This window comes from Oncorhynchus mykiss, chromosome 7, assembly GCF_057628025.1.
Source record: "Oncorhynchus mykiss isolate SJ-2025 chromosome 7, ASM5762802v1, whole genome shotgun sequence".
Classification (NCBI taxonomy): domain Eukaryota; kingdom Metazoa; phylum Chordata; class Actinopteri; order Salmoniformes; family Salmonidae; genus Oncorhynchus; species Oncorhynchus mykiss.
In genome coordinates, this window is record NC_143028.1 from 54,831,427 (window position 1) to 54,888,369 (window position 56,943).

A 56,943-nucleotide genomic window follows, 5' to 3' on the forward strand; every position below is an offset into this window, starting at 1 on the left:
ATTAGTAGATTTGAATAGAAAACACTCTGAAGTTTCTAAAACTGTTTGAATCATGTCTGTGAGTATAGCAGAATTTATGTAGCAGGCAAAACCCCGAGGACTAACCATTCAGAATTATTTATTTTTGAGGTCGCTGTCTGTTCAATGGGTTCTCATGGGGAAATTATATTTCTTAGGCACTTGTTTGCAGTTCCTACCGCTTCCACTGGATGGCACCAGTCTTTGAAATTTGGTTGAGATTATTCCTTTAGTTGGCCAAGACTTGAAAAGTAGCGTTAGTTTCCTCTCGTCCTCTATTGAAAACAGATAAGACCCGTCTTCAATTTGATCGATTATTAACATTTAAAAATACCTAAAGTTGTATTACAAAAGTATTTTAAAATGTTTTGGCAAAGTTTCCTGTAAACTTTCGAGACATTTTGTAGTGACATTGCGCAAATTGGAAGCTGTTTTTTTCTGGATCAAACGCGCCAAATAAATTGACATTTTGGATATATATGGACGGAATTAATCGAACAAAAGGACCAATTGTGATGTTTATGGGACATATTGGAGTGCCAACAAAAGAAGCTCGTCAAAGGTAAGGCATGTAGCGCCTGCAGGGTTGAAATATGCTACTCTCTTTGTTTACTGCTGTGCTATCATCAGATAATAGCTTCTTATGCTTTCGCCGAAAAGCCTTTTTGAAATCTGACATGTTGGCTGGATTCACATGAGTGTAGCTTTAATTTGCTATCTTACATGTGTGATTTAATGAAAGTTTGAATTTTATAGTATTTTATTTGAATCTGGCACTCTGCATTTTCCCTGGCAATTGGCCAAGTGGGGCATTTGCATCCCCCTATCCCAGAGAGGTTGTTCTTAACTGACTTCCCAAGTTAAATAAAGGTGATTTTTGAAAAAAAAATGTAAGTACAATAAAAAAATAATTACGCCTATCTAAACATACTTTACAATGTTTGTGAGATAACATAATCACTATAATCCAAGTGTTCATATTCGAAGTGGCCTTCATTTCAACTGTATTAAATTAGTACTTTTTTCAATTCCACAAAAAATCTTTCTTCTCTTTCCATTGATGTAATTATCGAGATGGTGCTTTAAATCCCAGAAGAAGCTTTAGAGTTCCTATAGATTCAATAAAAAGACAATGTATTCCATTGAGCTCATTTCATCCATTGCGGAGTGCGTTTGACAGGTCATTACAAACATTCCCGCAGTCGTAACATTAACAGGGAAAAACGACAGGCACAAGCAAGAGTATGAAAAAGTCGCCTGAGTAAAATGGAAGCAATCAATCCAGTGAGATTTAAGTGCCAAGTGGATTTTGCACCCCTCAAACACAGGAAATAGATGGCTGAGAAAGAGGGTGGTGATGATGTTACTGCTGCTGATGTCATCATTGGAAGCCTTCAGGCTCCATATCCCAGAACAGGGGTCTTGCATAATAGTGCAGTGTCGTAATGACTGAGTCATGGAATAACACATCAGATGTTAAAATATGGACATATACTACATGTTATACTGTGTAGCCTGACAACAGCAGAATAAAATATACCTATTCAACTGCAAACATTGTAATGTTTGTTTTTCCATTGGTGGACACTCAGTGAAAAAGCACTGTTTGTGCACTCAAACCCCAGCCTATGTGGCCAGTCTGAAATTGTAATATAGGCTATATTCAGGGTCAAGTTCATGATGCACCCTTATATGGGACAAGGCATTGATTGTTCATAAAGAAATCAGCCAAATCTTCTGCTGGCATAGTTTGACACTCCCACATATGCAAGAAACAGATCTAGCACTCTCGTAACAGGACTCTCATAACAGTGTCAGTGAATTAAACTGAAGGTGTAGCTGCATATGCTGGTAGCCTAGCGGTTAGAGAGTTGGACCAGTAACTGAAAGGTTGCTGGTTTGAATACCTGAGCCGCCAAGGTAAATCATCTGTTGATGTGCCCTTGGGCAAGGCACTTAACCCTAATTTGCTCCAGGGGCACCATACTACTATGTCTGACCCTGCAAAACAAAACATTTCACAGTGCCTATTCGGTGTATGTGGCAAAACATTTCACAGTGCCTATTCGGTGTATGTGACAAAACATTTCACGGTGCCTATTCGCTGTATGTGACAAAACATTTCACGGTGCCTATTCGGTGTATGTGACAAAACATTTCACAGTGCCTATTCGGTGTATGTGACAAAACATTTCACGGTGCCTATTCGCTGTATGTGACAAAACATTTCACGGTGCCTATTCGGTGTATGTGACAAAACATTTCACGGTGCCTATTCGGTGTATGTGACAAAACATTTCACGGTGCCTATTCGGTGTATGTGACAAAACATTTCACGGTGCCTATTCGGTGTATGTGACAAAACATTTCACGTGCCTATTCGGTGTATGTGACAAAACATTTCACGGTGCATATTCGGTGTATGTGACAAAACATTTCACGGTGCCTATTCGGTGTATGTGACAATAAAACATTTTTTGTATTAACAGAGAAAGAGCAGTTTGTCATGCCACAGACAGACTTGAGTTCACCAAGTCTTTTAGAATCCTATAGAACAGCAGATAGGTGCAGCACTGAAATGCTTGCATCTGACATACAGGAGGATCATGGTTTACAGTGACACGTGGTTCAATCAATATAATAACAAATCACAGCATTCCATGACAAGGATTGGGATTTAAAATACCACATTCAAATCCCATTTTAAACAATTTAACAAGACGTTTACAAGGGCAACCCACTACCTAAATATTACATCAACAACAGGCAGCTTGTTTACAGCTGACCACTACTATGGCAAACATGCAATATGCCACACTTCTGCAGTCCTGCAAATGAGATGCCCAAACGAAGCTTCAGTCCCGTTCAGGGACATGACTGAGTGACAACAATCCATGATAGGCTATTTGTGGATCAAATAAGAAATGTACTACATTTACTAACAAATAACATCTAACATAACATTATCATTGAATAACATTTCAACATAAATGCATTTTTATCAAATAGCCAGTCGGCTGGCATCGTCACTATTCTGCTGATAAAAATGCAACATGTAGGCTACCCTAAAGATGTATAATGGACAATTAACGTTCCACTAGCTAAACCACATTGCGACGCTAGCAGAGGCACTATCAACAACAGTCTTTGCGAACGCTAAATTAGTATATTAATGACAAATATTCGCCCCTTGCTTTCTAAAAAATAATTGTTGACATCGCTTCATTAAGATTTAAGCAGGCAATACGGCTCTGTTGTTGGAAAACTAGTCTACGTGACGAGCTTGTTTACGTCCTCCGCTAGTTAGCAAATGCAACGCAATAGGGCTGCTGCACACATCGTTGAAACTCCCTCATCGCATCCAGCATGAAATGACAAGTGCTAGGACTCCACCGGCATTGTACCCTACCTGCCATGTCTCGCGTGGCTCGTGGACGGCATGAAACTCTCATTGTCCAGGTTTGAAGAAGAGCAGTTGTCCAGCGTGGTTTCGTTTAATGTGGGTCTCTCCGCGGCGTTCAATGACACTGAGCGTAGAGGGTGGAGAGGATTATAGAGCGCGCAAACGCAGCAGCAGATGCGCTACAACCGTTGTGTTTTAAGCACAGCCACTGAGGTAGGCTATGTGATCCACTAGGTTGTGTTTTACGCTACCATAAATGAATTATATTTTAAAATACAAATGTCCCTGTTTGTTTAACTAAGCCTATGTGGCAATGAGATCAGGGGTGCCAATAAGAGTTGAGTGGCGATGAGGTCAGCAAGATTGAGATAATTCATAAACTCATATCTCTTTCACTCACACACACACACACAATTCAAGGGAAGTTTAGTCAGAGTTCGATGGAGGATTTTAAAGATTTTATTTTAGAAAGGGCTTGATTGAGCATCGTATTCTTCACTAAAACATTTTTTTCAATGATGCATCATTATTTAACAGTGAATTCATTCAAAATGAAAGACAAAAGTGAAGACTTCAAATAACAACATGCTTGAGAAACAACATGCTTGTGAAAGCAGGGGGATATTTCTCCTCTCAACCTGTTATCTCTACAGCCACTGCCCGCTGTAAGAATCCATCTCTGACTGGCTTGTGGTGTCATCTGTGGAGGAGAAGACAGACATGATGAGCTGCAGAACAGGCCTGACTTGAGACAACCCCAGGGTAAGCTGACATCACAGACTGTGGATGAGATGAGATGGAGAGAGAGAAACAGTAGGTCCACCTTTATGATGCTGGAGGCGTTTCTGGAATATCTCCCTCAGTGCACTCAGGACCAGGTCAGACTCTACAGCAGAGGGTGAGCCCACCTATCATATGCACACACACACACACACACACACACACACACACACACACACACACACACACACACACACACACACACACACACACACACACACACACACACACACACACACACACACACACACCATTGTATCAACCTCATATCGCCATACATTGGACATAGTCTATGACTTTGATTGACATGCCCCAGTCATGTTCTCTCACCGGTCTGAAGCTCATGGTCTTTCTGATCCTCTCAGCGAGTGCCCCTGCAGGAGGAGGGGGGGCGGGCATAGAGGGAGGTTGGGGGACCCAGGGTGGGAGAGGGCTCTTGGAGACATCTCGAGAGCTGACACTCCGTGTGAGGAGGGACGGGAGAGGAGGCAGAGGCCCCTTCCTCAGGGCCAGGGAGGTGGAGGTCCCTGTAGCTCTGTTGGGTAAGGTCTTAGAGGCTGGACCTATGAGAGACACCAAAACAATTCTGTCCTGTGTTCTTCAGTCTTGGCTCTGGAGACACACAGGGTGGGTGCACAGGCTTTTGTTCTAGCTTAGCACTAACACACCTGATTCAACTAATAATCAAGGCAATGCAAAAGATGATCCCTCTTAGCCAGCAGGGGGCCTACCTCTGTTGTTCATGTCCCTGCTGTCAGCCTCCACGCCCCCCAGACTGTAGATGAGGCTGCAGATTACTTTAGATGTGTGTCTGTCCATCACATTCTCCTCATTTTGTCTCTCCATCCTGACCAGCTTCCTCAGAGCAGGGTCCAGCTCTCTAGTCTGCACACAGGTGAGGATGATGATGCATGTGACATTAAAATAGCATTGATGACTGTGATATAACAGATATAAATGTGCAATTAGACTTTTATGAATTATTCTATGATGATCATAATACGCTGTCAGATCAAAACCTTGTATTAAAAGCAATTACTCTCATCAATGTACTCTGTACATTTCATGACTCTAGGACCAATGAAATGTGTTCAAAATACCTTCTGAATTTCATAATTGTTAATTGGAGATAAGAGGTTTTCATCCGACAGCTACATAATAATGGTTGTGTTATGGATGTGTTAAAATAACAGTGGTGTCAGGTTTGTGCTCACACTGAGGCCTTGCTCTGGGTCCACTCTTACCTGGGACTCCTGTCTGTGGAGAAGAGAGAAGATTAAATCAGCCATTTGTCTTTTACTCCATTCTAATGCAGCATCATAAAATATCTCTAATAGTGAATTGTCTGAGTCTGTCTGAGCTCAGTGTGCAGATGTACTATATTTCTCACTCTGACGCATATGGAGATGGAGTGCTGATCTCAGATCGCCTCTGTTCCTGTTCACAGATACAGCCTGAGGACAAGTCCACACTGCCAGTATGGTTCATCTGCCCACTAGCTCTGTCTGAGAGAGGGGGAGAGAGAAAAAGATGGGGGGTTCAGCAAAAGAGAGCAACATATAAAATATTATGGGAGAAATAGAGTGAAAGACAGAGAGATGGGGGAAGAGGAGACAAGGGAGAGTAAGAAAGAGAAGAGGACTGGCTTGCCTGAAGCTGAGTGAGTTTATTATAATGTAAATATAATCTGAAGTGTGTGTGTTTCTCTCCAAACCTGGGGCTTGTTGGATCTGTCTCTCCACGGCTGCACAGAACCTCTCTGCCTCGGCCTCATCTGCAAAGTTCAGGCCCGCCTGGCAGTCCTAAACAAACACACACAGCCAGTGTGGGAGGTCATCAAGGACCAGAACAATAACCTTTTCAGAGCTATGCTATTAGCCAAAGCCTTTTTAGAGCCAGTGCTATTATGAGCATGTTACAGAACCAACCAACCAATGAACTCACATAACCCTGTAGGCCTAACCCTAACCCTAACCCTAGCCCCACACCCTGGCTCAACCCTAACCCTAGCCATTAACCTAACCCCAACCCTAGCATAACCCTAACCCTAGTCTCAACACTAACCCTATCACTAGCTTAATATCCACACACTGGCTCAACCGTAGCCTCAGCCCTAACCCTAGCATCGTGTCCATACCAGGCTCAACCCTAACTCTAAACATTAACCTAACCCCAAACCTAGGATAACCCTAACCCTAGCATAACCATAACCCTCAACCCTAACCCTATCACTAGCTTAATATCCACACACCGGCTCAACCCTAGCTTCATGTCTACCCCAGGCTCAGCCCTAACCCTAAACATTACCATAACCCTAGCTTCATGTCCACATCCTGTTTCAACTATAATCCTCAGCCACCACAACCCTAACCCATTTAATAGCAGAATATTAATTAATTTAATATGCCCTTAAAATGAGCAGATTTGTTGCTTTGGTCATCAGGATTGAAACATAATTATAGAGTTCTGTTTGATAAGGGAATAACTTAACTCTTAAGATGTGATTTCAGGGCATGTCACTTACATTTGCAGGGAAGGTGTGGAAGTAGGGGTGGGGTGCAGAGTATCGAAAAGGAACATACAGCTCCTGTTCCCACAGCAACTTAGATCTCTGGTAGGTTAAAGGAGAAAGAGAGTAGATAGATAATTACGTGTACATAAAGTTGATTGGAGGTACACAAGACACACTCCCCACCTCTCATCATGTGCCGCCGGGCTGTTACCAAGAACCACATACCGGATTTTTAACAGGGTCGTTAGCAAATTCGTTTTCATAGTATTTTCTGCAGCTACCTAGCTCAAATTCTAGATGTCGGATTAAAACGAGACCATAGCATCCATAAAGTGACCATTAGACTTTAAAAAAATTGTATTGACTAAATTTGTAGGTGCAAAAGTTTTATTAAACTGATAATGTATCTCACAAGTACATTTCCGTCCATTAAGAAAGAACATTGTGCTACCTTTTTGTAGCATTTCTGACAATGCTAACAATTTGTTTTTAGCCAAAGCTCAAAGTTTTAACACTGTGTCGGTTGCTTGGCAACAACACAGTTGCTTGCATCAGGCTGCCAGTCATAATAATTATATATGCAAACACATCTAGGCTACTGTAGATAGATAGCTATATAGTGGTATTCAAGTTGAGGTTAATCAATAAATACAAGCAGATATTTTGATTAGCTACGTAGCTATCTAGCTAACGTTACCTAGCTAGCTTGTACAAAGTCCAGCAGCTAGCCTCCGTAGCTAGCTAACACCAGTCAGCTGAAAGCTAGCAATGCAAACAGGCAAGTAAAAGAAGCTTGCCAATGAATGTGGTTTTATTTTGATTAGTTATGTAGCTATACCAGTCAGATTAGAACATTGGCATGCTCGCTAACCAACAAATGAGGAAAGCTATTTAGCTATATTTTTTTTCAAGTAAGGTTTTCATATAAGGGTGAAGTTATATCATGTGCAAACTGCTTAGCTAGACACTTGTGTGTAATTGGAGAACAAACAAATATGCACAAATAAGCTAGCAAACGTCCTTGGCTGCTATGATAACGTAGGACTGTAATGTTAGCTAACGTGTATAGCCAGTTCATGCGCCATAATATCATACTTTCTTACACAAAACATAGCTAGGTAAGGTTAGTTACGTTCAGTTTAAAACCACCAAACTTTGAGAAACTGCCTTGCTAATCACATTAATTTGCATTGCACAGACCAAGCTACAGTAAGGATCGTACCCTTTTTTCAATTTTCGCCTAAAATGACATACCCAAATCTAACTGCCTGTAGCTCAGGTCCTGAAGCAAGGATATGCATATTCTTGATACAATTTGAATGGAAGCACTTTGAAGTTTGTGGAAATGTGAATGAATGTAGGAGAATATAACACATTAGATCTGGTAAAAGATAATACAAAGAAAAATCATTCATTTTCTATTATTATTATTATTTCAGAATCTTTGAAATGCAAGAGAAAGGCAATACTTTCAGAATGGAGTCTAGGTGTATTAGATTTTTGCCACCAAATGGCAGCAGTGTGTGTGCAATGTTTCAGACTGATCCAGTGAAGAATTACATTACTGCACAATATTTTGTATCTAGTCTGCCAGGAGTTTGCCCAAATGTGCCGAATTGGTCAATTGATACATTTTCATGTAACAACAACAGAGAACATATAAAAATGATATGGTAATAAAAAATGTAAGTTTACACACTCCCAGGAATGTCATACATGATGGATCATTAGCTTATACACTAACTTTCACACATCTAGATGGCCGGACAGGGTGCAGAAATACCGCACGGCCATCTAGATGTGTGTCTTAGTCTAGTCTTCTTCTTCTCTGTTGCATTTCAGAGGGTCTTACCATTTTGCAACATTCGGCTCACGCTGTCGGTCACGCTGGTCTGTATTTAAATTGTAACCATTTCAACGTGTAACCACCACTTTCTGGTCTGTTAGTTTTAAACCATTTTACACGCCAATAGCAACCCGGCAATGTACTGGTCTCAATGGTTGATTATTCAGGGTACAGCTACAATCACTTTACACGCCGGCAGCAACCCGGCATGTTTTGGTCTAGTAGTTTTAAACCATTTTACATGCCAGTAGCAACCTGGCAACGTACTGGTCTAATGTACATTTCGTTAGCAGTCCTTTTATGCACTCTGTAAAAAAGAGGTGTCCTGTTGGCATAATGTCTGTGCTCACGTCAATTATCTCATTTGGAAGGCTAAAAACATATGGCTGTCTTTTCACAAATAGTTTCATATTTAATCATATAAGTTTTACAACATTTGGATGTAAACCTAATCCCTTGAATGCGTACACCTCCAGAGATGCAGTTATTTAGTTACACCATCCATAATGATATCATAAAACAACAACTGATTTGACATGATTATTGTTTGGAGCCCCACTAACCATTTCCCAAATTATTTATGTTAGAAATATTGTTTCAACGTCCAATCTTTTGATGTTAAAGTATTGCAAAGTCTCTCTCTGTTGTAACACTCAGACATTCCAGTCTCAATCCTGCAAAGGCAAGAGAGAGAGAAAGTTTACGGCCGGTCGTTAAGTCACACAACCGGCCCAACTTCCCTAACTAGTGGGAGAAAGAGGGGAGCTCTCTTTGATCCTCACCCATGAGGGAAAGTCATAACAGGGGATACCTAGTCAGTTGTACAACTGAGCACATTCAACCTAATGTGTCTCCTGCATTTAACCCAAACCCTCTGAATCAGAGAGGTGCGGGGGGCTGCATTAATCAACATTAGCATCATTGGCACCCGGTTGTTGTTGGGGATTAAATACCTTGCTCAAGCGCAGAACGACAGATTTTTTTACCTTGCCGACTCAGGGATTCGACCCAGCAACCTTTTGGTTACTGGCCCAACGCTCTTAACTGCTAGGCTACCTGGGTGACATGTCTGGTGGGTATGCAGTGAAATTGTGTACAAATCCTTGCGACATGGGGCTGGCTGTGCATTATCATGCTGGAACATGAGGAGATGGTGGTGGATGAATTGCACGACAATGGGCCTCGGGATCTCATCGGGGTATCTCTGTGCATTCAAATTGAAATCGATAAAATGCAATTGTGTTCGTTGTCCATAGCTTATACCTGCCCATACCATAATCCCACCGCCACCATGGAGCACTCTGTTCACTATGTTGATATCAGCGAACCGCTTGCCCATATGACACCGTACACTCTGTCTGCCATCTGCCCGGTAAAGTTGAAACTGCGATTCACCTGTGAAGAGCACACTTCTCCAGCATGCCAGTGGCCATCGAAGGTAAGCATTTTCCCACTGAAGTAGGTTACGATGCAGGACTGCAGTCAGGTCAATACCCTAGCGAGGATGACGAGCATGCAGATAAGAATCCCTAAGACAGTTTCTGACTATTTGTGCAGAAATTCTTTGGTTGTGCAAACCCACAGTTTCATCAGCTGTCTGAGTGGCTGATCTCAGACGATCCCACAGGAGAAGTAGCCGGATGTGGTGGTACTGGACTGGCGTGGTTACACGTGGTCTGCAGTTGTGAGGCCGGTTGGACGTACTATCAAATTCTCTAAAACAATGTTGGAGGCGGCTTATGCTAGGGAAATTAACATTAAATTCTCTGGCAACAGCACTGGTGGACATTCCTGCAGTCAGCATGCCAATTGCACACTCCCTCAAAACTTGAGACATCTGTGGCATTGTGTGTTGTGTGACAAAACTGCATATTTTAGAGTGGCCTTTTATTATCCCTTGCACAAGGTGCACCGGTGTAAAACAACATGGAAATTAAAAACAAAAATATTTTAAGTGAGAGGTAGGCATTGTTCTGAAGCCAAACAATAAAGGACATTCACATGAGCACAACAATGTGTATTTCACCCATGCTCTACCAAGGTTTTCCTGCACACAGCTTTGACCTACTACAGTAGCTACAGTACCTGTCAAAAGTTTGGACACACCTACTCATTCAAGTTTTCTTCATTTGTAAAATAATCGTGAAGACATCACAACTATGAAATAACACATATAGAATAATGTAGTAACTAGAAAAGTGTTAAACAAATCAAAATATTTCATATTTGAGATTCTTCAAAGTAGCCACCCTTTGTCTTGATGACAGCTTTGCACACTCTTGGCATTCTCTCAACCAGCTTCACCTGGAATGCTTTTCCAACAGTCTTGAAGGAGTTCCCACATATGCTGAGCACTTGTTGGCTGATTTTCCTTCACTCTGTGGTCCAACTCATCCCACACCATCTCAATTGGGTTGAGGTCAGGTGATTGTGGAGGCCAGTCCATCTGACGCAGCACTCCATGACTCTCCTTCTTGGTCAAATAGCCCTTACACAGCCTGGAGGTGTGTTGGGCTATTGTCCTGTTGAAACATAAATGATAGTCCCTCTATCGTAGCAGCGTATCGCTGCAGAATGATGTGGTAGCCATGCTGGTTAAGTGTGCCTTAAATTCTAAATAAATCACAGACAGTGTCACCAGCAAAGCAACCTCACACCATCACACCTCCTCCTCCATGCTTCATGGTGAGAACCACACATGCGGAGATCATCCGTTCACCTACTCTGCGTCTCACAAAGACACGGCGGATGGAACCAAAAATCTTACATTTGGACTCATCAGACCAAAGGACATTTCCACCGGTCTATTGTCCATTGTTCGTGTTTCTTGGCCCAAGCAAGTCGCTTCTTATTATTGGTGTCCTTTAGTAGTGGTTTCTTTGCAGCATTTTGACCATGAAGGCCTGATTCACGCTGTCTCCTCTGAACAGTTGATGTTGAGATGTGTCTGTTACTTGAACAGTGTGAAGCATTTATTTGGGCTGAAATGTCTGCGGCTGGTAACTCTAATGAACGTATCCGTATAAATTTTGCATAAAATTCGATCTGATCTTCATCTAAGTCACAACAATAGACAAACTCAGTGTGCTTAAACTAATAACACTCAAATTATTGTATTTTTCTTGTCTGTATTGAATACAGCATTTAAACATTCAGTGTAGGTTGGAAAAAGTATGTGAACCCCTTGGCTAATGACTGCTCCAAAAGCTAATTGGAGTCAGGAATCAGCTAACTTGGAATTGAATCAATGAGACGAGATTGGAGATTTTGGTTAGAGCTGCCCTGCTTCATAAAAAACACTTTCAAAACGTGAGTTTGCTATTCACAGGAAGGATTGCCTGATGTGAACCAAGCCTCAAACAAAAGAGATCTCAGAAGACCTAAGATTAAGAATTGTTCCCTTGGATAATGCTGGAAAGGGTTACAAAAGTATCTCTAAAAGAATGTCCACAGTAAGACAAATTTGTCTATAAATGGAGAAATGTCATTACTGTTGCTACTCTCCCTAGGAGTGGCCGTCCTGCCAACAGGACTGCAAGAGCACAGTGCAGAATGCTCAATGAGGTTAAGAAGAATCCTAGAGTGTCAGCTAAAGACTTACAGAAATCTCTGGAAGCCTCTGTTGACGAGTCTACAATACGTAAAACACTAAACAAGAATGGTGTTCATGGGAGGACACCACAAAAGAAGCCACTGTTGTCCAAAACATTGCTGTACGTCTGAAGTTCGCAAAAGAGCAACTGGATGTTCCACACCTCTACTGGCAACATATTCTGTGGACAGATGAAACTAAAGTTGAGTTGTTTGGAAGGAAAACACAACACTATGTGTGGAAAAAAAGGCACAGCACACTAAAATCAAAACATCATCACAGGTGGAGGGAGCATCATGGTTTGGGGCTGCTTTGCTGCCTCAGGGTCTGGACATCTTGCTATCATCGACGGAAAAATTAATTCCCAAGTTTATCAAGATATTTTGCAGGAGAATGTAAGGCTATTGTCCGCCAATTGAAGCTCAACAGATGTTAGCTGATGCAACAGGACAACAACCCAAAAGACAAGTAAATCAACAACGGAATGGCTTGAACAGAAGAAAATATTCCTTCTGGAGTGGCTCAGTCAGTCCTGACCTCAACCCGATTGAGATGCTGTGGCATGACCTCAAGAGAGCGATTCACACCATACATCCCAAGAATATTGTGGAACTGAAACAGTTTTGTAAAGAGGAATGGTTCAAAATTCATCCTGACTATTATGCAGGTCTGATCCGCAACTACAGAAAACGTTTGGTTGAGGTTATTGCTGTCAAAGAAGGGTCAACCTGTTATTAAATCCAAGGGTTCACATACTTTTTCCAACCATCAAGATATCAACAATTATAATTGTTTGTGTGTTATCAGTTCAAGCAGACTGTGTTTGTCTATTGTTGTGACTTAGATGAAGATCAGATCAAGTTTTATGGCCAATTTATGCAGAAATCCAGGTAATTCTAAAGGGTTCACATACTTTTTCTTCACACTGTATATATCATGTTGCTGTAACTATTTTTTAGATATAGGCCTATTGTAAATGTGTATTATTGTTGTGTCCCCTTCATTATTGCAAAAATAAATACAAGTACAAACATAACTTTAAGCTACATATGATTTTGACAGAGGTAATGAACTGTCCATTCATCAGCACAGCAATTTATAAAACAGGACCATGTTTGATACACCAGTGGTTCTGAGCTTATGTTAATATTACACAGTTAAGTAACAGTTACAGAGATCAGGAATGTAGACAGGCTCTATCTACATGAGCTACTGTGTCCAAGTCACCACCACCTGTTATGTTGGGTGCCTAATGACCAAAAAAGGATGTTATTATGATTATGTATTGCCAAAATAAAGGTTTAAGGAAATACAGGCATGCACCACATTACTACAAGCCAAAACAGCCCAAGCCCAATGGCTTGTAAGTATAAAAGCAAAGCTTTCATTTCAGAAAAAAAATCTTGAAAAGGTAGCTTAATCGGATAATGTCATACTGGTATGTGAAGAATCCAATACTTTACCTTGTACGCGGTACAAATCCCATTATTGTGGAAGCATGTCCTCTAAGAGTATGAATTAGACTTTTTAAGAAGGTTTGAATTCTAAGCAACCTGCATACACATAGTTTGAAGTACATTACTAACATAGCTACTGTAGTAGGTCAAAGCTATGTACTGGAAAACCTTGGTGGAGCATGGGTGGAGTAGGAATTTTGGTGCTCATGTGAATTTCCTTTTTTTTCGGCTTCAGACCTATTTCTACTTCTCATTTAAAACGTTGTTTTTGTTTTTAAATAAAATGCAGTTAATAGTCATCAGTAATATACAAAGCAAAAACACATGCACACACCCTTTAACACAAGCCTATTGTTTTTTAAGGAACCTGTGCTCTCACGGTGACTGGTAAAGACACACACACACACACACACACACACACGCGGAGAGAGATAAAGAGATTCCAATGAGGCCTGCTCTATGGAGACTGAATAAACAGGTCAACCTGGCATCTTGCCAGAGGTCAGAAGCACTTCCTGCTTTTAGTTTTAAACCAGAGACACAATGAAAACAGCCATGACAACTTGACAGCCATAAAAATTTAAAAAACAAATAAAATATGATATTTATGCACACTATATGGTCTCATACTAATCTGATTGCTGATGAAAAACAATCTGTAAATAGTAGAGAGAGAGAGAGAGAGAGAGAGAGCTAACTCCTCTGAAGGTCTGAGTGTCTGGTGAAGCAGGTGTTATGACTCGTTTGGTGGTGGTTCCTCTGACCTTGACGCAGTACACACGCAGGAAGTAGGAATGTTGTGAGCTGTCTTCGACCAGACACACTACCCCAGAGCCCTCATGCCTCCACACCTGACGCCCAGGGAAGGACACATACACCTGGGCTACTGCTGAGACCACTGCCTGAAACGGACACACACATATACACACTCACAATTTGTAACCGGTTACAGATTAGGTTCACTATTTAACACACTAGCTCTCACAGTCTCACGACAGAATTAGACAGTTAAGTTCAGGCATTAACTCCGAAATCTTAAGGTTAGGCATTAACTCAAAATGGTTAAGGTAAGGGTTAAGGTTTGGGATAGGCATAAATGAAAAATCGCAAACAAATTGTCTATCGCTGGATTAGAATTTACAACCTTTGGAATCAGATGCTTAACCAAAACATACTTGAAGGTAGCAGTGCTCACTGTTGCCCCTAGTGGCCGGTTTCTACGTCATCTAATACTGACTTGTATCAAGAGTGACCTTGATAGTCCAATACTGACTTGTATCAAGGGTGACCTGGATGTACAATCTATATGATTGTACATTTTACACTTGTAACTTACTACTAGGTCGTGGTATTCAAAATAGATGGCATTTGTATCAACCACAACCAAATGATCTCCTCTGCCCTCACACACAGTCCTTTCACCTGCAGGGCTGGAAAGTACTGGAAAGTACCTCAGGACTTTCAAAGATCATCACCATCCCTGACTGGATACTATATATTATTGTTTGTTACTTATTTCATCCTAATATTTTGTCTGCAAAGTTTTTAAAACCAAGGATACAATCCGCTACGTATTTATTTGGACAAAGAAGCTAAAACTTTAAATTTGGCTCTATACTACAGCCTTTTCGATTTGAGATGAAATGTTTTCTGAAGTGACAGTTCAGAATGTTACCTTTTTTTTGGAGGGTATTTGAATAAATATCTGTTTTAACATTGAGAAATTAATGCACTTTATGTACAGTTCCTTCAGAAAGTATTCCACCACTTTGTTGTGTTACAAAGTGGGATGCAAATTTATTTAATTGTCATTTTTTGGTCAAAATTCTACACAAAATACTCTAATGTCAAAATGGATGATGAGTGAGAAAGATGCACAAAGATCATGACCCAAATGCATGCTAACCTCTCACCAGTACCAATAATGGGGGTTAGCATTTTTGGGGGGTATCATATTTATGCCTCTGTAACTTCTTCACTCATCATTATTCATGAGTCATGATTATATGTGATCATGCTAGCACCCACAATAATGTACAAGTGTTCAAAAACATCTTCTATTCTTATTTACAATAAAAGTGATTCCAAAATCACACAATACATTATTAACCATTCATTTATATTGGGCACAACATAATACGAAGCACAACTGCAAATGCATCCAACAAGTTTGTAGAGTCATAAGCCTTATGTTGTCATTGCGTGCTAGGAATATGGGACCAAACAATAAAAGTTTGACTGACTTTAATACACTATATGTGAATTTGTCCAATTATGACACCCTCAAATGGGGGGACTAGATACAAGTGCTTTCATTTCTAAACGATAAAACATATGTAAGAAAATATCCTCAAATAAAAGGTGGCATTTGGTACTGTTGCTTCATATAAAACATTTAATCTCAAATCCAAAATTCTGGAGTCTAGTGCCAAATTAAACATTTTAGCTTCACTGTCCAAATAAATATTTAGTGAAGTGTACATGTGGCAACAGTGGGGTTGGGTGGAGAACAACAGGGAAATTAGTGAGTCCTCACTGGCCGTCAAGAGCTCAGATACATGAGAGAATGAGGAGAAATACGGAGGGATAACCAGCAACAGAAAGTGTGAACAAAGAGAGAAAGAAGGAAGAATGTTAAAGATGCCTCTAGTGGTTAAACTGACCTTACACTTGGCTCCCAGGAGAGTGAAGAGCAAAGCATTCTCACGGACCGTCAAGAGGTTGCTGAAAACTGGACATCCACACCCCCCATTGCACGCCATCCCCCACTCCTTCTCTCTTTATTCTCTCTCTCTCTCTCTCTTTTTATCAGCAATTCACTGACAATTTCTGTCTATGTACCACACACTGCAGTCTCAGTCAGAGATCCAAGCTGTCCAAGTACATTTACAGTGCACAAAATGTGATTACGCTTACCGTCCAGTACATTCACTTAGTACATCCTCATGCAAATGTCTGTATGGGTATGCATGGTGTTTGAGGGACTGATGCGTATGTCAGATAAAAAAAATATACAGGCATAGTACTGTTTTTCACTGACACACACGTCAGTCACTTAAACAGATACACACATTTGCATGAGGAAGTACTGAGTGAAGATGCTGTACTCCATGTGAGACCACGTCTTCATACATGATGCATGCTGACCCAAACTTCCTTAAAAACAAACATTTATTTAATTAAAATAGATCCAGTAAATTGTATTTTTTTATTTAATCAGGCAAGTCAAATTCTTATTTACAATGACGGCCTACACCGGCCAAACTCGGACAATGCTGGGCCAATTGTGCGCTGCCTTACGGAACTCCCAATCACGGCTGGTTGTGATACAGCCTGGATTCAAACCAGGGTGTCTGTAGTGACGCCTCTAGAACTGAGATGCAGGGCCTTAGACCGCTGCGCCACCAGGGAGTCCACAAAACAAAGGCAATGATATTATTGATCAGCCTGTGGTCGGTTGGTCTGACAGCTGGAATCTCATATGTGCTGGTGACAGAACAAGTAAAGGAAAAAGAGAGAGATAAAAGCCTCCAATCTCACATCATTCTGATTACTGCCAACAGAGGACAAACTGCTGCCATCTCAATCTTGAAGGGGTCCAATTAAAAACACATGTTGACCAACAACAATGAAAAGAGGCTACAATTTTCCTGATGAGAAGATCTGACCAGGTCCAGAATAAACTTGTAATCAGGAAAAACTCCTGGTCCTGGTGATGATTGGTTCAAATAATGACCTTAACTCTTGAGCTCACAGTACTTTTGCACTGTTTCGCTATGGCTATATTCATCAATCTGGCAAGAGGGCAATATTTATTTTACAATAAAGCTATGGCCTTTGGCTTGCAACTGGAATTGTTTATTTACAGAGCCTTCAGAAAGTATTCATACCCCTTGACTTATTCCACATTTTGTTATGTTAGTCTGAATTAAAAATTGATTATTTTTGTCACCCATCGACACACAATACTCCATAATGACAAAGTGAACGTTTGTTTTTTGTCTTAACTTGTCTTACACACACATTATTAGATTATAGTCTTATAATTCTAATACATTTCACACAGTTTCAGAGTGGAACACTTTAGCCATTATCTTAAAACATATAAATTATTCTATCAATATGACACAAAATCCTGGGGCTCCTCAACCTACCTAACAAGTTATTGCAGTCTGAAGCAACTGATCTGCACACCGGTGTAAAACTTGTTTGCAGTACGTATGGGTGCATTGAAAAACTGTGATGTGATGCTAAATTCAAAACGCTTTGGGAGGCATGCCAAGAGGGCATGAGCACACCAGCTCCAAGCAATCGATGGAGACTCATGAGTAAAACTCTGCAAGAGTATGTAGTTGAAAGCACAGTGGGTCAGCATGATGATGGAGACAAGAGGGAGTGTAAACGACAGTTTTTTAGCACTTTGGATGCTGTGCTGGGGGAAATGTCATCACAATTTAGGGGAGAAAATAATCAAATGGCGGAAGCTCTGTGTGCCATGAATCCAAAGAGCCCAGACTTTTTGGATGTGAACAAGGTCAAGCCATTGTTGTATCTAACCAAAACTGAACCAGTGGAAGCTGAGTTTATTGTGGCTCGCACATTCTTGAAAAGTGAAGTTGCAACCATAGCCAGCAAGAACAAATGGACCCCACTCAGTGTTCTTCAAAGATACAGTGGGCCTTTGTCAGCAATGCTGTTGGCACTGAAACATGGATTACCATTAGGGGCATCTACAGCAATGTGTGAAAATTCCTTCTCCACCCTGAAGAAGGGATTCTGTGAACACAAACTGACCATGATACATCAGCTTTGCGTTATTTTATGGGTATAGGGACAATAACCAATGTAGCCTATTGGTTGTGCTCTGAGGTGAGGTCTAGTGCATTGCTCCTATTGTCCTGGATGTCCACTTTGGTGGTACTGAAATTGGCAGCACATCCTTTCATCGTGCTGACTGGCAGTAGCCTTCTGTCCATGGTCCTGAATCATGGTTATGGTGTGTGCTGTTTTAATGAGCGCATCATGGGCTATCAGTCTCCATGGGGCTTCTCTTCAACATCGCTTGCTTTCTTGTGTGCAAAATAACAGTTGTTGTGTATATGGCTGCATTTCAGATAGGCCTACACTACATTTTGTGTGTCCCAGTAGTATAGGACTATTTAGTTTGCTTTTCTGAAACTCTCCCACAGAAAATATTGCGCGCCTGGAGAAGTGGCGGCATGGCTAACTGTAGGTTACGCTCATTGCGTAGTGTCACAAATTAGACAGAAATGTAGCCTATATAGTGCCGATTTTAGCTTGTATATCTTGGTGGGCAAACAAAAAAAATGATGTTTTATGCATGCCAGGAAAGCCACAACACTAAACAATACATTCATTGCACTGTAACGGTGACAAACGGTGCCCACAAACTGTTAGGACCTAGCTTATCCTTACCACCGCTACAACTGGCTTTCAGCGGTGCCTTGTCTGGCAGCGAAACAGTTGATACAGCCTCATTTACTGCCTTTTTAAAAACCACAGCTGATATGGCTGACTTGCTTAAACAAATGTGGTTACTACGGACTCCTTGTGGATTTGTGTATGTGGATAAGAACCACATTCTCCTTCAACTATAACGAACGCCAAAATTAGTTTTGACCCACAAACATTATTAAATTCATGTCCCGAAATTCATGTTTATTCTTATATCATTACCACTTAGCTCTAAGTATAAGCCAGTGCAAACAAATGGGCCGCGACAAGTCGTTCAGCACTTTCAAAATGGACACAGACAGAAATTCAGATAAATGTTAGTTCAGATAAAATCAGCAAGATGTTGAGGCCTTAACTTGGCTATCCACCACACAGAGAGAGAGACGTGGTTAGCCTACCATTTGAAGTATTTTATTAGGCTTATGTGGTCTTATAAGGAAGGAAAATACAATCATGAGGATCCACTTTTATATACAACCATACCGGACGCACAGAAAACAGCCCTTGTAATATTAACTGGCCCAACAACATTATATAGTATCTCCTCCTCGTCAAGAAAAGCCCATGAGCAAATTATAATACACAAAGAAAGCAAAACAATGAAATCATTCCAACATTGCCTAAATTGATGAATAAGATACTATTGAGATAGACCTATATAAGCAATAGGCCTATAACAATTGAGATGTACAAACTATGGCATAAGGGAACGATGAGTGGATAAGAGGCAATTTTACTGAGGAGTGTCTTCCATCTGGCCACTCTGCCATAAAGGCCTGATTGGTGGAGTACTGCAGAGATGGTTGTCCTCTGGAAGGTTCTCCCATCTCCACAGAGGAACTCTGGATCTATGTCTGTGGCTATGGAATCCTGACCTGTTCACCGGACGTGCTACCTGTCCCAGACCTATTATTTGACCATGCTGATCATTTATGAACATTTGAACATCTTGGCCATGTTCTGTTATAATCTCCACCCGGCAGCCAGAAGAGGACTAGCCTCCCCTCATAGCCTGGTTCCTCTCTAGGTTTCTTCCCAGGTTTTGGCCTTTCTAGGGAGTTTTTCCTAGCCAATGTGCTTCAACACCTGCATTGCTTGCTGTTTGGGGTTTTAGGCTGGGTTTCTGTACAGCACTTTGAGTGTGAAGGGCTAAATAACTCAATTTGATTTGATTTCACCTCCCTGACCAAGGCCCTTCTCCCCCGATTGCTCAGTTTGGCAAAGCGGACAGCTCTAGGAAGAGTCTTGGTGGTTCCAAACTTCTTCCATTTAAAAATGATGGAGTCCTCTGTGTTCTTGGGGACCTTCAATGCTGCAGAAATGTTTTGGTAACCATCCCCAGATCTTTGCCCGACACAATCCTGTCTCAGAGCTCTACAGATGTGGACCTTATATAGACAGGTGTGTGCCTTTCCAAATCATGTCCGATCATTTGAATTTACCACAGGTGGACTCCAATCAAGTTGTGATCTCAAGGATGATCAATGGCATTAGGATGCAACTGAGCTAATTTTCGAGTTTCATAGCAAATGGTCTGAATGCATATGTAAATAAGGTATATATATATATATTCGATTTTTTATTTTTAGGTGGTGCGGCGGTCCTTCGTGTGGCCGAATTTTATCATCAAACTTTGTCATCAAAGTCTGGCATTATGTGGCTTTATGGTGCATTCAAGACAACTGGGAACTCTGAAAAAAACATTGTCAAATCATGACATCAGCAATCTTCAGGTCAGAGCTCTAGAAAGAGGCCCAAGTTCCTGAATTCTGAGTTATTTTCCTAGTCAGAGCTCATATTTTTCAGAGTTCCCAGTTGTCTTGAACTCACTGAAGTCTGAGATTTCCCAGTTCCGAATGCAACAGATGTCATGCTGAATGGACAGCATGGCAAATGTATTCAACCTGTTCTGGTCCGTGTTGTTGGGTCTGTTTATCCTTTTAAGCTTGGAAAAGAGACCCTTTCAGACAGATGTTTTAAATCCTTAAACCCAGACTTGGACTACACACCCTCTCCACTGAGCTGCAGGCATGGGAAGCAAAATAGTGATTGCTTTGCAACGCTTGCAGTTAGCCACTAATTCCTTCCAAACAACTCATTGTTAAATTTGCAATTTCCGACTTGTTGTGTAATGTTTATGTCCAATGGCCGATGAGCACTGGTACTTTATAATTCCATGTGACAAGGATTGAAAAGGATTTGCCAGTAAATTGTCGATGTGATTCATGAAGATGACTGCTTGTCTAGCTTGCTAGCTAAGATTTTTAAAGTATGACGTTGACATGTTCAGTCCAATCAAAGCTACGGTAGATACTGTATAATGTGATTTAACGTCATTTTATCTGTGGCCAATGACATTGAGCCTTCTTGGAGGGGCACTTCTAATGTAAATCTATGGTAGAACCCAAGGGGGCTTGAACTGCCTAGCTCTCCCTGTAGATTCTATGGTGACATAGTGTCCCCATAAGTGACAGAACACTGAGCCAATCACGGCGCAACTAGAGAAGATTACCAACACCTATGCTCTGTATTTTCCACTGGCTGCCCCTTTCTTACTCAAGAAAGCAAGAAAGAGACCATGTTTGTATGAGGCTTTATTCCCTCAACACATTTATTTTTACAGTATTTGCAACCTGATATGTGACACGAATGAATGCCAAAATAACATGCAAACAGGTTCTGCCCCACCTGCCCTGAAATGGTTCGCCACTGAGCATATAGTTGTAATTATTGAAGTTTAAGCTGATCACCCTGTAAGAATCTGTAATAACCTAGTGGTGCTCATCCTCTCGATCTGATCTGTGCATGTTGGTAGGAGCAAATTATGTGTAGCACACTTTTATTTTTCTTCTGCATCTGATGTAAACATTTTTGGGGGGTTATCCACACTTATGACTTTACTTATTTTAGGTTTAAAACCTGTTTGGGATAGGGGTCAGCATTTTCACTTTTGGATGAATAGTGTGCCCAGAGTGAACTGCCTCCTACTCAGTCCCAGATGCTAATATATGCATCTTATTATTAATATTGGATATAAAACACTGAAGTTTCTAAAACTGTTTGAATGATGTCTGTGAGTATAACATAACTCATAGAGCAGGTGAAAACCTGAGAAAAATCCAACCAGGAAGTGGAAAATCTGAGGTTTGTAGTTTTCCAAAGCTTGGCCTACCGAATATACAGTGTCTATGGGGTCACGTTGCACTTCCTAAGGCTTCCACTAGATGTCAACCGCCTTTAGAAACTTGTTTCAGGCTTCTGCTTTAAAGGAGGGGGAATGGGAGCTGAATGAGTCAGTGGTCTGGCAGAGTGTCTCAGGCTCGTGACGCGCGGTCCCGACAGAGTTAGCTCTCGTTCCAGTGCTTTTCTACAGACAATAGAATTCTCTGGTTGGAACAGTATTGAAGTTTTATGTTAAAAACATCCTAAAGATTGATTCCATACATAGTTTGACATGTATCTATGACCTGTATTGGAACTTTCGAGTTTTTGTCTGGACGTAGTGCTCGCGCCTCTTGAAGATGGATTACTGGGCTGAACACGCTAACAACAAGTGGCTATTTGGACATAAAGGATGGACTTTATGGAACAGATCAGTCATTTGTGAATTGAAGTATGCTCTCTCTAATTCTCTCTTTCTCTCGGAGGACCTGAGCCCCAGGACCATGCCTCAGGACTACCTGGCATGATGACTCCTTGCTGTCCCCAGTCCACCTGGCCATGCTGCTGCTCCAGTTTCAACTGTTCTGCCTGCGGCTATGGAATCCTGACCTGTTCACTGGACGTACTACCTGTCCCAGATCTGCTGTTTTCAACTATCTAGAGACAGCAGGAGTGGTAGAGATACTCTTAATGATCGGCTATGAAATGCCAACTGACATTTACTCCTGAGGTGCTGACTTGCTGCACCCTCGACAACTACTGTGATTATTATTTGACCATGCTGGACATTTCTGAACATTTCTGAACATTTGAACATCTTGGCCATGTTCTGTTATAATCTCCACCCGGCACAGCCAGAAGAGGACTGGCCACCCCTCATAGCCTGGTTCCTCTCTAGGTTTCTTCCTAGGTTTTGGCCTTTCTAGGGAGTTTTTCCGAGCCACCGTGCTTCTACACCTGCATTTCTTGCTGTTTGGGGTTTTAGGCTGGGTTTCTGTACAGCACTTTGAGATATCATCTGATGTACGAAGGGCTATATAAATAAATTTGATTTGATTTATTGTCAAACTGGGATTCCTGGGAGTGCATTCTGATGAAGATCATCACAGGTAAGTGAATATTTATAATGTTATTTCTAACTTCTGTTGACTCCAACATGGCGGATATTTCTTTGGCTGGATTGGGCTCTGAGCGCCGTACTCAGATCATGCTTTTTCCATAAAGTTTTTAAAAAATCTGACACAACGGTTGCATTAAGGAGAAGTCTATCTTTAGTTCTGTGAATACCACTTGTATCTTTTATTATGAGTATTTCTGGGATTTGATGTGGCTCTCTGCAAAATCACCGGATGTTATGGAATCAAAACATTACTGCACGTAACGCGCCAATGTAAACTGAGATTGTTGGATATAAATATGCACATTATCGAACAAAACATACATGTATTTTGTAACATGATGTCCTATGAGTGTCATCTGATGAAGATCATCAAAGGTTAGTGATTAACTTTATCCATATTTCTGCTTTTTGTGACTCCTATCTTTGGCAGGAAAAAATGTTTTTATCCCTTGCTTGCTAGCTAGCCAACTATGGCTAATTTACAGTCACGTCAAACAGTGCAGACAGAATAATAACAGTAGATGCATTTGTTTAAGCTGTTTTCTAGTGACATTTATTTGGACACATCCATGACAATGAGCTAATGAGGTATGATTTCACCTGGCATAGAAAATGTGCTCTCTCGTCAGGACACTGTTGTTCAGAGGAGCTAGCCAACAACACAGCTCACACAACTTCAAACTGAAGCTGGAAAGTCTGCAAACTAGCTGCACTTCTTTTCGTTTGACCTTTTTTCAATTGACATTTCTTTGAATATATCCATAAAAATGATGCCAGCTGATTCATTATTTAGACTGGCTGAGAAACGCTGCCTGCCTCTCTCTCGCCTGGGATGATGAGACAGTGGAATGCTCCGTCAAATGGAACAGAGTAAATAGGCATTTTAACGTCATAGATTTATCTGGTGGTAATTTGTGGAATAAACCCCCGCTGGAATGCGCTTTCAACCAATCAGCATTCAGGATTAGACACACCGGTCATATAAAAAGCAGTCGAGCATTTGAGGGAGACGTAATTACGTTAATTCAAAAGAAGGGCTTTATCAACTCCTAAGAATATTGGGGTGTTTCTATTCTGACTTTTAAACAAACCGTGAGGAATTAATAAAATAAGTAATATAAACACAAGATCAGTAGCCTAGAGGTTTTAATAAAACATCCCCTCCTCGCTCTCCTTTCCCCTCAGCCTTTCACTGGCTGTTGCAAACCGTTGCGCATCCTCCTCCTAATCACGCACCACCTCCCCCTCCTCACTCCTCTCCCTCAAACCCCCAGCAGCAGGTCGCTTGTTGAGCAGTGGGTTATTGGACGTGTCTAGATCTTTGATCTTCACCTGGTCATAGTCCACACGCATGGTGGACAGAGCACTGGTCATCTCCTCCTGGATCCAGACAGTACAGATACAGTGCCTTAAGAAAGTAATTATATCCTTCGACTTATTCAACATTTTGTTGTGTTACAGCCTGAATCTAAAAATGCTCACCCATCTACACACAGTACCCCATAATGACAGTGAAAAGAAAACGACATGTTTTTAGAAATTTGTGCAAATTTCGTAAAAAAGAAATACAGAAATATCTCATTTACATACAGTAACAGTAAAAAGTTTAGACACACCTACTCATTCAAAGGTTTTTCTTCATTTTTACTATTTTCTACATTGTAAAATAATACTGAAAACATCATAACTATGAAATAACACATGTGGAATCATGTAGTAACCAAAAAAGTGTTAAACAAAACAAAATATACTTTATATTTGAGATTCTTCGAAGCTTCCACCCTTTGCCTTAATGACAGCTTTGCACACTCTTGTCATTCTCTCAACCAGCTTCATGAGGTAGTCACCTGGAATGCATTTCAATTAACAGGTGTGCCTTGTTAAAAGTTCATTTGAGAAATGTATTTCCTTCTTAATGCATTTGAGCCAATCAGTTGTGCTGTGACAAGGTAGGGTTGGTAAACAGAAGATAGACCTATTTGGTAAAACACCAAGTCCATATTATGTCAAGAACAGCTCAAATAAACTAAGAGAAATGACAGTCCATCATTACTTTAAGACCTAAAGGTCAGTCAATCTGGAAAATTACCAGCCTCAGAAATTGCAGCCGAAATAAATGCTTCCGAATTCAAGTAACAGACAAATCTCAACATCTCAACAACTGTTCAGAGGAGACGGAGTGAATCAGGCCTTCATGGTCGAATTGCTGAAAAGAAACCACTACTAAAGGACACCAGTAAGAAGAAGCGACTTGCTTGGGCCAAGAAACACGAGCAACGGACAGTAGACCGGTAGAAATCTGTCCTTTGGTATGATGAATCCAAATTTGAGATTTTTGGTTCCAATTGCCGTGAACTTTTGTGTCCAAACGTTTGACTGGTACTGTAAGTATTCACACCCCTGAGTCAATACTTTGTAGAAGCACCTTTGCCAGGGATTACAGCTTTAAAGGGACATTTCTAAATGAAAAGGGTAGAGGAAAATAAGTAGGCAATTAGTAGGCAATTTCCCTTTAAACCTGTCTACGATACTGGTTCCCAATTGGGAATCAACCCTCCCACGTGCAGCTGAAACGGTGGCGCATGGAACGCAAAAATATTCTTAAAAATATTTAACCTCCACACATTAACAAGTCCAATAGCTCAAATGAAAGATAAACATCTTGTTCATTTAGCCAGCAAGTCAGATTTCTAAAATGTTTTACGGCGAAAACATAGCACATATATATGTAAAACCACCACCAGACACAGCTCATTTCAATAGCCAAAACATGCAATCAACAAACGCAGGATTAAAAAATAAATCGCTCACTAACCTTTTGAAAATCTTCATCAGATGACAGTAATATGACATATTACACAGTACATATTTTTTTTTTTCAATAATATGCCATTTATATCCATAAATGTCCATTTACAGTGAGTTCACCTTCAGAAATTACTCAAAAACGCCCGCAGGAAATCTATGTAGCGCGGCAAGATAACGTAAAATAGACATCATAAACTTTGACTAAATATACATGTTCTACATATAGTTAGAAAGATACACTGCTTCTTTATGCAACCGCTGTGTTAGATTTATTTTTAACGTTACAGAAATCGCACACTATTCCATATTGTGAGACAGCGCTCAGTTCCAAGCTACATTTCCACGTAATGTTGGAGTCAACAGAAACACAGATTTAAGCATAAATATTCCCTTACCTTCGATGGTCTTCGTTCAGAATGTTCTGGAAGGCTTCATACTTACCCAATACATCGTTTGGTTTCAAGTCTTGCGTCTTTGTATTAGCTACTGCTAATAACATCAGCTGAAATGCACCCAAAACGTCCTCTGGTCCGGATAAGTTGCGCATCAAAACTTCAAAATTACACATTATATGTCGACTAAACAGGTCAAACTAAGTGCAGAAGCAAGCTTTATGATGTTTTAGACGTGCAAAACAAACTTCAATTCAATCGCCCATCGTCTGCCCTTCTCTTCAGTGCTGGAAACAAAGGAATGACTGTGACCAATTCGCGCCCATACGCACAGCCTATTCTCTCGTGGCACGCACTAATTTCACTCCCATAGGGTCAATTCTCGCGCGATTTGAACGGTTTGAAGCTCTAATGAAAGAGGACATCTAGCGGAAGAGATAGAAAGTGTCCGCAGAATCATAGCTGGTTGGGAAGGGTGGGGGCCATGACGTCAAAGTTGCTCCAACTTTCATGGCCACAAAAACTAGTTTGGAAGAATGCCTGCCCTGTGAGTTCTGCTATACTTACAGACATAATTCCAACGGTTTTAGAATCTTTAGAGTGTTTTCTATCCAATAATAATTTTTATTTGCATATATTAACAATTTTTGACAGATTTTTTTTCCAGTTTACTAGGGGTACCCAATCTCTCCAAAGGGGGCGTATGTCTGCCATATCCTCATTAAGTCATCTTGGGTATGTCTATCAGTTTAACACATCTGGATTTGGGGATTTTCTCCCATTCTTCCTTGCAGATTTTCTCATGCTCTGTTTTAAGTTAGATAGAAAGCGGCAAACAGCAATATTCAAGTCTTTCTACAGATTTTCAATGGGATTCAAGTCTGGGCTTTGGATGGGCCATTTAAGGACTTTCACATTCTTGTTCTGAAGCCAATGTTGCTTTGGCTGTATGTTTGGGGTCATTGTCCTGTTGGAACATAAATATTTGACCCAGTCTAAGATAATTTGAATTATGAAGCAGGTTCTCATCAAGGATTTGCCTGTACTTGGCTTCATTCATTGTTCCCTCTATCATTACCTTACTCTAAGTCCCTGCCACTGAAAAGCATCCTCACAGCATGATGCTGCCACCACCATGCCCTAGGCCTGCTGTCATGTTCCTTTTTCTCAGGAGTTGCTTCCATCTGGCTACTCTCCCACAAATCACAGATTGGTTAAGTGCTCCAGAGACTGATATCCTTCTGGCAGGTTCTCCCATCTCAGTCAAGGGCTTCTGTAGTTCTGTCAGAGTGGTCATTGGGTTCTTGATCAACTCCTTTACCAAGGTCCTTCTTGCCTGGTTACTCAGTTTGGTCGTACAGCTAGCTCTAGGCAGAGTCTGGGAAGTTCCATACTTCTTCAATATGCCAATGGTAGAGACCAGAAACATTCAACACTCTAGAAATGTTTTATAGCCTTCCCCAGATATGTTCCTCATCACAATCTCTGAGATCTACGGACAGTTCCACGGACTTCAAGATATCGTTTCTACACTGCTGGGCAACGCGGACTTTCAACTCCCTCCAAAGATTTTCTATGGGGTTGAGATCTGGAGACTGGCTAGGCCACTCCAGGACCTTGAAATGCTTCTTACGAAGCCACTCCTTCGTTGCCCGGGCGGTGTGCTTGGGATCATTGTCATACTGAAAGACCCAGCCATGTTTCATCTTCAATGCCCTTGCTGATGGAAGGAGGTTTTCACTCAAAATCTCACGATATATGGCCCCATTCATTCTTTTCTTTACACGGATCAGTCGTCCAGGTCCCTTTGCAGAAAAACAGCCCCAAAGCATGATGTTTCCACCCCCGTGCTTCACAGTAGGTATGGTGTTCTTTGGATGCAACTCAGCATTCTTTGTCCTCCAAACACGACGAGTTGAGTTTTTACCAAAAAGTTATATTTTGGTTTCATCTGACCATATGACATTCTCCCCATCTTCTTCTGGATCATCCAAATGCTCTCTAGCAAACTTCAGACGGGCCTGGACATGTACTGGCTTAAGCAGGGGGACACGTCTGGCACTGCAGGATTTGAGTCCCTGGCGGCGTAGTGTGTTACTGATGGTAGGCTTTGTTACTTTGGTCCCAGCTCTCTGCAGGTCATTCACTAGGTCCCCCCGTGTGGTTCTGGGATTTTTGCTCACCGTTCTTGTGATCATTTTGACCCCACAGGGTGAGATCCTGCGTGGAGCACCAGATCAAGGGAGATTATCAGTGGTCTTGTATGTCTTCCATTTCCTAATAATTGCTCCCACAGTTGATTTCTTCAAACCAAGCTGCTTACCTATTGCAGATTCAGTCTTCCCAGCGTGGTGCAGGTCTACAATTTTGTTTCTGGTGTCCTGTGACAGCTCTTTGGTCTTGGTCATAGTGGAGTTTGGAGTGTGACTGTTTGAGGTTGTGGACAGGTGTCTTTTATACTGATAACAAGTTCAAACAGGTGCCATTAATACAGGTAACGAGTGGAGGACAGAGGAGCCTCTTAAAGAAGAAGTTACAGGTCTGTGAGAGCCAGAAATCTTGCTTGTTTGTAGGTGACCAAATACTTATTTTCCACCATAATTTGCAAATAAATTCATTAAAAATCCTACAATGTGATTTTCTGGATTTTTTTTCTCTCATTTTGTCTGTCATAGTTGAAGTGTACCTATGATGAAAATTACAGGCCTCTGTCATCTTTTTAAGTGGGAGAACTTGCACAATTGGTGGCTGACTAAATACTTTTTGCCCCACTGTATGTCAATTAGATATTTCTGTAATTCATTTTCAATATATTTGGCACATTTTCCTAAAAACATGTTTTCACTTTGTCATTATGTGGTATTGTGTGTAGATGGGTGACAATTTTTATTTATTTAATCCAGTTTGAATTCAGGCAGCAACGCAACAACATTAATTACATTTGGAATAAGTCAAGGGTATGATAATGTTCTACAGGCACTGTAGATAGTTGCAATATGGGTCTTACAAATCTACTGTTTAACACCATCCAGTGGCTTCTTAATGTTAGTGTTCGATTAAACTGGGCCATTGATATGCAGTGTTTTTTCATACCACAGAGTGTCAGTGTTTGACAGCTCTCTAGACTCACCTTGACATCAGATGTCTGTCAAAGGACCTACAAATCACAACCGTAGACGAATCCGTCCAAAATATTTTGTAATTAGCAGAACATAGTTTGTATTGCAGTGAAGCCTCTACCTCTAGTATAGACCATCCCAACCCACAGTATTCAATTGCCTCTAGTCTGACCTTCCTCCGACACTTCGGCCCACTCAGGGTTAGGGAAGTTGTACTGGCCCATCCTGATCCTCTGCTTCATCCCTGGAGAGATGGCCTGGCCCGTGTTAGAGTAGAACGGAGGGAATCCACACAGCCTGGGGATACAGCACACCCTTTACTCATTCAACAGTCATTCAACAGTCATTCAACAGTCACTCAACAGCAATTTAATAGCAATTTAACAGTCATTTAACGGTCATTAAACGGTCCTTTAATGGTCCTTTAATAGTCCTTTAACAGTTCTTTAACACTCATTCAACAGCAATTCAACAGTAATTTAACCGTCCTTTAACAGTCCTTTAACAGTCATTTAACAGTCATTTAACTGTCCTTTAACAGTCATTTAACCGTCCTTTAACAGTCATTTAAAACCTGTTAAGTCTACCCCCTCCTTTTTCGAACATTCTGTTAAAGATCGCGCAACATTTCAGCGTCCTGCTACTCATGCCAGGAATATAGTATATGCATATGATTAGTATGTGTGGATAGAAAACACTCTGAAGTTTCTAAAACTGGTTAAATCACGGCTGTGACTATAACAGAGCGTGTGTTTCATCGAAAAGCGCAAGAAAAACTGGTCACTGAAAACTGAAAAAAATATCCATTGCACTTGCATGTCATTTTCATTGACAAAAATCCTTTGTGTCATGACAAATAGATCCTTCATTCCGTCCAGCATACAGCAATCGATTTTGGAAGAGAGAAAAAGGGACATTGTTTTCTTGAGTAGCTGCTATTGAATACAGATCGCCCAGTGATCAATTTGATCGCTTATTAACGTTTACAAATACCTAAAGTTGGGTTACAAAAGTAGATTGAAGTGTTTTGTCAAAGAATATAGGCAACTTATATAATTTTAAAAAATGACGTTGCGTGTTGGAAGAGAGCTTTTTTCCTGAACCAGACAGGCTATACAAATGGATATTTTGGGCATACATGGACGGATTTAATCGGGAAAAAGACCCAATTGTGATGTTTATGGAAAATATAGGAGTGCCAACAAAGAATATCATCAAAGGTAATGAATGTTTTATATTTTATTTCTGCGTTTTGTGTAGCCGCCGGCTACGCTAATTCTTTTGTTTACATCCCCTTCAGGTATATTGGGGTGTTGCATGCTAGCAGATAATAGCTTCTCATGCTTTCGCCGAAAAGCATTTTAAAAATCTGACTTGTTGGCTAGATTCACAACGAGTGTAGCTTTAATTCAATACCCTGCATGTGTGTTTTAATGAACGTTTGAGTTTTAACGAGTACATTTAGCATTTAGCGTAGCGCATTTGCATTTCCAGGTGCCTAGTTGAGACGTCTGCGTCTCAAGTAGGATCAAGAGGTTTTAACAGTCCTTTAACAGTCATTTAACGGTCATTAAACGGTCCTTTAATGGTCCTTTAACAGTCCTTTAACAGTTCTTTAACAGTTCTTTAACAGTCATTTAACGGTCATTAAACGGTCCTTTAATGGTCCTTTAACAGTCCTTTAACAGTTATTTAACAGTTCTTTAACAGTCATTTAACGGTCATTAAACGGTCCTTTAATGGTCCTTTAACAGTCCTTTAACAGTTCTTTAACAGTCCTTTAACAGTCATTTAACGGTCATTAAACTGTCCTTTAATGGTCCTTTAACAGTCCTTTAACAGTTCTTTAACAGTCATTTAACAGTTCTTTAACAGTTCTTTAACAGTTCTTTAACAGTCATTTAACGGTCATTAAACGGTCCTTTAACAGTCCTTTAACAGTTCTTTAACAGCAATTTAAGAGTCATTTAACAGTCATTAAACGCCCAATTTTTCAGTTTGATTTGTTAAAAAAGTTTGAAATATCCAATAAATGTTGTTCCACTTCATGATTGTGTCCCACTTGTTGTTGATTCTTCACAAAAAAATACAGTTTTATATATTTATGTTTGAAGCCTGAAATGTGGCAAAAGGTCGCAAAGTTCAAGGGGGCCGAATACTTTCGCAAGGCACTGTATGTCCCTCATGATCTCTGAAGCCTCTGATTAAAAGCCATGACATAAATCTGATTAACATAGAGCATATGGGTCACTGTAAATCACAGAGCACTGTAAATGACACAACACAGTTCCCCGTCATAACTCACCTCTCTCTGTGAAAGCCTGGTCCCCTTTGGCCTGAATGCCACTGAACAGCTCCCCTCCCTCCATACTGAGACAGGAAGTAAAACAAGAGACACAGATCAGAGCTTCTTAAAATTAACAAGACAACAAAGCTATTTCCCTAAACAAGGCAAGCATTGTCCCTTAGTTATTACTAGGCAATTACTGAGCCCAATCTACAGAGCCCAAAGACAATGACCAAGGATAGCGAGAACATCATTTGATGTTTGTGTAGCTTTTCATTAGGCCCAGGAGTTATTTTCTGACCACGTGACCTGACCAGGAAAAACTCCTGGCCCTAGTCATTAGTAACGTTTTTAAAGTCTAGACTGGCATGCTAGATAAGCTAAGAGAGAATACATACATCATAGACAGATGCATTCTGGTTTATGTGGTCTGTGTGTTCCTTACCACTCCATGACGATAACCAGGCATTTTCTCCCCTGGTGCATGTTGTCATACAGGCTGAGGATGCGAACAATGTATGGACCTCCCGACACTCTCCAATGAAGCTCCATCTCCCGCCGCGCCTTAGGACTATCATGCAGAATCTGCAACCACAGAGGAGGTGGGGATGGAAACACAGAGAAAGAAGGGAGATAATACTGTGCAGGTTTCAGAAACATACAGTATTTACTATGACAAGGTATGATGATGGGTGCAGCTTGTATCTGTATTGGAATGTGAATGTGTTTCTATACAACATGTATGTGCTGTGAGTGTGTTTTTGTGTGCATGCGTACATGTTGTCTATAGCCACTTGGAGGAATTGATCAAGAGCATAATAATAGCTTCAATCAGGTTAAAAGCCCTGTGACCAATCTTAGTCCCACCGCTCTCTCTCTCTCTCTCTCTCTCTCACTTCTCTTTCTCTCACTCTTTCACTCTTGCTCTTTCTCACTCTAACACACACACGTACATAGTCTCTCCATACTCTCATATCAGTCATTCCATCATCCGAAATACAAACCTGGACCATTCATTCATATTACAGTTTTTGTTCAGTCAATTTGGCACATTTTTCAGATGTGAGTGGTATATTTTCTAAACTCTAAGTACAAAACTCTTAACTGAAAACAATTGTATTTCATGTTCAGAACCTTTGATTTTGCATTCATTGGGGTTTCACACATCTTTCATCCCTGAGTCATTCATGCAAGTTTTCCATAAAATACATTTAGTTTAGTCACCAATACATCAGACATTGATAGACTCCCCATTTAGTCATTTTAACTACCATTTAATCCAATAGTAAAAAATGTTATATATATACAGTGCCTTGCGAAATTATTCGGCCCCCTTGAACTTGGCGACCTTTTGCCACATTTCAGGCTTCAAACATAAAGATATAAAACTGTAAGTTTTTGTGAAGAATCAACAACAAGTGGGACACAATCATGAAGTGGAACGACATTTATTGGATATTTCAAACTTTTTTAACAAATCAAAAACTGAAAAATTGGGCATGCAAAATTATTCAGCCCCTTTACTTTCAGTGCAGCAAACTCTCTCCAGAAGTTCAGTGAGGATCTCTGAATGATCCAATGTTGACCTAAATGACTAATGATGATAAATACAATCCACCTGTGTGTAATCAAGTCTCCGTAGATGCAGAGTTCCTCTGTGCAGATAGGAGAACCTTCCAGTAGGACAACAATCAGGCCTTTATGGTAGAGTGGCCTGACGGAAGCCACTCCTCAGTAAAAGGCACATGACTGCCCGCTTGGAGTTTGCCAAAAGGCATCTAAAGGACTCTCAGACCATGAGAAACAAGATTCTCTGGTCTGATGAAACCAAGATTTAACTATTTGGCCTGAATGCCAAGCGTGACATCGGGAAGAAACCTGACACCATCCCTACTGGTGGTGGCAGCATCATGCTGTGGGATGTTTTTCAGCAGCAGGGACTGGGAGACTAGTCAGGATGGAGGGAAAGTTGAACGGAGAAAAGAACAGAGAGATCCTTGATGAAAACTTGCTCCAGAGTGCTCAGGACCTCAGACTAGGGTGAAGGTTCACCTTCCAACATGACAACGACCCTAAGTACACAGCCAAGACAACGCAGGTGTGGCTTCGGGACAAGTCTCTCAATGTCCTTGAGTGTCCCAGCCAGAGCCCGGATTTGACCCATATCGAACATCTCTGGAGAGACCTGAAAATCACTGTGCAGCGATGCTCCCCATCCAACCTGACAGAGCTTGAGAGGAATGCAGAGAAGAATGGGAGAAACTTCCCAAAAACAGGTGTGCAAAGCTTGAAGCGTCATATCCAAGAAGACTCAAGGCTGTAACCACTGCCAAAGTTGCTTCAACAAAGTACTGAGTAAAAGGTCTGAATACTTATGTAAATGTGATATTTCATTTTTTTTTTTAAATACATTTGCATACAATTCAAAAAAACTGTTTGCTTTGCCATTTTGGGGTATTGTGTGTAGATTGATGAGAAAAAACAAAACAATTTACTCCATTTTAGAATAAAGCTGTAATGTAACAAAATGTGGAAAAAGTCAAGGGGTCTGAATTACTTTCCATATGCACTGTACATCAAAGAAGACCATGTTAACTCATTGTTTTCAATTGATGATTGGCAATAAGACTTGTATATATACAGTTGAAGTCGGAAGTTTACATACACTTTAGCCAAATACATTTAAACTCAGTTTTCACAATTCCTGACATTTAATCCATGTAGAAATTCCCGGTCTTAGGTCAGTTAGGATCACCACTTTATTTTAAGAAGGTGAAATGTCCGAATAACAGTAGAGAGTGATTTATTTCAGCGTTCACTTCTTTCATCACATTCCCAGTGGGTCAGAAGTTTACATGCACTCAATTAGTAATTGCTAGCCCTTGCCTTTAAATTGTTTAACTTGGGTAAAATGTTTCGGGTAGCCTTCCACAAGCTTCTCACAATACGTTGGGTGAATTTTGGCCCATTTCTCCTGACAGAGCTGGTGTAACTGAGTCAGGTTTGTAGGCCTCCTTGCTCCCACACGCTTTTTCAGTTCTGCCCACAAATCTTCTATAGGTCTGAGGTCAGGGCTTTGTGATGGCCACTCCAATACCTTGACTTTGTTGTCCTTAAGCCATTTTGCCACAACTTTGGAAGTATGCTTGGGGTCATTGTCCATTTGGAAGACCCATTTGCGACCAAGCTTTAACTTCCTGACTGATGTCTTGAGATGTTGCTTCAATATATCCACATAATTCTCCTCCCTCATGATGCCATCTATTTGTGAAGTTCACCAGTCCCTCCTGCAGCAATGCACCCCCACAACATGATGCTGCCACCCCCGTGCTTCACGGTTGGGATGGTGTTCTTCGGCTTGCAAGCCTCCCCCTTTTTCCTCCAAACATAACGATGGTCATTATGGCCAAACAGTTCTATTTTTGTTTCATCAGACCAGATGACATTTCTCCAAAAAGTACAATCTTTGTCCCCATGTGCAGATGCAAACCGTAGTCTGCTTTTTTTATGGCGGTTTTGGAGCAGTGGCTTCTTCCTTGCTGAGCGGCCTTCAAGTTATGTCGATATAGGTCTTGTTTTACTGTGGATATAGATATATTTGTACCTGTTTCCTCCAGCATCTTCACAAGGTCCTTTGCTCTTGTTCTGGGATTGATTTGCACATTTTGCACCTAAGTACGTTCATCTCTAGGAGACAGAACGCGTCTCCTTCCTGAGCGGTATGACGGCTGAGTGGTCCCAGAGTGTTTATACTTGCGTACTATTGTTTGTACAGATGAACGTGGTACCTTCAGACATTTGGAAATTCCTCACAAGGATGAACCAGACTTGTGGAGGTCTACAATTTATTTTCTGAGGTCTTGGCTGATTTATTTTGATTTTCCCATTATGTCAAGCAAAGAGGCACTGAGTTTGAAGGTAGGTCTTGAAATACATCCCCAGGTACACTGCCAATTGACTCAAATGATGTCAATTAGCCTATCAGAAGCTTCTAAAGCCATGACATAATTTTCAGGAATTTTCCAAGCTGTTTAAAGGCACAGTCAACATAGTATATGTAAACTTCTGACCCACTGGAATTGTGATACAGTGAATTATAAGTGAAATAATCTGTCTGCAAACAATTGTTGAAAAGTTACTTGTGTCATACACAAAGTAGATGTTCTAACCGACTTGCCAAAACTATAGTTTGTTAACAAGAAATTTGTGGAGTGGTTGAAAAACAAGTTTTAATGACTCCAACCTAAGTGTATGTAATCTTCCGACTTCAACTGTATGACATCCATGATCAAGTGATCATCTTGGTTCTGCTCTTAATTCAGGACAATCTGGAATTGTGAATGGTGGTGTGGATTGACACAATGAATATTCTGTGTGTCCTTTATCATCTGACTAGCTAGCTGTGTTGTGAGCAGTGTGCTGATCTAGCCCTGCAGGGCCCTGTCTAACACATCTTCGTCCTGCACAGGGTAGGGCATCGTGACGCGAAGCTGCCTTTGCTCCTCCATGGTACGCTGGATGGTCTCATAGGCGTTGGAGTTCCCCGACCAGCATCGACGAGCCACCTGCAGGGATAAGGTGCCAGGGAGTTTTATGTCACTCAAGTATAAAACATGAATCCTTTATTAATAGGATCTGTGACACAATGGGATTTATATTACATGCACCCTTTCAACCTATTCCGTCATAATAATTATATGAACAGTATTTATGAATAGATATCCAAGACAGCTTCCCCTTTCAGTCCCCATCATAACCCCTCTCTCACCCCGTTAGAGACGTCCCAGTTGAGCATCAGACTGGCTCTCTTCGCTGCCTCCTCCGTCCCGTCCAGGAGCAGACCAAACCCTCCGTTCATCACCTCACCCCTGGAGAGAGACAAGAGACAGACAACGCAGTCTGACTGAGGGGAAGAGGGGACATGACTGGGGCTCTAAACTGTGGTTCCATATTCAGATTAGGCAACTGTATTTGACCTTTGGGGAGAAACAAAGACGTTGAAAGATTGTCCATCCATGAGAAAGACCCCAACATTTCGGTTGTCAGGGGCACAATGTTTCCTAGTTAGTAATTGTCTTATAGGTTTTGGTCTCATAGATTTTTGTGTGCTATCCTATCCTTCTTTCTTCCTTCCTATCCCCAGTTTGAAAGGTGAAACTCAGATCTCACCAGCCGACCCCTCCACCGTTGTGCAGGGACACCCAGGTGGCTCCTCTGAATGCATCGCCTACAAAGTTCTGGACCGCCATGTCTGTCAGGGGGCAAGACAGGCACACAGTGACAAAGTCACACTTACACACTTACACATACCCAAGTTCAGTCAAAGTGGATGATTTCTAGCCACCTAGACTAACACACTGACTAATATAATGATGATCATGACAAAATAATGTCTGTCTAAATGATGAGTGTGCTCTAGTGTACCTGCACAGAAGGCAGAGCCGTCGTACACATTGGAGGTCTCTCTGAAGGGACTGTCTGTTCCACTAACGTCATGGTGGTCTCTACTGATGACCACAGGAGCCTGGACAGAAAACACACATGTTTGCCTACTGCTAGCTTACTTCTGGTCTCCGGGACCTGGAGGAGAAGGTAGGCTAAGTGGTGAACACACACACTCTCCCACTGTCTCTCTCAGACACACACACACACACACCATAGATTTACCTACCCACTGACTGGACACCAACCAAAACATATAACTTTAAATGAACATACAAACAACCATAACATAGACATGGGTAAGTAAGACTTACCGAAACTCTCCTATCAGCAATAGCTTGATTGATGGCCAAGGCAATACACACACGGCCTTTCTGGTCTGAGTAGAGGATTCTGGCTTGGGAGCCCACCACCTACACACAGAGAACATTCAGAAATGGCATTGGCAGTTGTATAATACATTTCTTATTTATCTAGTATCAGGATGTTAATGATTAACATTGTGTCTTATATGTGTCCTATTAATGAATACCATCCTGTGTTTTCCGGCCTCACGGATCCAGCGGATGTTGTCGTTGTACTGCTGTCGCACACGCTCAGTCACATTGGCGCTGATCTCCTCCAGGACAGTGGCGGCGATGTCATCAGTCAGTGTCAGGTCATGAGGGTCACCGGAGGTGCAGACCCAGCGGAATGGTCCAAAGCCCAGGGAGAAGATGTCACTGCAGAGTGGTCAAGGGTTAGGGCCAAGAGTTTGACCTGATCATGTGACCTGACCAGAAAACTCACCCTGTCACTCACCCCATGATGTCTTGGACATAGGATGGGTAGCGGAACTCTGTCGCTCCGCCTCCCTCCTTCTCTACCTCCGCTCCTGAAGAAAGAGAGATGAACACAAACCTAGATGTTATCAAACTGGAGAGGACTGCGGACATCACTAGACATGCTGTGTTCAGTCTATTCTTCAGCATGTGTATCGGAACCTTCAAGTTACCCCTTAGCATTAGCCACATATCTTGGATCACATTACCTTACTCCCAATGCTAATATTAACCATGAGGGGGGTGATATAATATCTGACCCTGTGTCAGTGAATCAGTATGGTGGTGGTTTAACTGTAGGACTCACCTGCTCTCTGGGCCTCCAGGAGGAAGGCGTTTCCATAGTCCCAGAAGAACATCCCTGCCTCAGACAGCTTGTTGATGGCAGCTACCTGTCTACAAAGGCTGGGAGAGAGGAAGGGAAGACCACCACAGGTTAGAGAACAACCCCTCAACCTTAACCACAAACAGATCAGGGGTCTCCAACTCAATCATGGTAATTCTTGATGAATAGTTGATTTGCTGAATCAGTTGTTTGATGTGTGACTGGGATGGAACCATAGATGGCAAACCCAGTAGCTCTGCAGGACCAGAGTTGGAGGAGACCCCTGAATTAGACCAACTGCCTTCAAAAAAGGTACAGCATCAAGGTCTAACCTCTCATGGACCACGGTTTTGAAGCGTGCTGGGTCTGTGGCCATGAGCTGGTTGGCCTGTTGGAGGCTGAGCTGAGCTGGGTAGTACCCTCCACTGAAGGGGTTGTGGAGGGAGGTCTGGTCTGAGCCCAGGTCCACCAGCAGCTCTCCTGTCCTCTCATACTCCGTCAACAGACGCTCCCTGGCAGAGAAGGAAACAAGGGATCCCAAAGGTATTTACACTAATAGTGACTGAGGTGTAGATGCCCCATATAGACATGGTATTACTTAATTCCAGCCCTTGGTTGACATCCCATACTTACCATAAGTCCACAACATTGCCATGGTAACCCAAGCTGAGGGGAGTCTTGGATCTCTTGGCTTCTCTGTAGAATACAAAATCAGAGGGACCATCTGATAAATCACATAACCTAAACACACAGGTGCTAAAGTCATGACGTGTGTGCGTGTGTGTGTGTGGTGTGTGTGTGTCTTTATCTGCTATTACCTAATGCGTTGGATGCAGTGTTCTATGTCACTGGTGACCTCCATTAACCAGCCTTGCTCATGTCTCTTCCTCAGGGGCACCTCATCTACCTAAACAGGATCCATGCAAAACACAATCACATATCACATTAACACACATCCCAAAGCTCTCCATCATACAAAAACGGAACAGACATCGCTACCATCACATAGGTAGATTAACAGCAGGGCGGGTGTTATTGGCCAATAACAAAGTAAACACACTGGCCTCGGCAATGACCCCCACACAGCCAGCGATGACAGCAGCCTTGGCCTGTGCCCCGCTCATGCCCCCCAGCCCCGATGTCACCAACACCCGGCCCCTCAGGTCATCAGACCCCAGATACCTCCGCCCTGCATTCAACACTGTCAGCTAAAGGAGGGAGAGAGAGAGACGGGAAGGAGAGGAAAGAGAGACAGACACAATGTTAAGACAACGTCAATGTGAGTTTCAAAGGGGATAGTGCCCTCTACTGTTGACTGTGAGGAATTACCATGGTGCCATGGACAATCCCCTGAGGCCCAATGTAGCAGTAGCTACCAGCAGTCATCTGACCATACCTAGGAAAACAAACAAAAAACACATCTTTGGGGGGTTAACAAAAACTATGAATGGTTAAAAACAACTAACGGGGTTATATTTGTTACTTACATTGATACACCCAAAGCAAACATCTTCTCATACTGCTCTCTGGAGGAATAGTTTGGAATGACCTGAGAGGGAGCGAGAGAGAGCATGGGAGGATGATGGCAGAGGGAAGGAGGGAGATCAAACTGGGAAAATCTAAACGGAAACGCCAAATCAGTATCTAATTGAAATGCGGTAGAGCACAGTCTTAGAAAAAAAGGTGCTATCTAGAATCTGAAAGGGTTCTTCGGCTGTCCCCATAGCAGAACCCTTTGAAGAACCTTTTTTGGTTCTATATATAACCATTTTGGTTCCAGGTAGAATCCTTTTTGGTTCTATGTAGAATCCTTTCCACAGAGGCTTTTACCTGGAACCAAAAAGGGTTCTACTATGGGGACAGCTGAAGAACCCTTTTGGAACCCTTTTTCCCAAGAGTATAGTGAGGAGAGGCGGAAGGAGGGATGTGTGGTTACCATGCCGTTGGTAATGATAGCGCGGGGGGAGGAGGGCAGGCTGGGGAACAGCCCCGCTGGATGACCACTGTACATGACCAGAGTCTGCTCCTCTGTCATCTCACTCAGGTAGTACATCACCAGGCGGAACTACACACAAACACACATACGCAAAGATATATAGTGATTAATTAAATTCTGTCTCCACGCGGTACAAATAAAATTACACACACATTACCATACACAGATACAGTGGGGCAAAAAAGTATTTAGTCAGCAACCAATTGTGCAAGTTCTCCCACTTAAAAATATAAGAGAGGCCTGTAATTTTCATCATAGGTGCACTTCAACTATGACAGACAAAATGAGAAAAAAATCCAGAAAATACATAATGCCATCATAATTGCATGTTCTGTGCTTACCTGGGCCCAATTACTGAACACCTGTCCATTTCCCCCATAGGTAACCAGCTCCTGGGGAAACTGGAGAGCAGAGCATGGGGAGATGATAAAGCAGCCATTGATAGCGTGACTTAGGTGGATTAATACATTGTTTTAGTTCAATTAAATAAAGTGAGCTGTTGTGTACAGTATGTGAGAGTGGTGGTTACCTGGGCAACTGCATGGTCCAGGTTGTTCATGATCATGAGCATGATGGAGGCAGCTTGGCGTGTACGACAGGGGTACTGATCTATAGGGTAGGCCCTGAGGACACACGCACGCCCGTGCAGTACACACACACACACACACACACACACACACACACACACACACACACACACACACACACACACACACACACACACACACACACACACACACACAAGGGTGTGGTAGACCATATCATGGCATCAACAGATAAAGAGGAATACTACAGATGGAGAGATGAGAGGTGGTGTTAGGTGATTATACTGTACATACCTCATATGTATGCGGGGACAGAAGCGGTACATGTAGATGTGTCCATACTGCCTGAGCTCCTGGGCGAATTCAGCAGCCAGGATGTTGTGGTGGGAGGGGGGAAAGTAGCGCAGGGCATTCCTCAGGGCTAGCTAGAGAGGGGGAGTAGATTAGGGGGTGAGATAGGAGTTCAGATGGGGTGGCCCTCTTCTTCTTTTGCATCCTTTTTTCCACTAACTTTCTGGTCATTTGTGTTTCACTCCCCCTCTCTATCCATGAAAGCACTCACTCTTATCTCTCTTAATCATTGACAGTGCCCTTTGCTCCCAGTCCTGGCAAACATTAGCGAAGATGATAGAAGGTTCTGAGGAGATGAACCAACACTGTCTCCTACCCTTAAGCCAAAACATTCCACTGTGCTGAGTATGTGAACCGTGCTTTATTGATCCCAATAGATTTAATAAAATTATTCACATGCACTGTGCGTTGTTGTGTTCTGTATCCTCAAGTTTCTCCAACAGTATGTGGATACAACATTCCACAAGCTTGAATCTCAACCCCTTCAGCTATAAAGATTCACTCTCAACGAGTAATAAAACAGTGGGTATGATTTGACACATTAACTGCCAATTCCTATCTTTATTACATTCACAATCCCTCTACCTCTGTCTGGATCAGGTAAGACAAGCAAATGCCTTTTATAGTGGCAAAAAGCAAACTACAACAAAGATGTGGGGATATACACTGAGTATACAAAACATCAAGAACACCTGCTCTTTCTATGACATAGACTGACCAGGTGAATCCAGGTGAAAGCTATGATCCCTTATTGATGTCACTTGTTAATAAATCAATTTCAATCAGTGTAGATGAAGGGGAGTAGAAAGGTTAAAGAAGATAAAGATTTTTAAGCCTTGAGACAATTGAGACATGGATTGTGAGGGTGCTGGAGCGGTCTTCTAGTGAATCTTCGGATGCGCGCACACCACCCACCGCTTCCAAGTATATTACTCTCTAATATCCAGTCCCTAGTTAACAAAGTCGACAAAATTAGGGCAAGAGTTGCTTTCCAAAGAGATATCCGGGATTGTAACATACTCTGTTTCATGGAGACATGGCTAGCTGGGGACATGCTGTCGGAGTCCGTACAGCCAACGGGATTTTCTGTGCATTGCGCCGACAGGGACAGACATCTCTCTGGTAAGAAGAAGGGCGGGAATGTTTTGTGATATAATCGTAACAACATCCAAAAACTCAAGTCCTTTTGTTCACCTGACCTAGAATTCCTCACAATCAAATGCCAACCATATTATCTCTCAAGAGAACTCTCCTCAGTTATCGTCACGTCCGTGTATATCCCCCCGCAAGTGGATACCAAGACGGCCATCAAGGAACTTCACTGGACTTTAGGCAAACTGGAAAACATATATCCTGAGGCTGTATTTATTGTAGCTGGGGATTTTAACAAAGCTAATCTGAGACCAGCCTACCTAAATTATGTCAGCATGTCGATTGCAGTACACGAGCGAGTAACACACTTGACCACTGCTACTCTAACTTCCGCGATGCATACAAGGCCCTCTCCCGCCATCCTTTTGGCAAATCTGACCATGACTCCATCTTGTTGCTCCCCTCCTATAGGCATAAACTAAAACAGGAAGCGCCCATGCTTAGGTCTATCCAACACTGGTCTGACCAATCAGAATCCACGCTTCAAGATTGCTTCGATCACGTGGACTGGGATATGTTCCGGGTAGCCTAAGACAATAACATTGACGTATATGCTGACTCGGTGAGTGAATTTACAAGGAAATGTATAGGAGATGTTATACCCACTATGACTATTAAACCCTTCCTAAGGGCTAAGGTAACTGAAATAAGTTACGAGGCACTCACTCATCCTATAACCTCCACCCTACCTGTCACCCTAGACCCACTCCAATTTGTTTACCGCCCCAATAGGTCCACATACGATGCATTCGCCATCACACTGCACACTGCCCTATCTGGACAAGATGAATACCTATGTAAGAATGGTGTTCATTGACAGCTCAGAATTCAACACCATAGTACCCTTCAAACTCCTCATTAAGCTTGAGACCCTGGGTCTCAACCCCTTCCTGTGCAACTGGGTCCTGGACGTCCTGACGGGCCGCCACCAGGTGGTGAGGGTAGGAAGCAAAATCTTCACCCCGCTGATCCTCAACACTGGGGCCCCACAAGGGTGCGTTCTCAGCCCTCTCCTGTACTCCCTGTTCACCCACAACTGTTTGGCCATGCACGCTTCCAACTCAATCATCAAGTTTGCAGACAACACTACAGTGGTAGGCTTGATTACCAACAGCGACGAAACAGCCTACAGGGTGGAGGTGAGGGCCCTCGGAGTGTGGTGTCAGGAAAATAACCTCTCACTCAATGTCAGCTAAACAAAAGAGATGATTGTGGACTTCAGGAAATAGCAAAGGGAGCATCCCCCCTATCCACATCGAAGGACAGCAGTGGAGAAGGTGGAAAGTTACACTGTGTACATATCACCGACAAACTGAAATGGTCCAAGTACACAGACAGTTGAAGAAGGCGCAACAGCGCCTCTTCAACCTCAAGAGACTGAAAAAATGTGGCTTGTCACTAAAAACCCTCACTAACTTTTACAGGTGCCCAATTGAGAGCATCCTGTCAGGCTGTATCACCGCCTGGTACTGCAACTGCACCACCCACAACCGTAGGGCTCTCCAGAGGGTGGTGCACAACAGATCACCGGGGGCAAACTACCTGCCCTCCAGGACACCTACAACACTCGATGTCACAGGAAGGCAAAAAATATCATCAAGGGCAATAACCACCCAAGACACTGCCTGTTCACTCCGCTTCCATCCAGAAGGCGATGTCAGTACAGGTGATCAGCAGGAGCGGTAGAGATACTCTTAATGATCAGCTATGAAAAGCCAACTGACATTTACCCCTGAGGTGCTGACTTGCTGCACCCTCGACAACTACTGTGATTATTATTTGACCATGCTGGTCATTTATGAACATTTGAACATCTTGTCCATGTTCTGTTATAATCTCCACCCGGCACAGCCAGAAGAGGACTGGCCACCCCTCATAGCCTGGTTCCTCTCTAGGTTTCTTCCTAGGTTTTGGCCTTTCTATGGAGTTTTTCCTAGTCACCGTGCTTCTGCACCTGCATTGCTTGCTGTTTGGAGTTTTAGGCTGAGTTTCTGTACAGCACTTTGAGATATCAGCTGATGTAAGAAGGGCTATATAAATACATTTGATTTGATTTGAATTTGATTTGATCAAAGTTGGGACAGAGAGATTGAATAACAGCTTCTATCTCAAGGCTATCAGATTGTTAAACAGCCACCACTAGCACAAAGATGCGGCTGCCTACCTACAGACTTGATATCATTGGCCACTTTAATAAATGGAACACTCGTCACTTTAATAATGCCACTTTAAGGATGTTTACATATCTTGCATTACTCATCTCATATGTACAGTATATACTGTATACTGTATCCTTCACTATCTATTCTTTACTATCTATTGCATCTTAGCCGCTCTGTCACTGCTCATACATATTTTTGTATATATATCCTCATCCCATTCCTTTATTAGATTGTGTGTATTATGTTTTGTTATGGTTTCAATCATAGATAAACAGAGAGGCCTTAAAAGCAAAAGTACTTCAGTATTGCAATACTCAATCTGCAGATAAATCCCTGAGTATGACGTCAATGCTCGTTGACACGTTCTGCATTCAGAGATGTGACAGTATGTCTGTGGACTCACCCTCTCCTCCTCCGGAGTGAGGTTGGGCGTCCTGACGGGTGCATGTGGCACACTGGGGTCCCGGCCCCGATTGGATGGCATGGGGTCCAGAGGCAGGCCGCTACACAACTCCTTCAGGTTTGACATCCTGTCCACTGTGTCCTGTCACACTATGGAGGATTTAAGCAGGATCAGAGGAGAGACAAACCCAGAGAGACACACAATGTCTGGGAACGCAGGAAAAATGGGCACGCAGCTCTGTAGCTCACTGTTGACCACTGTTTATCAGAGTAAAGGGTCTGTAGTCTGTGGGACAGCTACCTGTATAAGGTTGAGATAAGGGTCACCCTCCTCTCGCAACTCCCATTGGCTATCTGGCCTCTTTCCCCTCCTCACCCCACCAATAGCACGGCAGAGCCAGAGAAGGGTGTGTGGTAATAATTTATTTTCTAGTGAACGTGATGTGGCACACGCTTCAGTCGACAAACACTGGGGATGTATCCCAAAAGGCAACCTATTCCCTAAGTAGTGCATGACATTTGACTGGAGCCAGCCTTATGGGCTTTATTCAAAAGTAGGATACTACTTAAGGAATAGGGTTCCATTTAGGACGCAAACGGGCACTGACCTCTGACCTCTCAGCTAAAACATGTAACTCAGTTACACAAAAGAAAAACAGAACCTTTGGCCAGGCCCATGTTACCCCCACACAAACACATCTTAATAAGGAAAATACCACCTATAATAATAACTAAGTATTAACCACAAAAAATAGGTTCCTTGAGAATTAATAAGGGTAGGAAACAATTATGTCCGGGATGCAATCAACTTAAAAACATTTTCTCCTTCATTTCACCCCCCAAGAAATGTCATGGTCACCTGTCTTTTAGCCTGCACATGCTCAGAACTGACAGGGTTCCTTTCAGTAGAAGTAGTCATTTCACAGCCACACATTGCTGATCCAGAACTCAAGGCCAGTTGAATGGAGTTCAAATATAGATTGTGTTGTAATCCTTAAAAGTCCACCCGTGAGTCAATCTAAGTAACATAATAAAGAAATCCCCATCAAAATCTGTCTGTTTAAGCTAGAGATATCATGTTTTTTACATGGTCTGTGTCTCAATCCACCGCATCAGCATATGTCAGCCTTCCGCATCTGCAGTGGATGGTGGCCAAGCTACAGCAGTGTTTGTCAGACCATGAGACATCCCGAAAATCTGTCTTCTCACGAAAACATTCAAATCAACTTGCAAGATTGCCAGCCAACTAGCCTCCTAACATTAGCCCTACTAGCTTGCTAATGTTAGCCCTACCAGACTGTTAACGTTACGTTATCACTGAATGAGTCAGCCAGTTGCTATCAACACTTAGTTTGCAGCTACATTAAAATAAACCAACGTTTTGGAAAAACATAATGCCATCTAACCAGTTATCGAAGAATGTTAGCTTTATGCAGTTATCTTAGCCAGCAAGCTAGCCAGCAAGCTGATGTTGGCTATTTAGCCACCTAGCTATTAGCTTAACCAGCCTAGTCAACCACCATGGTTATGGTTGTCAAGCTAGAGCACAACTACTGGAGACCAGCTAGAACCCAATTAATGATACACAACTAAAACATAAACAAAGAGAGAGCAGATACTTACAGATTGATGGCTGGGGCCCATCTGATGTTAAAACTTTTAAAAGAGTGCAGGCTGAGTTAGCAACCAAAGCGAGGGGGAGGTGGTGCTTCAACGGCGCGGTAGAGAGTCAGGAAAATCCTGAAAAAAAAAAATATATATATAGATTCCAGATGTCAGTCAGCTAGTGCTCTAGCACTAAGCCAAGGTGGAAAAAGTTACAAAACTCCCGAAGCCTACTTCACAGAGAACATGCTGAACAATTTACAAAACTAAAAGGAGAACAGACGAGGTACTACACAATTAGAGAAGCAGGTATGAATTTCTCTTTCATTTTAAGCCCGTGTCAAGAAGGCACCAGAGCCTACCGTGCTAACGGGTTCCCACTAGATTACACAGCACAATGTCTGTGAAGTGCATGAGGTGTGGCTAACATTAGTCAGCTTGAGCTAGCTACTGAGATAGCACTGAGTAGATCCTACATATGATGTTGAGAAATGGTACATTGTGGATAGTTTAGAAGATATCTGGAAATAAGTTCATAAATATGTAATAACCCCAAAACCTAACAATGTTTGTACTTATAGGTAACCAGATCATGACTACAACTAGGTTAATAAGTCTTTGACCACACTGTGTTGTTACATTTGGTATTTGGTGTTTTATTAGGATCCTCATTAGCTATTTTGATCGCAGCAGCTACTCTTCCTGGGATCCACACAAAACATTAAATAATACAGAACATTAAGAGACAAGAATAGCTCAAGGACCGAACTACATACATTTAAAACATAGCATTATATAGATATTATATTCTCCCCCACATAGCCTAGATATCAGTACATACACACAAAATACCTAAGTCAAATAGGGGACAGGCATTGTGCGGTGAGGTGTTGCTTTATCTGTTTTGTTTTTTTAAAACCAGGTTTGCTGTTCCATGCAATCATGACTCTATATAATACTCTTACGTTTTCTTGAATTTGTTCTGGATTTGGGGACTGTGAAAAGACACCTGGTGGCATAAGTGTGGGTGTCAGTGCTGTGTGTAAATTGACTATGCAATCAATTTGGAATTTTCAACACATTAATGTTTCTTAGAAAAACAAGAAGTGATGCAGTCAGTTGCTCCTCTACTTTTAGCCAAGAGAGACTGGCATGCATAGTATTGATATTAGCCCTCTGATAACAGTGAAGAGAAAGATGTACCACTCTGTTCTGGGCCAGCTGTAATTTTTCTAGGTCTTTCTTTGCAGCACCTGACCATATGACTGGGCAATAATCAAGATAAGATAAAACTAGACCCTGCATGACTTGATTTGTGGAGTGTGGTGTCAAAAAAGCAGAGCATCTTTTTATGACGGACAGACCTCTGCCCATCTTCACAACCATTGAATCAATATGCACAAATTGGGGTATTGTTGTATGGTGGTATTGAACCTTTTGTGTTGTGGATATGGGGTGGTGTAGGGATGTTATGTGATGTACTGTTTTATCTTTAGCTCATTCAGTACAAACATAGTTAAACTGATTTATCTTTTGTTTTATATGTAAAGTGGGTGCTTTGGTGTGTTTGGACCCCAGGAAGAGTAGCTGCTGCCCTGTTTTGACCGTGACAGTTTACAATCCAAGGCGACACCAAGTAATTTAGTCTCGCTCAACAGCCACATTATTCATTACCAGATTCAGCTGAGGTCTAGAACTTAGGGAATGATTTGTACCAAATGCAATGTTCTTAGTTTTAGATGTTTAGGACTAGTTTATTACTAGCCACCCATTCTAAAACTGATCTGATCTAGCTGTCGTTGCTGACACGTATAGGGATGAATCATTAGCATACATAGATACACAGGCTTTGTTTAATGCCAGTGGCAGGTCATTGGTAAAAATACAAATGAGTAGAGGGCCAAGAGAGCTGCCATGCGGCATGTTTATCATTAGAGAAGCTTCCATTAAAGAAAACCTGTGTTCTATTAGACACAGTAGATAGCTTTGAATCCACGATTTGACAGAGGTTGAAAAGACATAACCTGTTTTTGAAAAAACTTATGATCAATAATAAAGGCTGCACTGAGGAGGCCCTAACAGTACAGCGCCCATAACCTTAATTATTTGAACCAATAATCATGTGTCGATGCAGTACATGTTGAGTTCCCCTCTCTATAAGCATGCTGAAAGTCTGTTTAGAGAACTTTGTTTAGAGAAATAGCATTTATCTGGTCAAACACAATTTTTTTTTTACAAAGTTTGCTTTGTAAAGTTTGGTTGTTAAAACCAGCAGAGTGTTTAACCATTCTTGGATAGTGGAATGACTTTGGCTTCCCTCCAGGTCTGAGGACAAACATTTTGCTCCAGACTCAAATAAAAGTAATGAGAAATAGGAGTGGCAATATAGTCCACTACCATCCTCAGTAGCGTTCCATCTAAGTTGTCAATACCAGGTGGTTTCTCATTATTGATGGACAATAATACTTTTTCTACATTACACACACTAACTATATATACCATTTCATGTAAGTACACAATATAGGGTGTTTTTACAGTGATTGTATATTTATAGATCGGCTGAGTGATTTTATTGGAGGTGTGTCATATGTCAGTTGTGCAGAGGTGAGGACGGAGTCAAGCGCAAGACACAAAACTGAGTAAAATAACATATTTTACTCTGAAAAATAAATCTGCCAAAATAATTCACGCAGGGATAACAAACCCTAACACAAACGACTAACACAAACCTAGCTAACAAATAATAATAACGTAATGGGAACCAGGTGTGTACACAAGACAAAACAAATGGAAAAAAGAAAACGTGGATCGGTGGCAGCTAGAAAGCCGGTGACGAGGTACCAACTTCGGCAGAAGTCGTGACAGAACCCCCCCCCCCCCCCCCAAACATGTGGCTCCAGCAGCGCGAAGACCCGAGGCGCAGGGCGATCTGGGTGGAGACGATGAAATTCCTGCAGTAAGGAAGGGTCCAGGATGTCCTCCGCCAGCACCCAGCACCTCTCCTCCGGACCATACCCCATACCCCTACTCCACGAGGTACTGAATGCCCCTCGGCCGACGCCTTGAATCCATTATGGCTCGCACAGTATACGCCGGGGCCCCCTCAATGCCCAGAGGGGGCGGAGGAACCTCCCGCACCGCAGACTGCTGGAGCGGACCACCCACCACCGGCCTGAGGAGACACACATGGAACGAGGGGTTAATACAATAATTAGGGGGAAGCTGTAACCTATAACATACCTCGTTCAGTCTACTCAGGACTTTAAAATGGCCCCAAAAACCGCGGACTCAGCTTCCTGCAGGGCAGGCGAAGGGGCATGTTTCGGGTCGAGAGCCAGACCCGGTCTCCCGGCGCATACACCGGGGCCTCACTGCAGTGGCGGTCGGCGCTCGTCTTCTGTCGCCTGATGGCCCATTGCAGACGTACATGGGCAGCGTCCCAGGTTTCCTCCGAGCGCCAAAACCATTAATCCACCACAGGTGCCTCGATCTGACTGATGCCACGGTTTCAGAACCGGCTGATAACCTAGTACACATCTAAATTGAGACAGGTTAGTGTAGGAGTGGCGGAGAGAGTTTTGGGCCATCTCTGCCCAGGGGATGAAAGCTGACCACTCCCCCGGCCCGTCCTGGCAATAAGACCGCAGAAACCTACCCACATCCTGGTTAACTCTCTCCACTTGCCCATTACTTTCGGGGTGAAACCCTGAGGTCAGGCTGACCGAGACCCCCAGACGTTCCATGAACGCCCTCCAGACCCTTGATGTGGACTGGAAACCCCAATCAGACACTATATCCTCAGGCACCCTGTAGTGCCGGAAGACGTGTGTAAAAAGGGCCTCCGCAGTCTGTAGGGCCGTAGGGAGACCGGGCAGAGGAATGAGACTGCAGGACTTAGAAAACCGATCCACAACAACCAGAATCGTGGTGTTTCCTTTGGTGTTACTGTACTGCAACGTCTCTCTGTTAAAGGGATTTAACTTACATTTCTGAAAGAGTGTGAGAGAGAGTTTTCCTCCAGGTATTTACGACCGTCATAAAACTGGTGGGAGGGGGGGGAATCTGGAGCCTATGATCCTCACCTAAAAGGGCAAGTCATGACAATAGCCATCACTAGCCAGCTTCTAACCGGTTACTCAACCCTGCACCTTAGAGGCTGCTGCCCTGTATACATAGACATGGAATCACTAGTCACTTTAATAATGTTTATGTACTGTTTTACTCATTTCATTTATACCTTTATCTAACTAGGCAAGTCAGTTAAGAACACATTCTTATTTACAATGATGGCCTACCCCAGCCAAACACAGACGACGCAATTGTGCACCGCCCTATGGGACTCCCAATCATGGCTGGATGTGATACAGCCTGGAATAAAACCAGGGACTGTTGTGACACCTCTTGCACTGAGATGCAGTGCCTTAGACCGTCACGAAATCCACCGATAGGTGTGACCATGGCCGTTGTGGAACGGGTAGGGGTTGTAATTTCCCTCTGGGTAGGTGTCTAGGTGCCTTGCACTGGGCGTACACCGAGCAGGAGGAAACATACACCCTCACGTCCTTAGCTCAAGTTGGCCACCAGTACTTCCCACTAAGACAGCGCACTGTCTGATCGATGCCAGGATGACCAGAGGAAGGTGACGTATGAGCCCAACAGATCAATCGATCACGAACATCAGACGGAACGTACTTACGTCCAACTGGACACTGGGTGGGAGTGGGCTCCACATGTAATGCCCGCTCAATGTCCGCATCAACCTCCCATACCACAGGTGCCACCAGGCAAGATGCCGGAAGTATGGGAGTGGGTTCCGTGGACCACTCCGCTGTGTCATACATCCGAGACAGTGTGTCTGGTAACCTGGCCTTAGCGTTCTGGAAACCTGGTCTGTAGGATAGAGTGAACACAAAACGGGTGAAAAACATGGCTCACCTTTCCTGGTGAGGATTTATTCTCCTCGCCACCCAGATGTACACCAGATTGCGGTGGTCAGTCCAAATGAGAAAAGGGTGTTTAGCCCCCTCAAGCCAATGCCTCCACGCTTTCAGAGCCCCGACAACAGCCAACAACTCCCGGTCCCCCACATCATAGTTTCGCTCTGCCAGGCTGAGCTTCTTCGAAAAGAACACACAGGGACGGAGTTTTGGTGGCGTACCCAAACGCTGAGACAGCTGAGCTCCTATCCCAGCCTCGGACACACCCAGGAGGGATCAGGATGAGCCAACACAGGAGCAGAGGTAAACAGAGCCTTCAGGTGACCAAAAGCGCTGTCCGCCCCAGCTGACCACTGCAGTCGCCCCCTTCAGCAAAGAGGTAATGGGAGCCGCTCCGGTAGTAGTTGCAAACCGCACCTCCTTTACCATGGTCGGAGTCGGCCAATTACGCACGGCTGAAATGCGGTCATTCTCCATCTCCACCCCTGACTCAGACAGGCAGTATCCTAGGAAGGAGATGGACTGTTGGAGGAACAGACATTTCTCAGCCTTAACGTACAGGTCATGCTCCAACAGTCGACCAAGCACCTTACGCACCAGAGACACATGCTCGGCGCGTGTAGCGGAGTATATTAGAATGTCCTCGATATACCCCACTACACCCTGCAGGTCCCTGAAAATCTCATCTACAAAGGATTAGAAGACGGATGGAGCATTCATCAACCCGTACGGCATGACGAGGTACTCATAGTGCCCAGAGGTGGTACTAAATGCCATCTTCCACTCATCCCCCTCCCGGATACGCACCAGGTTGTAAGCACTCCTGAGATCCAATTTGGTGAAGAAGCGCGCCCCATGCAATGACTCAGACTGGCTATAAGAGGCAAAGGGTAACTATCCTTCACCGTGATCTGATTTAAACCTCTATAGTCAATGCACGGGCGTAAACCTCCGTCCTTCTTCACAAAAAAGAAAAGTTCAATTTTGGTTTCATCTGACCAGAGCACCTTCTTCCACATGTTTGGTGTGTCTTCCAGGTGGCTTGTGGCAAACTTTAAACAACACTTTTTATGGATATCTTTAAGAAATGGCTATCTTCTTGCCACTCTTCCATAAAGGCCAGATTTGTGCAATATACGACTGATTGTTGTCCTATGGACAGTCTCCCACCTCAGCTGTAGATCTCGGCAGTTCATCCAGAGTGATCATGGGCCTCTTGGCTGCATCTCTGATCAGTCTTCTCCTTGTATGAGCTGAAAGTTTAGAGGGACGGCCAGGTCTTGGTAGATTTGCAGTGGTCTGATACTCCTTCCATGTCAATATTATCGCTTGCACAGTGCTCCTTGGGATGTTTAAAGCTTGGGAAATATTTTTGTATCCAAATCCGGCTTTAAACTTCTTCACAACAGTATCTCGGACCTGCCTGGTGTGTTCCTTGTTCTTCATGATGCTCTCTGCGCTTTTAACGGACCTCTGAGACTATCACAGTGCAGGTGCATTTATACGGAGACTTGATTACACACAGGTGGATTGTATTTATCATCATTAGTCATTTAGGTCAACATTGGATCATTCAGAGATCCTCACTGAACTTCTGGAGAGAGTTTGCTGCACTGAAAGTAAAGGGGCTGAATAATTTTGCACGCCCAATTTTTCAGTTTTTGATTTGTTAAAAAAGTTTGAAATATCCAATAAATGTCGTTCCACTTCATGATTGTGTCCCACTTGTTGTTGATTCTTCACAAAAAAATACAGTTTTATATCTTTATGTTTGAAGCCTGAAATGTGGCAAAAGGTCGCCAAGTTCAAGGGGGCCGAATACTTTCGCAAGGCACTGTATATATACACACACATACACACACACGTGCAACAGGAAGCTCTGGGTGAGTTGGGTGCATACTCACCTAAAATGATCCACCAGTGCCGTGCCTGCTGCCTCAACTTCATGGGGAATCTCTCCAGCACCGACCAGCAGTGTGTCCTCTGCGGCCACAGGTAGTGCAGGAAACAGCCCCCCCTCCGGTCGCCCTTAGAGCAGCACCTCCGATCTCCATAGGTGTAGGATCGGATGTGCTGGGGGATGGAATAGATGACCCCGATCCAGACATCCGCGGGTGGCCAACAGGTTATCCAGCCGGATGGATAAATCCACCAGCTGGTCGAGGGTAAGGGTGGTGTCCCTGCAGGCCAGCTCCTGACAAACGTCCTCACGTCGATCAGGGCCCTCTCATTCCATCTCGGCTGGCAGCCAGGGTCCTGAAGTCCAGTGCGAATTCCTGTGCGCTCCTCATCCCCTGTCTGAGATGGAACAAGTGTTCCCCCACTGCTCTCCCCTCAGGTGGATGATCTATAACCGCCTGGAAGCGGTGGGTGAAATCCTCATAGCAGACCAACTGCTTCTATACCTCTCCATTCAGAGTTGGCCCACTCAAGCGCTTTCCCGACAGACCGGAGATGAGGGCTAACACGCTCTCCTATCCAGATGCTCTCCTATCCCGAGGGAGCCGGGTGGACGGTAGCCAGGTAGAGCTCCAACTTTAGCAGGAACCCTTAAGCACCCAGCAGCCATCCGATCATATGCGCTCGGGAGCGAGAGCCGAATCCCACTGGGTCCAGGTGACAGAGGGGTGGACAGCGGTGTGGATTGAGGTGTTGGTTGGAGGGAAGTTGATGGGGTTGTGGGAAAAAAACCTTCTTTCCCATCGATCCATGGCTGTGCCAAGATGTTGGAGCATCGTTGGGTGCTGCTGGAAGCGTTTCTCAACTGGTACAGGAGGACTGGGTGCACCTGCTTACTTCATATTATGGTGTGTGATTCTGTCATATGTCAGTTGTGCAGAGGTGAGGATGGAGTCAAGCGCAGGACACAGAACTGAGTAAAATAACATAGGAAAAATAAATCTGCCAAAATAATCCACACAGGGATAACAAACCCTAACAATAACCAGGAATAATCACGCACAAAACATAAATGGGAACCAGAGGGTTAAATAGGGAAAGAATAATAACGTAATGGGAACCAGGTTTGTACAATCAAGACATAACAAATGGAAAAAGAAACGTGGATCGGTGGCAGCTAGAAAGCCGGTGACAACGACCGCTGCCCGAACAAGGAGAGGCACCAACTTCGGCAGAAGTCGTGACAAGGTGGATTTGGTGGATGCGTCCTTGGTCAAAAACAATATTCAAGCATGGTGGTGTAAATGGTGTTTCATAAAGAAAGTATGCATATTTTTGCCATTAAATAAAGTTGAGGAAATCGAAGCCTTTGCAGCCTGAGTAGAGAATGTTTTAGGTTTCCAACCGATCCACAGGGGATATGACTGTTTTGCCAGCTGCATACAAGTCATTTGGACGGTAAAATGAACTCAATATCGTCATCTGCTGCGCTTTGGGCTATACGTAAAGTAAACGTTAGGCTACCTTCCTCCTTGACCAGGACATTTCTTCGATGTGGTATCTAGCTGTGCTGTTCAAGGTGTCAATGTGGTTCCGAGTTTCCTGGAGATAAGTTTCACAACTAGGTGGCTAACACACAAGATTTGTGGGCAACTTAATTGGGGCAAACAGGCTCGTGGTAATGGCTGGAGCGGAATCAGTGGAATACATTAAACACATGGTGAATTGCCATTCCATTTGCTCCTTTCCAGCCATTATTATGAGCCGTCCTCCCCTCAGCAGCCTCTACTGGTTTATAGCTCCTTCATATTGTTCTGACTAGAGGGAGTACAGCTACGACCTGAAGTTACTTTTTTTGTAGCAGGTTAGGATAATTTTTACAGCAGGTTAGGAGACTTAGGTTAAGGTTAAGAAAAATAATTACAGTACACCGTTTTTGTACTGGTGCATCTGATGACGTCAGCACAGAGTTTCTCAAGCCAGAGGCGCGAGATCGCGAAACTTCCGGGAACCCAAGCAGACGAGGCAGGGTTTGAGAAGACAATGACAGAAGTGAAAAATTCTTCCTTAGTAGTTTATTTTCTCGAAATCTAAAGGCACAACCTAGATTCGAGCCATTGTCTTATGTAGTTGAACATGTTATTACTCCAACCTCGTGAGAGTGACAAACTGGCACTTTCTGTAAAAAACAACTTTACATCAAATGATTTGATGACATGCACAGTTCGGCGCAAGATGACGTTACTAACGTCCTCTCGTGCCGGCGTGTTTCTACGCATGAGCTCAGCTAGCCAATGTCACCATGACATCACCTACAAGGGTGATCGGGATTTCTATTGGAGAAGCAGTTTCTACCTATCTTGTACTATCACAGGTAGAACAACAAGCCAAAATACGAAGCATCTGGTTTGGCGTTTCCACTCTACCAAATATGGTGATGAGAGGAAGCCCAGTTGCCGGTAGTGGAAGAAGATGGATTTTGGCCGACATTTTGCTCCTTTTCTCATCGATTAAACTTTTGATCTCAATACATTTCTGTTTCCAAAACTATAATATGTTACTAACAGAGTGGACTAAGTTTAGTAGACTTTACCCTTTGCCAAAGTTTTTTAAAAACTGAGTTATTTAGGAGTGCGAGGGCGAATTGAATTAGTGCACATGCGCACTTCATTAAGTAGGCGTTCCGTAACGGAAATATGCAAATATATGCTAGAATGCGCAAAAAACATATTTTTAGCTCTTGCTTGGCTCTGTCTGCTCTTGTCTCCCCACCTCCTTGCTTGCTCCACTATGATTAATTTGCTTCCATTGGAAACGACAGTCTGTGGTCTATCTTGGCTTAGTTAAAAAAATCTTTGACGGCAGGACATAAGAACGAAGGACCCCTTTTATCTGCCCCTCTTAGTTCCTGATGTAATTCGTAGTGAACTGTCACACTGTTTGAGAGGGGGTAGCTGCATCCCAATATGGAGAACAGAGTATCAAATCAAATTTTATTTGGTCACATATATTTAGCAGATGTTATTGCTGTATTGTAATTCACAACAATACACACATCTAATAGTAAAATAATGGAATTAAGAAATATATAAATATTGGGACAGGCAATGTCGGAGTGCCATTGACTAAAATACAGTAGAATACAGTATATACATACGAGTGGCGCAACAGTCTAAGGCACTGCATCTCAGTGCAAGAGGTGTCACAACTGTCCCTGGTTTTATTCCAGGCTGTACCACATCCAGCCATGATTGGGAGTCCCATAGGGCGGTGCACAATTGCGTCGTCTGTGTTTGGCTGGGGTAGGCCGTCATTGTAAATAAGAATGTGTTCTT

The 56,943-nt window shown here is 42.7% G+C and overlaps 2 protein-coding genes across 4 annotated transcripts; both read right to left on the reverse strand.

Moving 5' to 3' along the window:
* Positions 1-3,864: 3,864 nt before the first annotated feature.
* LOC110528146 (actin nucleation-promoting factor WAS) lies at positions 3,865-33,279 on the reverse strand. 3 transcript variants are annotated; one of them, XM_090241358.1, is made up of 12 exons: positions 32,417-33,279; positions 31,990-32,054; positions 29,857-29,981; positions 14,373-14,510; positions 6,726-6,812; positions 5,916-6,003; positions 5,592-5,706; positions 5,416-5,458; positions 4,933-5,086; positions 4,532-4,764; positions 4,245-4,329; positions 3,865-4,121 (listed from the first exon to the last, which is right to left on the reverse strand). In XM_090241358.1, exons 7-12 carry the CDS (start codon positions 5,687-5,689, stop codon positions 4,069-4,071), a joined length of 666 nt encoding a protein of 221 aa, XP_090097484.1. In that variant the 5' UTR covers positions 5,690-5,706; positions 5,916-6,003; positions 6,726-6,812; positions 14,373-14,510; positions 29,857-29,981; positions 31,990-32,054; positions 32,417-33,279; the 3' UTR covers positions 3,865-4,068. The 3 variants fall into 3 exon arrangements, with proteins under 3 accessions (XP_090097484.1, XP_036839580.1, XP_090097485.1); XM_036983685.2 differs by lacking the exons at positions 29,857-29,981; positions 31,990-32,054; positions 32,417-33,279 and adding an exon at positions 16,272-16,518; XM_090241359.1 differs by lacking the exons at positions 14,373-14,510; positions 31,990-32,054; positions 32,417-33,279 and having other exon boundaries at positions 29,857-29,967.
* Positions 33,280-33,403: 124 nt separating this feature from the next.
* Positions 33,404-45,524, reverse strand: uroc1 (urocanate hydratase 1). The gene is made up of 19 exons (XM_036983688.2): positions 45,169-45,524; positions 41,395-41,525; positions 41,085-41,178; positions 40,897-40,956; positions 40,496-40,624; positions 40,047-40,108; positions 39,889-39,955; positions 39,624-39,767; positions 39,378-39,466; positions 39,193-39,255; positions 38,892-39,071; positions 38,542-38,639; positions 38,215-38,287; positions 37,946-38,135; positions 37,728-37,826; positions 37,396-37,495; positions 37,141-37,222; positions 36,740-36,839; positions 33,404-36,536 (listed from the first exon to the last, which is right to left on the reverse strand). The coding sequence occupies exons 1-19, from the start codon at positions 45,292-45,294 to the stop codon at positions 36,396-36,398; spliced, it is 2,028 nt and encodes a 675-aa protein (XP_036839583.1). The 5' UTR covers positions 45,295-45,524; the 3' UTR covers positions 33,404-36,395.
* Positions 45,525-56,943: the final 11,419 nt, after the last annotated feature.

What these genes read in the sequence shown, in the direction of transcription:
- LOC110528146 (XM_036983685.2), bottom strand. Translation starts at nt 16,370, where the DNA reads ATGGCGTGCAATGGGGGGTGTGGATGTCCAGTTTTCAGCAACCTCTTG. An exon ending in CCATCTCCATATGCGTCAGA is followed by an intron (nt 5,459 to 5,591) that starts GTGAGAAATATA and finishes TCTTCTCCACAG; the next exon opens with ACAGGAGTCCCAGGTAAGAG. An exon ending in ACCCAGAGCAAGGCCTCAGT is followed by an intron (nt 5,087 to 5,415) that starts GTGAGCACAAAC and finishes ACCTGTGTGCAG; the next exon opens with ACTAGAGAGCTGGACCCTGC.
- uroc1 (XM_036983688.2), bottom strand. Translation starts at nt 45,294, where the DNA reads ATGTCAAACCTGAAGGAGTTGTGTAGCGGCCTGCCTCTGGACCCCATG. An exon ending in TGGACCATGCAGTTGCCCAG is followed by an intron (nt 40,957 to 41,084) that starts GTAACCACCACT and finishes TCTGCTCTCCAG; the next exon opens with TTTCCCCAGGAGCTGGTTAC. An exon ending in CCTGGAGGCCCAGAGAGCAG is followed by an intron (nt 38,288 to 38,541) that starts GTGAGTCCTACA and finishes CTCTTTCTTCAG; the next exon opens with GAGCGGAGGTAGAGAAGGAG.